At 40.6% G+C, this 72,089-nt stretch overlaps 1 protein-coding gene across 2 annotated transcripts; it reads left to right on the plus strand.

Annotated features, from left to right (window-relative positions):
* The first annotated feature begins 2,223 nt into the window (after positions 1 to 2,223).
* On the plus strand, positions 2,224 to 29,208 carry braf (B-Raf proto-oncogene, serine/threonine kinase). 2 transcript variants are annotated; one of them, XM_051392028.1, is made up of 20 exons: positions 2,224 to 2,417; positions 8,805 to 8,906; positions 9,006 to 9,293; positions 10,448 to 10,551; positions 11,575 to 11,677; positions 11,781 to 11,929; positions 12,649 to 12,768; positions 12,899 to 13,058; positions 13,435 to 13,471; positions 15,140 to 15,262; positions 16,622 to 16,758; positions 16,834 to 16,951; positions 17,428 to 17,512; positions 18,387 to 18,563; positions 18,646 to 18,692; positions 18,856 to 18,974; positions 19,086 to 19,217; positions 22,280 to 22,414; positions 22,844 to 22,997; positions 23,758 to 29,208. In XM_051392028.1, the coding sequence occupies exons 1-20, from the start codon at positions 2,262 to 2,264 to the stop codon at positions 23,778 to 23,780; spliced, it is 2,469 nt and encodes an 822-aa protein (XP_051247988.1). In that variant the 5' UTR covers positions 2,224 to 2,261; the 3' UTR covers positions 23,781 to 29,208. The 2 variants fall into 2 exon arrangements, with proteins under 2 accessions (XP_051247988.1, XP_051247987.1); XM_051392027.1 differs by lacking the exon at positions 15,140 to 15,262 and having other exon boundaries at positions 2,225 to 2,417; positions 13,435 to 13,474.
* Positions 29,209 to 72,089: the final 42,881 nt, after the last annotated feature.

Raw genomic sequence — 72,089 nt, forward strand, 5'->3', positions numbered from 1 at the left:
ACTTCTTGATGATCATGTGACTGGTGAAATGTCCCACATTTTTAGAGGGGGGAATGTGTCAGGGTAATAGGACAGAGTGAAAACCTGGGGATGATAATAAAATGTGTATTTTAACTAACAGGTTAGGACTTTCCAATGAGAAAACATATTTTATATCTTGATGCAGAGTCACACAATAACACAATAAAATAAGATCTGTGAAGTATTCTAATTCTTATATTTCATGGTGAAGTGTAGTGTTAGAGTGTGGACGGGATAAAATCCTATATTTTATTGTTGTAGGTAGTTTTTAGTAAGGTTTTACATGATGTATCTTCATATTGGAATTAGAACAAAGTGCAGGACACTTTAAATGATAATATAATTCATTTCATGCATAAAGATGGAAAAGGCTTTGATTCGGTGGAATGGGCCTTATACACAAAACATAACCAGGGTACTCCAAAAACCCTATCATAACAGGATAATAGTGCACATGTAAAACAGAAAAATTGTTATAGTCAAGCCCCCTTTTTAAGATGAGCTGTTTAAATGTTTAAACTCGAGTCAGAAATCAGTGTTTCTTCTTGTTCCTACACTGTGCTGTTTGATGTCTGTGCAGAGTTTGACTCTAGAAGGATGTTTTCACATTCATCTGCTGGAAGTGGAAAGTTTCTCTGTGCTCATTGAAAATCTGATTTTAAGGGGCGGGGCCTACCAGCATGATTTGTGACATCACAAATAGTTACGAGTCAATCCTGGTCCAGGATGTAACTCATACAGTGTGATCCAACAGTGCACATCCACTGAGAACTTTACAGGGAAGTAGGAGACATCTTGTGTCCAGCAGGAAAATGTCTATTAGATTTTTTAAAAGTAGCATAAAGGGAAGGGCAGCTGTGGCTCAGAGGCAGAGCGGGTTGTTCCTTAATCGGAAGGTTGTGGGTTTGATCACCAGCTCCTGGTGCCACATGTTGAAGTATCCTTGAGCAAGATACTGAACCCCAAATTGCTCCTGATGCCGTGCATCGGTGTGTGAATGTGTATGAATGTTAGTTTCTGTTCGATGGACTTTGCCATCACTGAGTGAATGTGTGTGAATGGGTGAATGTTGCACGTAGTGTAAAAGCGCTTTGAGTGGTCGGAAGACTAGAAAGGCGCTATACAAGTACAGGTCCATTTACCAACTTTATCTAAATTTAATTCGACAACCTTGCGTTGTAAATGATTATAAAAATAACCTTGAATCTTGAAAATGTTCATTGATTCTGGAATTTTTTATGAGGTATTTATGAAGAAGTAGATGCATTTTTAAGGATTTTAATGTGGAAATTGTACTTTTTCTTCCAAGAAGACTTTCTTGCAGATTTTAAGATTTTACTGACCACCTATAAAGCACTTTGCAGTTTAGCTCATAGCTACATTGCTGAATTGCTGCATCCCAATGAGCTGGGGCGCAGCCTCAGATCCTCGGGCAGGGCTCTGCTGGCTATTCCAGAGTCCAGGCTCAGGACCAAAGGCAACCATGCTTTTGCAGTCAGGGCCCCTCTGCTCTGGAACTCCCTGCCCAAGGATCTAAGTTAGTAATGAATCAGAACTTTAAAAATGAAATCACTTCTTAAAACATATCTCTTCTTCTTGTATTTATTCTAGCAGACTGCTTAATGTCTCATATTTTATTAGTATTATTGTTCTTATCATATACTGTACTATAATTTATTCTTTACTTTGTATATTTTACCCATTTATACTATCTGCCCCTGTGTGATTCATTTTGCCTTTTTATCGTTTTATCTGTTTGTTTTATTGGTAGTATTTATTTTTACTGATGGGGTCTTCTACTCTCTTTTATTCTACCTTACCTCTTTATGATCTTAATTGTTATGATTCACATTTTTGTTGTTTTAATGCTGGTTCTGGCCATGTAAGGCACTTTGTTTGTGCTGTATCAATAATAATAATAATAATAATAATAATAATATATTAAAATATATTAATACATGTCTGGAGGGGGTCTTACACCCTATTTTCTGGGGGGAACCATGACCACTTTAAACCATAAAGTATTTAATGTAACCTGGTTTCCTTTACCCTGCTGCAAACTGGAATTATAATATTATTATTATTATTATTACTATTATTAAAGAATATTGTTGAGCCAAGTTAACAGTAGTAGCTCTGTATCCAGTCCAGAGTCCTGCGTCTCTGTCTCCCCCTCCTGTCCTCAGCACCAGCCTGCGTTTCCCTCTTATTATTTTCCACTCAGTTTCTCGCAGTTTAAAATGGCGGCGTTGAGCAGCGCCGAGTCCCCACCGCCCGTCTTTAACGGAGACACCGCGGAGCGGGAGCCGGACAGGGACCGGGGCCTGGAGGAGCTGGGCGCCGGGCTGGACTCGTCCTGCACGTCGGGGATCCCCGGAGGTCCGCAGGATGAGGAGGTAAGCGCCACGGCGGTCGGGGGGTAGCGGCTGCGAGCTCGGGCAAGGGGACACGGGCTCCGAGCGGAGGTAATTGGATGGAAATGTTCAGGAAACACCGGCTGCAACATGGATCGTGGGGGATGCAGCGCAGGGGGGGCAAGACGATGCACTAAATGCGGTCGGTAGGTCTGAGCGCCGGGGTTCGTTCGGGCTTCCACCGAGCAGCCAAATGCGACAGACTGGTGCGAGCAGGAGGGGAAGGGTTTACTCGGCGGAGCCTGTGTTTATTTCGGGCCTGCTTTATTCCACTCGCTCCTGGCTTCGTTTTCCAGGCTCACTGCAGCTGCAGCCTGTGCGCCAACACAGCGCCAACACAGCGCCAACACAGCGCGCACACACCGCTGTTGACGCAACAAAGACACGCAATTACACCGCGTTCTAATGTGGATTCTAATGTGGATTCTAATGTGGATTCTAATGCGGCCGAAGTTTCATTTTCACCAATCCACTGAGGCTGAGTACCTCAAAGGGCTGATGGTGGTGATGGTGATGATGATGATGATGATGATGGTGGTGGTGGTGGTGGTGGTGGTGGTGGTGGTGATGATGATGATGGTGGTGGTGGTGGTGGTGGTGATGGTGGTGGTGGTGGTGGTGATGATGATGATGATGATGATGGAGGAGGTGGAGGCTAACTCAAGTCGTGCTTGTGTGTGTGTTTTTTTTTTTAGAGGTGTAATTTAGCCGCACAGGCTACTTTAAAGTCTTTACATTGCAGCTGTACAGCCAGCCACACACACACACACACACAGGAGGAAGCGTCAGTACTGTCTTCATCACTTCACTCACACTGACCGTGGAGCTGAGCCTGGACATTGTCTTCAGCCTGCAGGTCAGAGGCCTCAGTGCTGGACCATGACAGCAGGCTTCATCACACTAGCAGTCCGAGTCAATATCATTTCTAAAGTTTGTAATATATACTATTACTAATTAGGGCTGTGTATTGCAAGAATCTGGCCTTATGGTAGGTACCAGCATTCAATATAATGCAATAACTATCAGTTATTTGTTTTGAGTCCATTTTTAAGGAAAAAGTTCAAATTCTCTGCTTCCAGCTTCTCAAGTGTGAATATTTTTCAGCTTCAACTTCTGGATCCCTGTCCTCTGTGTTAGGGCGGTGTATGGGTGAAATCTGGCGATACTATAAGCATTACGATGCTGGAGTTATGATTCAATATATCCTGATATATTTGATAATCGACTAATTATTTTGAGTCATTTTTTAATAAAAAAAGGCAAAATTTTGGCTTCTCTAATGTGAATATTTTATTTAGTTTTTTATGACATTAAAATGAATATCTGTGGGTTGTGGACAAGACATTTGTTTTGTCCACAACATTCTGCATGCTCACTGTCCTCTGTGTTAGGGCCTGTTTATTGGCAAGAACCTGCCAATACGTATCCTGGTACAGTATAATTCATTATATTGCGATATATTGCAATAACTATTTTGATGATCGATTTTTCGTTTTCAGACATTTTTAAGAAAGAATGTCCAAAATCTGATTTCAGTTTCTCAAATGTTCTTTAGCCTTTATGTCAGTAAACTGAATATCTTTGGGTTGTGGGCAAAGCAAGACATTTGAGGACGTCACCTTAGGCTTTAGGAAACAGTGGTCATCATTTTTCACCATTTTCTGACATTTATGGACAACAACTGAAAATAATCATTGTTAAAGGGTTGTTAGTTCGCCGACAGGCATTCGCGTCTATTTTAAGTAGAAATGTCCAAATTCTCTGATTTCAGCTTCTAAATTGTGAATATTTTCTTTAGTTTTTTATGACAGTAAACTGGATGTCTTTGGGTTGTGGACTAAACAAGACATGATTGAGATGATGAGAAATTGTTGACAGATTAATCGATAATATAAATAATAGTTATTTGCAGCCTTAGTGTTGGCTGACTAATCACAGGCATTTGTGTTGGAACAGTCACTCTGCTCTGTGTTAGGGCGGCGTATTGGCAAGAATACCACACAATGCGTATCACGATACAGGGGTTATGATTCAGTGTATTGTGATATATTGTGATACTGTAAGCAAGGTGATATATCTTTTTAATTTAAATTAAATTTTAGGAAATCTTTCATTATATAAAGAACACCATGTGCATAAAAGCTGTTTACAACACTGCTATCTAGTGGTTGTGGGTTTAAACACAAAAATCAATAGTGTTTGATACAATATGACAAAACAAAAACGGGGATGGCTGCATTCTCTATTCCATACAGAAAATGACAATGTCAATAATGTGGTGACCTGTCTCTCTGACTTATGTGGCCTGTGGCCCTATTTTAAGGTCCAAAAATTCTCAGCACCTCAAGAGTTTTCTTATTAACATGTCAGTTTGACGGTGGCATAGTTTTGTAGTCTATTTTTAGCAGCTTGTGAGCTCCACAGGGATGATATAGAAATGCTGATGTTCCTACAAATGCTGATAAGACATTTTAAAAGGCACTCCAGTGATTTTACTCTTGAGGTTAAGATATCTTGACTTTTAGTCCCTAGCACATCCCAAACTACGTAACACTGCGTCCTACATTTCCCATAATGCCACACTCTTTTGCCTGTCAAATTCTGCAACCCCAATTTGTGACACTGACTTCTTTTATAAATTTCTCCATGTCTAGCCTGAGATAACCCTGGTGACATCACTATGACATCATCTGGGTTATTTTCCCAGACTTGACAGAGCTCCTCCAGAGCCACAGAACACATTAGGCTACTGCGCTGCTCATAATGAGTGAACTCGTTTATGTGTAAAATGTATATCTAACTTTCAGTTACTGATGTATCGAATAAATATCATCATGTCACTCTTAGAACTCTATTGTGACCACGACTGCTTTCAAGCTCATGACCTCAGAGAGGTCCAGTGTACCATGCCATCATCTTTTCAATTCAGCATTCAATTATAACTCCAATTATTCAATTAAATCCAACATGTTAACCTGTTCCCAAACTTTTGGGACTAACAACCCCTGACTAAGTAACATATTTTATGGAATTTTCCTATTATATTTAATGCATAACAATAACAGTACAGAACAACTGATAAACTGTACAATGATCCCAAACAGTCAACACAATAACTGCAGGAAGTTTGTGTAAAACGAGCAATTTGGAGCAGATTATTTCCTGTGAATATTGATCAGAGATGTGTTTTCCTGATATTTATATAACTTTATATGCAATTATCTGTTTGTATTGTTTCCATATTACATGCATGCTTAATAGGCTTCTTTCTTTTTTGACAAATTCAGTGTTTTCTTCTCATTGTTCTATTAGCTCTTTGGTTGTTTTAATGTACTGCTAATGCAGGACGAGGCTGTTTCATCAGAGTGTAGCCCTTTTCCTAGAACCTTTTTCTTTAAGATTTGTCCCAGGAACTAAACTCCAGTAACATTTGAACTCAAGTGATTAATTCACAGATTACTTTCTTGATTAAGCGATTAATTGTTTTTTCAATTAAATGTCAGTAAGTAGTAAATATACACTACAGAAACAAAATATGATATCTTCAGTTTGCTGTGATATAAATCAGAGAAAAGCAGGACATTTTCAAGTTGGAGAAGCTAAAAACAGATCATTTGGTGTTTTTGTTTAAGAGGATTAAAGCTGCTTTCAACTTTAAACTAACAACTAACTAACAAAAACTAACAAAATAACTTTTTATCATAACTTTCACTATATCCTGACAGTCATACATGAGACAGACAATCTGTGAAAAAATCAGGTTGTTTCATTGTAGCACTCTTATAGACATTCACAAGAATCCAGCGGCCCTTCACGAAAGCTCAATAATGAACTATTTCAAGCCACAAACCCAAATGCTCTTTCTAACCTTCTTGCCTCTGATTGGTTGTTTTTGTTCAGGCCTGGTGGATTCTTGCAAATACCATTAGGAGCACTAGGAGGAGCCAGAGGAACATGATTTTCACAGATTTTCTGTCTCATGTTCTACTGTAAGGATATAGTGAAAGTTTCAGCAAATTTGGCAAAAAGTTGTTTTTATAAACGTTACCTACCGCAGCTTTAATAAATCAAAATGGTTAATTTTGTGTGCATTGGCTGATTACTCAACTTATTGTTTTAGCTCAAAAATGCTGAAACTATTTCAAGAAGTAAAAGTTCCTTCCAGCACATGCTTTCTGTATTTGCCACCATGTCTAATAGCCCTGTGAATATTAAGCAATCAATTAGTCAGCCAACACCAAGGCTGCAACTAACTATTATTTATATTATCAATTAATCTGTCAATCATTTCTCATCATCTCAATCATGTCTTGTTCAATCCACAACCCAGGGGCCATTTTATTTGTACTTGGAGTTGTGATGCTGATACTGAGAGAGCAGGGCTGCCGATGGTCAATATAGAATGCCAATATAAAAAAAAAAAAGAAAATGTTAAGAAATTCAGCCGTATGTTTACCAAAGCAGAGTTATAGTACAGGGCTCAAAACCAACTTTTTCACTACCTCCACACAAATAGGAAGTGGGAACATCATTTCACAGCAGCCACACTGACAAGGTTGCCTGCAGATGTGTCTGAAGGCATTTTTTTGTTTACGGCCTTGTGAGCAAAATCACCGACTGATGCAGATTATTTTAAAATTCCAAATTGTCATGTATAATGTAGCAAGTTACTTTATATACATGAGGTAGGTGAATGAGGGAGAGGGAGAGAGATGCATTAATGGGACATGAATGAGTGCAGAAAGAGGATGAGAGGAGCTCAGTGCATCATGGGAAATCCCCCCATAGTCTATTGAACTGGGATTAGAACAGAGCTAGCTCGACTCCCCCTCCTATGACCTCCTGTGAAACAGGTCATATTGGTCCATCTCCCCAGTCTCAGGTGCCTTCTTCCTCCTCATCCCCTCTGTACATCGGCCAATGGCAACTAAACTGAGAAAATGTAAGAAATCAAGGCATTGCATTTATCATTATACAACACAAGGTTGTATAAACATTTAACCAGCCAACATGTTGTTGTTTACTGGCCATAAAATTTCATTATGCATTACTTGACAATAAATTTGTTTAGAGCCTTTCTGAACCTTTTGAACATCACATTTTATTCAGGTCTCTGGGCTTCTGTGTCACCACCTCTCCCAAAAATGCTGATCTCTGACTTTTTCTGCATCTCCATGTTTTCTTTTTGGTGTCTTAACACCGGGAATGCATTGCCACACTAATAACACGTGTTTCATACAGCAAAAACAGGCATTATGTAGAAAATGCCAAATAGTAGTGAGCTGCTTTGATTTGATTTGCTGATGCCATGATAGGTACAGTAGACAGTGAGGGTCATATTAGTCTCTCCATATCTGATCCACCAACCAGCGCTTATTTTGGTGGGAAATCTTTTTGAAATGGTTTACCTCTCATTAACCAACAGACACTGAGTAAGTTGAGCCGACAAAATGTAAAGTTGGTACAGAATACAGTTTTGCTGCTACTGTTGTTGCTGTGAACCTTTTGTCTCTGTCCTTCTGTCGTTACCTCTCTCTCTAGACCTGCTCTATTTGAAAAGTGTCCTGAAATAACTTCGGTTATGAATTGGCGCTATACAAATAAAATTGAATTGAATTGAAGTTTATCTTTATGGATTATATTAAGTATGATAAGGTTGTCTGACGTTGACTAGTTTTTGGTTTGATTAATGGTTTAATATTGTGTGTATTGATCACTGACAGTGGCTGATCAGGCTAAGTATCAGCTAATTGTACTCAGTTTCTCACAGCAGTATGCAGTAAGTGGTTGCCTTTTGTCTGTGTTTATCTGTCTCTCACAGCTAAACTGAGCTTTATAGTGAAAGAGCAGCTTTATTGGTCAGTATTGATGGCTCTATTTTCTGTTTCAGGAAATGGCACTTTCAGGTGTTTAAATAAATAAACTTTCCTGCCACAATCTTACACCCCCACTTTTAACTATGTGCCCATGATTCCTATAACAGTGTTCATAAAGCTAATGCAAGGTTTACCACAGGCTGCTACCCTTACACAACCATCAGGAAATCAGCAAGTCTAGACTTTAAAGATTGATTTCCACGTCAAAGTAAGGTTTTATGAATAACTACTTATATGTGGTTTTCTGCCTAAGTCATACAGTAATATCCAGTTCATAACTTAGGGCCCTGATTGGTCAAGATCCAGCGTCTGCCATGTCGCTCGGTAAAGTTATGGCAATAATTTCTGACTGCCTGATGTGACCTAGTAACCATTTTGAAAGGTAAAATGATGGAAAGTCTGTGGGGAAGATTCAGTCTGTAGGATTACAACTCTGGTTGTTGTTGTTCTGAACTGAAAAATCTAAATTTGTGTTTGGTGTGTCTCCCCACAGATCTGGAACATCAAACAGATGATAAAGTTGACACAAGAACACTTAGAGGCTCTTCTGGACAAGTTTGGAGGAGAACACAATCCTCCTTCCATATATCTAGAGGTAAGACAGGTTTGACTTTAACAAATGTGCTGGAGAAAACGAAATCTTGTGAAGGCCACTTCAGATGTTGAGTCTGTGGTGTGTCTCTGTCTCTGTCAGGCATATGAGGAGTACACCAGTAAACTGGACGCCCTGCAGCAGAGGGAGCAGCAGCTGCTGGAGGCCATGGGCAACGGCACGGACTTCTCGTGCTCTCCTTCCCCCATGCCAGCCCTTCTGGAGGTCAAGATGGGAGGCTGCAGGGATGGAGGGGGCGCTCAGGCCTTTCCCTCAGCACCCAACACCTTGGCTGTGCTGCAGACCCCCACCGACGCCAGCCGAGCCAACCCTCGCTCCCCTCAGAAGCCCATTGTCAGGGTCTTCCTGCCCAACAAACAGAGAACAGTGGTAGGTCTGACGTTCTTGGACATGATTTCAAGGTTTTGACATAGAAATGTACATTTTTCTCAGAAAGTAGGAAGGCCACAGGACATTAATCATGTTTGGATGGGTTTATTTTAATTCTAAAGATCTGAGGTCAAGATGTCACATCTGGGCTGTTTTCCGCTAGCTTTGGTAACTCAGTGCAAACTCTCATTCAGCATTTCTTTCATCAGTCTTTCTGAAAAAATTAAGCTTGTTTCTGAGGGTTACTTTCCATATTCTAAGACACATCAGCATCCACTACAGCAGCTGCTAAAAGGAACTGAGACCATGGCGATTTTAACAAAGTTGAACAACATTTACTTTATAAGCACAGAAGAAAACAGGGATGTGACGATATCCAGTATTATTGCCTATGCCTCCTTTAGTGATCTATTGATATAGTACGTGTAATAGATGTAGTTTATTTGCGGTGTTGAAGGCGAGGCTCAGTGAACTGGAATCGCGCACTGCACCTCTAAAAAATCGTTAGATGCCATAGTTAGCCAGCCCCTCTGTAGTCGGTGTGGGAATACAATATTCATAGGTATGTTTTCATCAGTATATAATCACCTGAGTATAGGAAACGTACATGTACCGGGATACATTGTGCACGAGCTTCTGACACCTATGCCCACTGGGCAAGCTAAGTTAGCTGCTGGGTGCTAATCAGCAACATTGCCAAGCAAATGAATTCCTGCAGTTTGACCATTTCTTTTTCACACGTAGCTATATTGTTACCTTCAGGCTCTGAGCTGAAACAGCTACATCACTCTAATAAAATAAATAAAATAAAAATGTCAAATAAAAATTCTGGTGCTGAAAGAAGAACAGATTTTGCAGCAAGTTTTCAATCAGTATAGCACACACAGAAATGTATTGCTTCATTTGACTATATTTATTTACCATCAACACTTATAGGACATCCACATAAGGCTGTAGAAAAATATTTGTAGAAGTAACCGCCGCAAAGCAGTTTCACTTTGAAGATCTCCACAGTGGCAAAGTCCAGTTAAAAGCCCCTTATATGAACATTCTCGCTCCCAACTTTGCAGTTGAAAGTTTCATCATCCAAACTTAGTGCGATTGTGTCAGATCATTTCCTCTCAGCCTGCTCCGTGTTGTTGTGCTGTGTTCAGGTCCCGGCCCGCTGTGGGATGACTGTGAGAGACTCGCTGAAGAAAGCTCTGATGATGCGAGGCCTCATTCCAGAGTGCTGTGCAGTCTACAGGATACAGGACGGGTAAGTCTGCCATTACCATATAGAGCTGCAACAATTAGAGCTGCAACAATTCATTTATTAGTTGTCAGCTATTAAACTACTGTTAAACTACTTTTTTATCAATTAATTGTTTTGTGTTCAAATTCTCTGATTTCAGCTACTAAAATGTGAGTCTTTTCGGCTTTCTTTAGTTCTCTATATCAGTACACTGAATATCTTGCGGACAAAACAAGACATTTAAGGGCGTCATCTTTGGCTTTGGGAAACAGTGATCAACATTTTTCACAATTTTCTGACATTGTATGGACCAAACAAATGATCGATTAATTGAGAACATGATCAATGATGAACACGATGGCCCAAAAAGATGGCGATGCACTAATGGCTTATAGCCGATAAATTCATTCAATCAAGCCCATCCTTAAATTGTACTGTACTGCATAGAGCGTTGCACTATAGAGGTGACTAGCTAATAATCCATGTACTGATACATTACATGTTTTCTTGCAGTAGGTTGTCCACACACTGGTGTCAAGTATCAATTTATTCAACTGTATTTGAAATGACATTTTGTAGTGGTTCAGTTTTATCTGAACTGGGAAATGGGCACTACAGCTGACCTCAGTCCATTGACAAAACCAGTAATTTAGTAATTTGATCCAGCAGATAATTCCAAAACAAACTTCAAACTGGACAAACCACCAAAACCGTCTTTGGTAGTCTTTCCGCAGTCTTTCTAACGATTACTAACTCTGGTTTGGTCTAAATAAATACTTCATTTACAGAGTTAGATGAGAAAATAGTCGCGAAATGGACTTCTATGGCGGCCACCACATGTTCAAAATCGAACTACTTACTAAAACTGCAAATGTACTGAGACCGAATCCTACATGTCCTGCATGAAAGACATTGTAGCTTTAGGATGTGCTGGTTTTCTGCTGGAAACCATCATGGTTGTGTTTGCACAACTTTCGGTGTGGTGGTTAAGCCAACAACACTGTGAGGTGCAGTCACTTCCCCTAACTCTTCCGCTTTCTGTTTCAGAGAGAAAAAGCCCATTGGCTGGGACACAGACATCTCCTGGCTGACAGGAGAGGAGTTACATGTAGAAGTGTTGGAGAATGTGCCACTCACCACACACAACTTTGTAAGTGCTAGTAGGCAAAACCTCCCAGCGTGACTCCAGTGACAGACAGTACACATTATATTGTTCAGCCTCACTTTGTCCTGATTTTGTGTTTGATTGACAGGTGAGGAAGACCTTCTTCACACTGGCCTTCTGCGACTTCTGCAGAAAGCTACTGTTCCAGGGTTTTCGCTGTCAAACCTGTGGCTACAAATTCCACCAGCGCTGCAGCACCGAGGTTCCCCTTATGTGTGTCAACTATGACCAACTAGAGTAAGTCGCACACAAGGGAGGGGCCATGGTGCTGTAACCAGTGTGAGGTTGAACCTGCTGTACTGTACAATATAGTTAGGTTTTGGTACACGATTCCCCTGTGTGATCTTGGATTTTGGATATTATAGCAGTGCATGAAGTGGGCCAGTTATTTATTACTCAGTACCACCTCTTTTTAAAATATCAAGGAATCAAGGAAATAATTTTTTTTAACAACAAAAAATAATTGGCATTTCCTTTGTGCTACATACATAGAAAAAAGTTAAATTACATTTATAGAATAACATAAAATAAAAAATAGTCCCGAATGCGCCTATCCAGCTCTGTCCGGACCACATTTATACACATAAGGGATGTCCCAAATACAATTTTAGGCTATGAAGCTTCTGTGAGAATGACCTGCGAATATTCAAAGCTTCAATGATGATTAACTAGTTAAATCAGCTTACTCTTTTCAACATACACACAACCACACCCCAACACCCTGCCCCAGTTCTTGACCCTCTAACCCAAACCCTTAGTTAGTTACTACTACTATCTTGCTATTGAGTCTGAGGCTAACTGCCAAATAAATGTTGATATCACTCATGAATCTAAAAATGAGAAGTCTGTTAACAGGAGTGATTATGCCCTTGACCTTAACTCATTTTGTTATAAAGGCGTAAGAGGTGCGATGGTGTGCAATGAAATAAGTAATCTTGATGATGTGTGTTCTGCAGCTTGTTGCTAGTGTCTAAGTTCTTCGAGCATCACCCGTTCACCCAGGACGAGGTCTCCTCAGAGGGAACCACCCCTGTGTCTGAGGCCTGTCCGTCACTCCCCCCGTCCGACTCCACCGGGTGAGTCTTCCACCTTCACCCTCCTCAGTGGAACAGCTGGGTTTCTTTCACTATATGAGAAGAAACTTCTCCTGCAAGTCCTGAAAAGTCTGTTTTAACAAATTTTCACTAGCAAATTTCATCCTTCCAGGTCTATATGCCACACCACTGTGTCCCCGTCCAAGTCCATACCCATCCCGCCCAGTTTCCGGCCCAATGAGGAGGACCACCGCAACCAGTTTGGCCAGCGGGACCGTTCGTCCTCTGCCCCCAATGTCCATATCAATACCATCGAGCCTGTCAATATCGATGTAAGTCTGCTGTCTACTGGACTGACCGATAAACATGTGCCTCTCAACCCTGTTCTACGACAGCAGTTGATTTTACTGATAAACACTGTTTAACCAGAGAGCAGAAGCAAAGCAACAAAGTTATATTCGGCTGATTCTCGAGCCTATAGCTGTCATTCAGAGAATTTGATCAGGAATTTGGATTGTCATGACTTCGCCACCCCAGGATAAAGAATTTGGCTCACTGTACAGCCCTTCCAGCACTTCAGCTGCTACACTGTCTGTGACAACAGTTCCTGAGAGTGCTGCTAAAGGAAATTGTACAGTACAGTGCAGTATAGTTAATTGTGTTTGTGAGGTGTTCGTATTAATAATTTCCCTTCTCTCTTTCTTTCAGGACCTGATTCGAGATCAGGGCTTACCGAGATCTGAGGGAGGTAAGGATCACATCAGGAGACTTCTAGCTCATTCTTTGTTTTTGTTTTTTTTCCCACCATCCCGCGTCTGCGTGCTCTTGGTCGTGTGTGTGTGTGTGTGTGTGTGTGTGTGTGTGTTTGTGTGTTTGTGTGTGTGTGTGTGTGTGTGTGTGTGTGTGTGTGTGTGTGTGTGTGTGTGGAGTTCACCCTAGCTGAGGATATTTATTCAGATCTGTGCGTCAGGGTTTGTAGGAGAACAGAACTTAAACTTCAGCAGACCACCTTTTGCTTTTTCAGACTTACTTTGAGCTGCTCTGACAGGCCAGGTCTCCTCAGGAGAGTAAGGAACACATGTAGTTAATGAATTTTTCAACTTCATTAAGTTAAGTGATAGTTAAATAACCAAGAGGTTTTTCAGTAAAGGAGAGGCCTGTTGTGGTCTTCATGATGTACAGTGGATTGAGTAGGTTATGAGCACTGGATGAAAGAACTTATTGTAGTTCGAAAACCGGGTATCAGCTGGTACTTTAAGACCTGGGGTTACCTAATGTTGACTTAAATAATCTAGCAACATTTAACACCACCAGCAGTTGTCTACTTTACAGAACTGTCAGCATCTCAGAGATTTCATTACCTAACAACGCTTTATCATGCGCAATGGCGCTACACTAAACACTTTTTACATTTCTGTTTGTGTATGCATTAAACAGACAATATACACTTCTTAATTAGTGAGGTTTAGAGCTCTTTGGCCAGGCTAGCCATTCACCTGCTTACAGTCTGCTAAGCTAGGCTAAACATAGCTCCATACTTAACAGACATCACATTAATATCGATCTTCACATCTCACTTTACGGAAAGAAATAAGAATATAACCTGAAATGTTGACACTAAAATTTCTAACATAGGGGTGTAAGAAAATATTGAAAAATGTCGTATCGCGATATTTTATTTTGTGATACTGTATTGATTCTCAAAAACACAATTTTTGTGCTTAAACCCCCAACTACTAGATATCAGTGACGTAAACTGAGGGCTATGATGTTGGATGTTACAGGGACTGTGATAAATACAAGTACAGATCCCACTGTTGGTTGCATAAAAAAGTGATGTGTTCCTCATACTGTGACAGTTTTCCTAAAATCAAAATTTTTCTCGCAATAAATCACAATGTTTTAAATCGTAACCTCTATATTGTGATACGCATATCACCAGATTCTTGCCACAATTCTTGCCACACTTTTGACACTTTTTTAACTCAGATTTATGCATATGGTGTTCTGAATACTAAGACAGTTTCGTAAAATTAGATTTAAAAATAAAATAAAAATTACAGTACATCGCCTTGCTTGCAGTGGGATATATTGAATCGTAACCCCTGTATCGTGATACGTATGATATCGCCGGATTCTTGCCAATACACTTTTGGCACTTTTTTAAGTCAGATTTATGCATATGATGGTGTGTTTATTATACTATGACAGTTTTCTTATTATTAGATTTTTTTTAAAAATCACAGTATATCACCTTGCTTATAGTATCACTATATATATTGAATCGTAACCCCTGTATAATGATCGTATCGCCAGATTCTTGCCAATACACAGCCCTCATGGACAGTAGTTAGTTAGAGGTGAGAGGGGCAGGGTGAGTAGCAGTGATGGTCTGTCTGTTTCTCTTTGCCCTGCAGCCCCCCGACCCACCCCGCCCGCTGCTTGAGGAAGCACCGAACACGGACCTCAAGCCCCCTCCTATACTCCTACCCCAATGACATAGTGTTTGATTTTGAGCCCGAGCCTGTTTTCCGAGGTAGTTAGGCCTCTGTGTGTTCCTGTGTCCTTCACCCGCCCCCCCCCCACCCAACCCCCACACACCAACCCCAGCCCTGTGTCACATCCACTGTGTGTACCCCCCCCTTCCCCTTCTCTCTTTTTCCCCTTTATGTCCTCACATGCTTTTTCTACCAGACACCTGACAGCTCACTGGTTACACAGACATCTCGCCACCACTCTGGTCAGACACTCTTTCTATGATGGTGATTGCTTTCCTTTGATCAAGTAAGGTTAATTTTAGTAAATAATGAATAAATCTAGACACCGTTTCATGATGGCACACAAGTAAAAAATCATGTAGTTTTCCTTAGTCACATTCACAATATCTTTATTATAAATGATTGGTCCATAATAAAAACAATAATAATAACTTATTTGGAATTCTTCTCCAAAATGATTGGTAGGATTTATGTTCTATGAAAGCCAAAGTATGTTTGGGAGATTTTTAATGAACTTACATACTAGAGTCAGAAGTCAGAAGTTTGTGTAATGTCAGTTAGATTTAGTTAGAACAGAGCTCTAGAATATTAAATCATCCATCTTTTATCACTACATCTTGCCATCAAGTGTGTAAAAACTACAGAACTTAAAACTGAAAATGCAAAATTTTTATCTTATCGGTATCAGTCATGAGAAGCAGGTAAATATCGGTTATCGTATCGACTGACTGACCTAATATACAGTATATCCATCTATTTGCATCTAAATCTATCTGTGTTCTGATAGAACCAATGTTCTATACAACATGTCTTATGTAGACCTTTTCCTTAAGTGACCCTTTTTATGGATATTTCATATTATATAATAATAACAGCAGAGAACAACTGATGAACCAATGAACCCAAACAGTGAACACAATAACTGCAGGAAGTTTGTGTAAAACAAGCAATTGGATGAATTTTGAGCAGATTATTTTCTGTGAATATTACATCTGAGATGTGTTTTCCTGATATTTTAGGAACTTTTTATACAACTCAAAGGGTTGAATTCTTTGTTGGAGAATTTGATTGCAGAGGTCTAGAGGCTCCCTTTTAATCAACAATATAAAATCTTTAGTGATCCTGACACAAGTAATTAATAACAGAGATGGTCTTTGGGAAGTCTAGATTATTAAACCATTAACTGCCATCCAACCAAGCATCCCCTCACTTCTCCTCTGCATGTGACCACACACACACGACTGATACAGATCCCTGCTTCCGCCCAAACCTGCTCTTTCTTTACTCTTCTGCTTTCGCTCACCTTCTTTTTTTTTTATCAGTGTTTCCTATCTACCTCACTTCTCTTCTTTTTATTGTTTCCCTTCTTTTCAACCCTTGATCCCCCCCCCCTCCAGGCTCCACTACAGGGCTGTCAGCGACGCCTCCCGCCTCTTTACCCGGCTCCCTGACCAACGTCAAGGTCCCCCAGAAGTCGCCGTGCCAACAGAGGGAGCGGAAGTCCTCATCCTCGTCTGAGGACCGCAATAAGATGGTGAGAGGTTGTCACAGATATTTTCTGAAGTTGTCTGTCCGTGTGCTTATGCTAACTGACTGTTCTGTGGAACAGAAAACCCTGGGGAGGAGGGACTCCAGTGACGACTGGGAAATCCCTGAGGGTCAGATCACTCTGGGTCAGAGGATAGGGTCTGGATCCTTTGGAACTGTCTTCAAGGGCAAGTGGCATGGTAAGACCAAGGCTGTACTACGATTAAGTCCTTCATTACCATGAACACACACTGTAGTTTATTTTGAATCAGTCGCATAAACACGTCGTCCTATCCCAAATACTAACTGGAGTACCAAATGTAGATTCATCCACCACTGAAGATAGTTCCCAACAAATGCACTTTTCCCTCCTGTTAGAGTAACGTTAAAAAAACTACAGTGGCCAGCTGTTTTTGGAAATTACTCAGAATTTTCTTTTTTTTTAAATGAAACATTATATTTGTGAGCTGTTTTTAGATTTACGTCTTCATGAGGAACCAAAGGAAATCATCTTTCATTCACAGATTGTTTCTCTGACAATTTAGAGGTGTTGATGTTTATTTAAAGGTCCAGTGTGTAGCATTTAGAATCATAGCAGAGTATTTTTACATACTTCAAACGTGTCTGCAGTAAAACAAACCTTTTTTGACTGACTTGTCCTCCCATCTCCTCCCAGGGGATGTGGCAGTGAAGATGTTGAACGTCACTGCTCCCACACCACAACAGCTTCAGGCCTTCAAAAATGAAGTGGGAGTTCTCAGGTAACGGCTGCCCCCTCCTCTTTAACAGGGTTCCCATGAATTCTTCTGTAAAATAAAATAAATTCAAGATAATTTAAACTGGTAAGCATGGGCTTTGGCCAGAGTCATGTTACAGTCAGAAGAAAACTGTAGTAAAATGTAGTGAAGTCACTGGAGAGTATGTAGCGGAAAAGTGAGCAAATTAAAGCTTATAAATGGAGTTAAATGTATCAATAGTTGGTCTACGCAGTCAGTAAATTATATGACCGATTGTAAGCAAGCGCTGTCCTGTATTGTCAAGAAACTCCTGGTAAATGTCCTGGAAAGGTCATGGAAAAAGATTTTTTCAATATATTGCGATATATATTGTGATACTGTATTCAAGGTGTTATATTGTGCTTTTTTTCGTTTAACCTTATTTTAAGAAAATTGTTGTAGTCCCAGTCCCGGAACCCATCTGACACTGACTCTTAATACCCACCCTGTATATATGCATTACATTAATGCCCTCCCGTTTTCCTATCCTGCACATTGTAAATATCTTTCCTGTACAGTTTTGGATCTTTCTATCTTTATCCTTATCTTTATTTATTTATATTTTAAAAAGTACTTTATTTCTGTGTGATTTTTATGCACCAATGCACCAAGACAAATTCCTTGTATGTGTGAAAACTTACTTGGCAATAGACCCGATTCTGATTCTAACATCCAATATCATAGCCCTCAGTTAACACTACTATCTAGTGGTTGGAGGTTTAAACACAAAAATCAATAGTGCTTTTGAGAATCGATACAATATCACAAGAAAAAATATTGCAATACAATTTTTTTTTAACATCATCTTACCGTAGTATGCTCCTTGAGCAATTTCGTCAACTGCTGTGTGTCTCACCAGGAAAACGCGTCACGTGAACATCCTACTGTTCATGGGCTACACTACCAAGCCTCAGCTGGCCATAGTGACCCAGTGGTGCGAAGGATCCAGTCTGTACCACCACCTGCACATCATCGAGACCAAGTTTGAGATGATCAAGTTGATCGACATTGCCCGGCAGACCGCTCAGGGCATGGAGTGAGTTCCCTTACAGATACCAAACAGCAGTCAGATTACACCGTGCACGCATTCGGCCTAACAACCTTTCTTTTCTCCTCAGTTACCTTCATGCCAAATCAATCATCCACAGAGATCTGAAGAGCAACAGTATCCTTTTGAAACAATAAGTTCATCTTTATTTTGTACAAATTAAATTGAATCTGTTGGTGATGTTGGGATTTATCTAGCAGGGATGAAAATATACCCCCCATCCTCCATGGTTAGGAGCTCAGAAGTAGAAGTAAAGAGCGTTTCCTTGACCTCCTCCCAGATATTTTCCTCCACGAGGATCTGACAGTGAAGATTGGTGACTTTGGTCTGGCTACAGTCAAGTCCCGCTGGAGTGGCTCCCACCAGTTTGAACAGCTGTCTGGCTCTATACTGTGGATGGTCAGTGTTCATCCCTCACTAAGTTTTGATTTTACCAAACAAAAGTATATGAAATTGGTGTGAGCTACAAGTGTGTAGATGTCTTTGTGAGTGTAACCTGTTCTCTCTCAGGCTCCAGAGGTGATCCGGCTGCAGGACAAGAATCCCTACAGCTTCCAGTCAGACGTCTACGCCTTTGGCATTGTGCTGTACGAGCTCATGTCGGGAGCTCTGCCCTATTCCAACATCAACAACAGAGACCAGGTAAAGAGTCACACTGACATCTGAACCAGATGTTTTAATAAACCAAAACACAGCTTAGTTAATTCATTTCTACAAGGCATAACAGTATTTAGAAATCCTGAAGGTGTTATTTTAAATACTAACAAAAACACAGACGTTCCTCTTTCTGATGGATCGATCCCACTGGTAAAGACTAAAATACACCTACCAACAGCTCTCAAGCTCACTGATTAACATGTATCTACTGAATCTGAAATTGTTTAATACATACTGTATATAAACAAATAATCTTTTTAGTCTGTGACTAAATTATATTTTACCAATCTTGTGCATCTTATTAGGTTTTATGGGTTTTGTAAGAAATGGTTTGAGTAAAGTAGGGCTGCAACTATTGACTATTTATAACTTTATTAATTGATGACTTGATTTGTCCATAAAATGTCATAAAATGGTGAACGATGTTGATCACTGTTTCCCAAACCCCAATGTGACATCTTCAAATGTCTTGTTTTATCCACAACCCAAAGATATTCAGTTTACTTTTATAGAGGACTAAAGCAAATATTCACATTTGAGAAATCAGGACATACTAATATTTGAGAAGCTGAAGTCAGATAATTTAAACATTCATGACTCAAAAAGATAAATAGATTATCAACATAATTGCCAATTCATTTAATAGTTGATCCTGTAAGAAATTGATAACATCTTGTTAATCTATAACCTTTATGTTTCATTTAGTATTTTTTGCATTCCAACACTAATGCTCTCAGTGAATAAACATGGTGTTTGATGCAATGTGGGTGGTGATCTTTAGATTACTCAACAAGCTAAACAACAGCAAATAGTGAAAGTAGCACAGGCTAAACACATAAGATCAGAAGAAGGGGAACCTCAGGGGAACTAGAGCTGGAGGCTTCTGGTGGACTAGTAAACAGGATGAGCTTATTTTCCTCCAGTTCCTCCAGTGTGACTGTAATCTCATTTAGCTCAAATACTCTTTGCTTGTTCTTTTGGTTTTGTGCCTCTCTTTGTTGTAATGTTGAGGAACTACATGTTTTTGACTGCAGATAATCTCCATGAGAATGTTAGATTGCTGATGTCACTTGTTTGAATGATGATACCACTCCTTCAGGAACGTTAATAATTAGCAACAGCTACTATTGGTTAATTTCATTCATATCTCTCATGACTCACAATTGGTTATTTTATTTAACTTGTCTTGTTTTTTTCTGAGCAACAGCCCAAACCTCATAGAGAGTCAATGATAACACAATGATATGAGCAAATTCTCATCATTGGGGAGATGATTTATAATAAATAAAAAAATGATCATTGTACTGGAATCCATTCTTCATTGCATTGTTAGATTTCAGGCTGGTTCTTAATGTACAATGTGCACTTAGTAAATCACCTGAACATAGGAATTGTCTTCTGTCTTCTTAGACACATACAGAACAGACAAACCTGGCTCTTAATAGGGCCTTTTGCTCACAAGTTTCACTGCCATCATAGTTTCTCCTACACACACGTTACACTGGTCCTTTTAAACTGCATGCATCAATGCTCTTAATTCAATTTAAAGAAATGTAATTGTTTTGAGGCAATCTAATAAATCAATTTATGATAGCTTTTTCAATGTATACTAATTAAATCAACACAGTAAAGGATGTAAAGGTATAGAAGCAGCCAGGTGGCTCAGTGGTCCGTTGCCTCACAGCAGGATAGTCCTGGGTTCGATTCCCAGCTGGGGCTGTGTGGAGTTTGAATTTTCTCTCCATGTTTGCGTGGGTGCCCTGCAGGTGCTCCAGTTTACCCTGCCATCATTGTTGGCCTTGAACTGGAGTTGGTCCCTGGGCACTGCACAGTGGTTGCCCACTGTTTCTAACACTTAAGGTTCATGTCCACAGGAGCAGTCATTTCCATGCTTTTCTATGTTCAGTGTGTAGTGTGTTCAGGTTGCCCTGCGGTGTGTTTTAAGAGACGGGGCATCACATTGCCTGCTCCTTATTTGCATCAAATTGAGGTCTAGGCTACTTTATGCAAATCAGGAGTGTCTGGCAGTTCGACTTGCCGCCTCTGAAAGTCCTTTTGATCTAAAATGAAGGCTTCTGTCATTCAGCAACTGCATGGCATATTTCTTGCTTAAAATATTTCCATGAAATATTTTCGGAATATGATAGAACATTTCCAAATGAGCCGCTATGTTGGTCCGGTTTTGAAATCCTGGAGCAGCAAGCACTCTCCCAATCAGGTGCAGCCAGCAGTGTTTGTGTATTTGAAGAAGGGTATAGCTGTTTGTTGGTCAATATGACTACAAGTGTGCAGTACTGGGAAGTGGGGCGACTGCTCCTGTCCAAAGACGCCACTGTGGACACGTACCATTAGGACAGGTCAGAGGCAGAGAACAAATATTTTTGTGGGGATTAATAAATGTGGCACAGTCCAGTCACATTTCCTAACGTTAACATTTGAGCTCTGTTGGAAGCTAGAGCTCAAAAATTTTTCTTGGATCTTTGGTTGTAGTCAAAGTCAGCTTTAATGTCAATTTCTTCACATGCACCAGACATACAAAGGAATCGAGAGGACGTTTCTCACTCTCCCACGGCAAAACAGATAAAGTGCACAGGCACAACAGATAAGACAAGACATTTCCTAATACTAAAAGTAAACATTCAATTTCACAACAGATAAGACATTGACTAATGCTAAAAAATAATGCTAATAAAATAAACAATATAGGAGTCTACTATGTATATGTAGGAGTAGAAGCATAAGTTTCTGTATAAGTTAGGTTATGGAGTGCAAAAAGGCAGTTGGTAATGGCAGCAAAAAATTCTGTAAGATATATTTGAAACAGTGCAAAAAGAACAGTCAGTAAAAGCAGTAAATAGCAGCCAATTTCAGTCTGTATGGTATGTGGTGATAGTAATAGTAATAGTGCAAGAGACAGTTTGTCCAGAGTCCGGAGTGGTTTTTTTTTGGGGGGGGGTTCAGCTTTCTGACAGCCTGGAGGATGTGGCTGGGGGGAGGCTGTATCCCTGCAACCAAATATTCTGATGACACATCTTCTCTTCCCATAGATCATATTTATGGTGGGTCGAGGTTACCTGTCTCCTGACCTCAGCAAGGTGCGCAGCAACTGCCCAAAGGCAATGAAGAGACTGATGGCTGACTGCCTGAAGAAGAAGAGAGAGGAGCGACCTCTCTTCCCTCAGGTGAGACAATGCTAATATGACAAGAAGAGCACCAGCTGAACAAATATTTTAAATGTTCTTTTTACTTCAACTGCAGAGAGAAGCAGATTTTTAAACAGGCCTTTATTTCCAATTTTCCCTGTCAGTAAAGAACAGGACGTTTCATTGATCAAAAGATGGTTAAAGGAGAATTAAGAAAGCAATCATCAGTTTTAATTTTATAATTTTGAATTAATTAATTAAAATTTACAGAAATGAATGAATGGGGAACGGATTAACTTTGCCACCAGATGGCCTCAGAGAAAAAAACAGCTGAACTAAAGCAACGACTCACTAGTTACATGCTCCAAACACAGCACACAGCACTGTTAAAGGTTTTGTTTGTTTAGTTGTGAATGGTGACCACACTGATTCTGACTGACCCTGTGGCTGTGCTGTGTGTCCCGTCAGATCTTAGCATCCATCGAGCTGCTGGCTCGCTCATTACCCAAAATCCACCGCAGCGCCTCAGAGCCTTCGTTAAACCGAGCCGGCTTTCAAACGGAGGACTTCAGCTTGTACGCCTGCGCCTCACCCAAAACCCCCATCCAGGCTGGCGGCTATGGTGAGCTCATACACAGACATCAGTCTTAACAGTTGTCTCAGTTCACAAATATGTCTTTACACTAAAGGTATGAAACTCAAATACAACTCAAGCAAACACATATTATTTTTCATATTAAAAGGTATTTCACAGTCAAAGCCCATCAGATAGGGATGGAAGGCTTTTAATGTGAAATATCTGTGCAGGAAGTCTTTTACAGATAGTAGTAGCTTAACACTGGACAAAAAAAATGCAAACTTGAGGCAGCTGGAATTGGTGAAAACAATATTTTTGTAAAACATTACTGACATTTTCTCAATCAAAACTGATAATACTACATTACGTAAAGGTAAGGTATTGGTTGCATGGTTTTGTATTACACTGCATTACGTTCACAGAGGTTGCGGTCTATGAATGTGAATTTGAGCATCTCATGATGGTCTAATTGCTTCACTTTACTGCTTTTCCATCTTGACACAACAAATATTATTTATATATAAACATGTATTCAGAAATATAAGATATAAACCACAAAGATGAAGGCTGAATCATGAAAGTAGAGTGAATGTTGGACACAAACACAACTCAAAATGAATGCTAAAGTAGCTTAGTGTCTGCAGTATGTGTTCATATGTCAGTGTTGTGTGTGTCATATCTGAATATACATGTATAAAAACACATATACAGAATTTTGTTACTAATGTCATTCCATAGGGTTTCAGATGGGAAGAGCTACATTACTAATACTACTCATTTTCTCTGTATCTTTATTACTTTTCAGGGGAGTTTTCAGCATTTAAGTAAGTGCTGCAGATCCCACCAGTCCATCCCTCGTCACTTCTCAAAAGTCTCGTGTCCATATGGTGGATTCATTCATTACTGAAAAAACAAATAGTCTCAAAGAATGTGCATTTTTCTTCCTCTTTCAACCTGAAGAAGGCAGCCTCATTGGAGTCCTTCCAACAAAAAGCTGTCCAGCAGGCAAACAGCCACAGTGGCAGCAAAACTGAATTAGGGAAAAAAAGAAGAAAAAAAAAAAAAGAAACTTGAATGACACAAAAGAAAAACAAAACAACGCAAAGGTATCCATACCAAAAGAGTTTTAAGAGAAGATGGAAAACTCCACAGATCGACTTGCCTGCTGGAGGGAAAAAATGAAGGCCAAAGGAAGGAGAGACGAAGGTGGAACAGGAGAAGTCGAGGCTTTTGGGCGCCACTCGTCCTGTCATTTCCCGCGTTGAGGAGGCAGGCTGGTTAGTCAGCCGGGCTGCTGAACTGCACTTTGAGCGACTGCAGAGCGGGGCCTGTGGAAGGAGAAGAGGCCTCCCGTCCGTCGGGTGAGATTGAAGGCCAAGGTGTTAGCCCGTCCCTGAGATGAGCTGGAGGTCAATCAGCAGGGGTTAACCCCCAAAGGAAGATAACTTGAAAGATAGATCTATTTTTATTTTTTCATTTTTGTTTATCATATTTTAGGTTTTAGCTTGAGCTCTTTTTTGTTATTTGTTTAATTTGCAGCACAGGCCGTTGTTTTGTTTTTTCTTTTCTTGGGCTTAATGCTGACCAAATTCTGCCCCCAACAGATTTGACACCCACGATGAAACAGCAACAGTTATTTATCAATTGAAAGATTTTGCTCTAACCTTCACATGTAAGCAGGGGAAGCAGGTCTTTGTGTAGATGTCCTGTAGGAACTGTTGGGAAGAAAAATTTGTTTGGTGACGGAAGCTGCACAAGATGGATTTCTCATTCTATTTAAAAGGCCTGGTCTAAAGCCAACAAACGAGCTATGTGTTAATTAGTAAGCTTTAGAGGTGTTTGAAAGATGTTGCTCCAGAGATGCTCTACCTTTTCAAAGGATTTCACGTGTGTATTAGCAGCAGAAGTGGTTCTTTCTGTAAGATTTCTAGTAGAAAAGTGTTCTGCCGGGCTGTTCATAGGGAGGGAAAGCACAGATTTGCTCGGAGGTGGAAGGGTTCTCTTTCTAACCTGGCCAAGCTGCTGCTAAGCATTTATACTGAGCTGAGGAGTGTGTACAGGCTTCTCTAAGCTTTTAAGTTTTTACACAGCATCTTTGCAACAAAGCTTTTCCAAGTGCATGTCGTGTCATTGTTTTTTCTCTCTTTTTCTTTTTTCTTTCTTTGACCATGTGGCTTTAATATTGCACTTGGCTTAAAATGGGACCTTACCTGTTGCAGCTGCTGACTGTCGGGCTGCAGCATTACCTGCTGAAAGGACCAGTGATCCTCTGTTAGTCTGTTCTTTCAATCACATCATTTTACTTTCTCTACACACATGCGCCTGTATTTCTTTTTCTCATTCCAGCCTGTGTTAAGGGTTGTAGGTGTTTATTATAGGTTCTTTTTGTTTTATCGTCGATGTTTGCCTTTTTCTGTACAGGCAGGCCTGCAGATATTTACTTATTTATGTGATTTTTTTGATTTTTGTTTAATGGATTTATTTTCAGAACCGCTTATTTGAAGCTACCAGTCTTTCTTTTGACTCTTGTTTAAGTCTTTGTGACTCGTGTACTTGCACTTTGTAGAGATGGATCGAAGCAAATTAGCAACTTGCCTTTACTTTTTTTTATTGAAGAATAAATTGTGACATAAAGAGCTGATGACCCAAAATTCAATTTCCAATGCTCAAGTCATCTGCAGGGGCTGATCTGTGAATATTTTAATGGGAAGGCTCAGTTGTCATCGAAGGACTGTCTCCAGTCCCTAGCAGCCGAGCATGTCACCAGAATGACACTGCTGGCCTGATGAGTTGATGTGATGAGGTAGAGCACACAGTGTCCACCCAAACACTGACAGACCAGTTCTTTGCAATTATCAAGGATCATGTACATCTTTCCATCATTAACTAAGCCACAGGCACCAACCCCCACAACAATCTGATTACATGTTAGGAAATACATCTAAGCCATTAGTCCCATCTTTGTGTGTCCAGGAACCAGGCTGTGTTGAGTTTTGCCTAGCTTAGCACAAAAGCTGGAAATCGGTGGAAACTGCCAGCCCTGTCCCGGTAACAGTCTGACTACTCATCACAGCCCTGGATTACCACTTGCTGTAATTTAGACACCGTGGGCACCTCATAAAATGTGTCCAGGAAGCATATTGAATATAAACTGTTAGGAAATCTGTGTAGAAGGTGGGAAAATCTATGTATTTTGGTGCCTGGTTTTTTCCCCCTCTCTCAAAAATGGATAAGAAGATTGCCTCCCTTCTAGTGAGTTTGTATTGTTAACCTTCTTCCTTACAAATTTTATGAGCTGTTCAGTGGTCACCCGTAATGCCTCAAGGCATAAAAGTAGTACACAAATACACATTTAAACATGAAATCGGGAGTATCTGTGGACTGGATGTATAAAGATGACATTTATGTTAGCATTTTACGGCTGCAGACAAAATGTCCCAAAGTGTGATTCAATATTTGAAGAGTAACAAAACCCAAATCGGTGTGAAGCCTGATATCCACTGGTGAAAGCAGGGTACAGTATGTCCATCTGCTATTGGCTGGACTATGTAGATAGAGGTGCACTTAAGTCCCGCCCCTTTTGCTCTGTGCAACTTTCTGAACTTCCTCCTTTCCTGTACGTAGAAATGCTTTGTGGTAGGCTAATCTGTGTTGAAAAGACAACCACATTTTTAAGATGGTTAAAAGATAAAAGCAACATATATTGTCACATCTTAAGTTAGCTAATGTTAACAAAACACTAGCAAACAAGCTAGCTAATCTATACCAATCGTTACATGGTAGTTAGCTGGCTAGTTAGCTAGCTTTTGTTAACATTAGCTAACATAGCTACTGTAAGCTAAGATGTGACTACATGTCGCTGTTGTCTTTTCAACATATATTAGCCTAGCACATAGCAAATCTAAGTACAGGAAAGGAGGAAGTTGACTGAGGTTCCAAAATGGGCGGGCCTTTAAAAGGGTCAACTCCAGGTGTATTACAATTTATTGTCATAGTTTTCAACATTCCTGCCAAGGTCATTTCTGAGATCTGGGAAGACAATATGGCTGTCACCTTTTATTTGCTCAATGTGTAAATAAGACAGTTTGCTAACAAGTTAACTGTAAAACATTTTGTCACGTGCATTTTCTATTTTGTAGAGTTCTTCTGCCTGTTTTTCCTTTTGTCCATCTGGGGGTAGCAGAAACAAGTTTTGAATACAACATTGACATTAAGCAGTTACAGAGAAACATTCATTTGACGGTGTAATTGATACATTGATACATAAAGCTATTGATTATAGCCACTTTAAAGAATTATTCTATCATATAAATTGCCATTGTTTCAGCAGTAATGTTTGCCAATGTTGGCCATGTTGGTGGTTCACATGTTGCTTTGCGTTCTTTCAACAGTTCAGTCGAAGCAACGCATGCCTTGTCTTAAATGCTGGGGATTGACTTGTTGCGCCAAAACTGGTGTTTGTTGGTTTTTGAGTGCACACTCACACACACTAACAACTGGTATCACCTGGCACTGAAGACCAGTCAATAGCAGACAGCCACTTCAGTGCATGGTTTAACCTGTACATTTTAAGGGAAAGGGGGTTCACAGAATTTTGTTTGTTTTACTCTACTATTATCTGACTATTACTTATACTGGACTCCAACATAGTATGTAGGTTAGGGTTCGACTGATGCATAGAGCAATCTAGGCCTTTTATTAAATCTTACATATCGCCTGGTGGTGCAACCCCTCTGTCCACAGCTTCACAAAACATCTGAAGAAACCTGAACTGGCATGTTATTGACCTCTTTGACAAGAGTTTGTTCGGGTTGTGAAAGAGACTAGGCACTAGTGATTGAACAGCTGAGAACAAAATAGGACAAAAAAATCATATTGCGATTATTTCGAGAAATAACAATTATTGAAATCATGATGATGTGAAATCTGTTTGGGTCTGTACCAAACAAACATTCTTTCTCAGAGAGATTTGCATGCCTGGGCATCTGTGCAGCACTACAGCACTTCATTATAATGCTGTTTGTCACATGTTGTACCTTGCTGCCTTTGATTTGGATGTCGCCCTTGGCAATACTGCGTGTTTGATAATATTTCGATAAATTGTGCACCCCTAATTGCCAGGTATAATTCTTGCCTCAATTCTAAAACTCTAAAGTTTGTAGATTTCAATAATGACCTCAAATTACTGGATCACCAGGGGCATTGACTTTACATGCTGTGGAGTTTTTGATCGTGCCACGTGGTCTTCACACAGTTGCAAGCGTAGATTTCCATTTTTCTGAGCATTCCAAGGACTTCCTGTCCATATCAGCTTGAATGTTGAGTGTTTTTTGTTTGTGCTTGGCCTTGAAAGGAGCGGCTGACAGAACAATCTCAACTCAAGGTTACTTATGTGCTTGTTCTAGAGCTTTTGATCTCAGCAACTGCTGTTTCCAAGGTGATGAATGAACTGTCAAGGTCAACTTTTAAGCCCTCACAGATCCAGAGGTGCTCAGATCATGGCAAGTTTAATACAAAATAAGCTACTATTTCCCAGAACCTCACTAGAAGAAGCACATGGCCTTAGTACTCTTCCACAGGCGCCAGTATCCTCCTCTAGAGAGCAGATAGCAGTGGCTGCTGTACTGGGATCTGCTGTTGCACACTTGTAGATTGCTCGCTGTTCACATGACGGGAGCTAAGGAAGGAAACAGTAATGTCTTTCATAGTGCTGTATTTATTTTACTTTTAGAGATCTTTATTTTCTATGAGAATATTATCACAGATGTATATCTGCTAGAACTACATAGACTACAGGAGCAGACACTGAGCTCCGCCACTGAGGTTGTCCTCTCCACCACACATTCTCTGTCCCTCCTCTTCATCCAGAACTACATGTTCCACCTTTCTGTTCCTTTTTCTTCTTAAACATTCCCTCCCTCTCCTCCTTGCCTGCACCTTAAACCCAACAATTCCTTTCAACAGAGAACTATCATGAAAAACTTTATGGAGATTTGTTTTTGTTTTTTTTCACCTGTAAATAGTTGTACAAAGGAAATACTGTCAGTTTGCTAGGAGGCATGGAGACTACAAATGTAACAAATTATAAAATGTTGAAAAAGAGACAAAGATTAAAAAGACATTTTGATAGGCAGACTTCTGAGAAAAAAACGGTCGAGTGTAAAAATATTTAAGGCTGTATCATAAGGAGAAAGAGCTTAATGTATTTGTTGTGAATATGAAAACTGATATATTAAAGAAGTGCATGAAAACTGTAGCTTGGCTCATGCGTCATTTGTATGTCCACATGGTGGCAGCATCTAACACTCTAACAGAAACACCGGCTGCTGAGAGGGGGAGTGCAGCACCCAGCAGCACCCTCATGTTCTTTAGGTTCAACGCATACTTGATCTGTATGTAAAGGTGATGATGTATCATATTTCTATATAACTGTGCCACAACTACCTTACACATTGTATTCTCTGTCATTTTTATTTAGTTAAAGGTGTAACATTTCTATCTATTGTCAGACATTTAATATAATATTCATAGGTAATCTTTAATCTAGATCAGATGTCTCCTGATAGGATTAAATTTGAAAATGTATCAATTTTTAATTAAAAAAAATTAAATTGGGATACAGATTTGGGAATCCAACCCTACCCAGAATCAAGATCAAATTTAGTTTGGGGTATTTCAAAAATCTAAGGTGGAGTTTTTATAGTTTTGATGCTAAAAATCACAAAGATCCTGATCCCACTAGACTGGTGGGTCCAGCATGGATTCAAGGTGGATGTAGATACCAAGGTCATTCTAGCTGACGTGATATTGTGTACTTACAAAATTCTCCTCCTAATGACATTTGCAAGAATCCACCAGGCCTGAATAAAAACAACCAGAGCCAAGAAAGATAGAACGATACTTTGGGTAGGAGGCTGGAAGAAAGTTGATTGTTGAAACCATATTATAACAAAAAAACCAAAAAACTAATACTGTCTTTACACCAAAGCAGAGATCTCACATTGATTAATCTGTTCATGTTTGTTGCCCCACTGGGTCTGTTCCTGACTCTCTGCAGTCACTCCGGTGAGTACAACGTTTTCAGACAACAGATGGGCAGGACTACAAAATAAAAGCCATGTTGTTAAAGCAGAGCTATTCTGCTGTCAAACAGATGGTAGTTTTTTTTTTTACTAATCACACATTTTTAAAATGTCTTTTCAGGAGAAAAAAGAACCATGACTGAGACAACCCCGCTTGTCACTGAGCCCAAGTGCAGGAGCCATTTCTAGAAGTTTATGTAGGAGCAGATGAGTCCAGTGGGTGTCACCTTTGTGCTTGAGGTCACTTTCAATATAGGTACTAACTGTCACTCAGGGAACAGGTGTTGCTGGATGGAGGAGCACAAGTACCTTTACACTAGGCCATGCTACAGGTGAACGCTGTGTTGTTACATCGGTGAGATGTTTGGCTGTATGGAGATTATTTCTTGAAAGCCCAACAGTCGACTAGTCGTTGCACATTTATGATATTAATTAATTTAAATATATATATATATATATATATATATATTTAAACAGCCATGTGTTAAATGCTAACATTTAGTTATTATAATTATTTCAACACAGCATAACTTCACATATGTCTTGTTCAAAACACAGAATAAATAACTTCTCAAATTCAAATACTCACAGTCACCTTTGTCTCTGTCTCTGTCCTTCTCTCTTTATCTCTGTAAATAATTTTATAAGGAGTACGGTCAAGTCCTAAGATAACTGTGATCTGGCGCTATACAAATAAAAATGAATTGAATTTGATTGAATTAGACAGAAAGTAACAAAGTAGAAGACTGACTGCAACACTGACATTTTAGACAGAGAAGAAAAGAAAAAACGGTAATCCTCATGAAGTCGAGTATGTAACTCGTACAGTGTGATCCACCAGTGCACATCCACTGAGAATGGACTTTACAGTGAAGTAGGAGACATCTTGTGTCCAGCAGGAAAACTTTAGAAATGAACAACATTTACATATTCAGAGATTCCGGAATTTAATAAGGTTGAAGGAGATGACTTGTTGAGCTTGATGTGTGGTCTCTCTCCCTCAAACACTTGTAGTTATTGTTTCCCAGATTATGTGTTGCAGCTCCACATCCAACCCTGAAGTATATGTGCAACGTTTTTCCATCTTCTTTTTCCTTCAATAACATTCAGCTTTCCTTTTGTTACTTTTTTCTCTCATATTGTTTCTTGTTGACGAAAATGCTGGGTGGTGGTGGTGGGGGGGGACAAAAAAGGTCATTACTGAATTAAAGGTGAAGTTATTGATTGCAAAGCCCTCACCTCACCCTCCTGTAGTTACTGTAGAAACATGGCAGACCTACAAAGGGTCTACAAACTGAAATTACACTTTAACCACCAGCCTGTATCAAGGCCCAGACCTAATCTGCTAATACCAGACACTGACATTCACCGAGGTCAAGGAAAAGTTCCAATGTTGAATACCCAGGATGAAAGGCAAAGCTGACTGATATCAATTTCGCCAATTTATTTTGGCCATGTCAGACAAATATACTAACGTCTCAGTCTGATTGCCTTAAATGAAATGTTTTCAGGAAAGGACATTGGATTGATGCTGCAGGATTCACCAAAGAAACTGCAGTATAGCTCTCAGTGACTATAATGCACACACACACACACACACACACACACACACACACACACACACACACACACACACACACACACACATACATATCAGATGACATAAAAACTTGGCTTGAGTCAGATTCATTCATCTGTATTAAATACATGTGGAACAGAAGTTAGTATTTAGGAAAAAGTGTGAGTGAGTTCATCGGTGGCAGATCACACACACACACACACACACACACACACACACACACACACACACACACACACACACACGCATACATAGACAGATAAGGACAAAGCACATTAATATCACACTATATGTTGTATGTATGTGTTCAGATGGTGTTTGTCTATAGAGGAGCAGATCATCACACCATGACCTGACTATATCTCAATTTCCCAGCAGTGTTCTAACTGTCTACACCTCTGAAATATGATAATGCACACCATTAAACATATTTACAACCCTTCATAAAATCACAGAGGCTGCCTGTCTCTCCTATCACATTTCCCATTTATCACCAGTAGGGTAACAATATGCATACCTTTATTCATATGACAGTATGTAATACCTATAAGATCCTAATCCTCCCACACAGCGCAGCAGTACGAAACATCTGTCAGGAGAATACGGGAGGCCGAAGGTGGATGGATCACCCTCTCCCCTCCCTCAGTCACAGCAGAGGTGCCCTTGTACAGAGAAGTGAGGCTTCAGTGGAGCAGCATACGGCCCGACAGTACAAGGCTGTGGAGGAAGAGGGGAGTTGAGAAGAGGAGAGTGAGATCAGCTGGCTTCCTCTGGATAAATAATGGTTTGAACAATCGAACTCTCCTCACCAAAAAAAAGAACACACTAGAGTTAAAGCCAAGTGGTTGTATGCCTCCGCCAACCAATCAAGTTGCAGTTTACATCCATGTCTATCCAGACTCATATGGCACTGTAAAACCAGTTGAGTTTATTTATTTAACAAAAAAATCCATCATCCAAAAAATAAAGAATTCTAAATCAATTTTGTAAGTTTGCTTTGGAAAGTTGCTTTCATAATTTTAAGTGACAGACTTAATTTTATTATTTATTACTTGTACAATGAATTGTGTTGTCCCAGTCAACATGAGTATGCAATCTGGAATTAATTCTTAAATTATGGCTAAAACCCTATTTTGAGCCTTTGTGTCATCAATTCAGTGTCCGACCAACTGTGAAATATGGTCACAATCTCCCTTTCTGTTATGGTGTTAAATAAGGGACAAAAATGTTTTAAAGAAATTGTTGGTTTTAGTCTTTTTTTGTTGATTTTTTTAAAATAACAAAAATATAGACTAAGACCAGGTTCAACAGGTGCTGTACACGACTTTCAGACATTCAGAGTCGATGTCGCACTAGAGCACAGCAGACCAGACCAAATGACTCATCAGAATCTATTGACAAAAACACAGATTTTACCTTGCAGATCATAAACCACACTCTTCAATAAAGTCTTTGTTTCGTCTTTATGACTACAACAGCATGTCTGGTTTGGTCAAAACTACTATACATTTACATATACAATTAACAAATACGTGTACCTAACATTAGCTAATCATTGGGGACAAATGTGCCCTTCCGAACACGTCCACTAAAAGTTGCCACTGACAGGCTCTGACTGTTATTCTAAGTGTCTGTCATACAGAGATAGACCTTTTGTTTAACCAGAAACAGCCACAATATTGCTGTTGTTTGCCACCATAGACAAAAACGGTAACATAACCTCAAAGATAATGGTAACTTCATTCAAAGTTACAAAACAAGATAAAGCTCATCAAAACTGTGTTTTAGTTTTTCCACTGTTCCAACAATCTCTGATGATCATCTCTGGTTTGGTAGAAACAAATCCTTGAGAAAAACAGCTGTTGCATTAAATAGCAAATAGTTGTTTGCTGCTATATTAATGTTCTAAATTGTACAACAAGTAAGAAACTCCATTGATTCTCACTTAATCTGCAAGCACACCTTTTGTTACAGTCTGCCCTCCTCCTCACCTGTTCACCTCAGCCAGCTCAGTACTGTTCCACTCTGCCAGTCAGCCAAGCATCCTTATCAGCCAGCCTCCTGATCACCAATCAAGCCGGTTCATATACTGCTCCTCGCGATTGATTCGTTGCCAGATTGTTCTTTGTGTGCTGTCTGCTGCTTGCTTGCTTTGTTTGTTCCATGAGCTGAAAATAAAGGTCATTACCGACTGTCTACCTGCTTAAGTGTGTTTTTGTATATTAGCATACAGCATACAAGTAAGCCAGTGCTTATATTATAATTTATGTAGAGCAAATTTGAGTTAACATTTGTCACCCATTTGCAGTAAGCAGACAACTGTTGATGGCTTGTGGCTTAAAAAGCTTCAGTCAAACTGTCAATGGCAGCCAAGAAGCTGCTACAGGGATCTTTTTGTTGGTCCAATCTCTAGCTTCTCTCCCATGAAGAACTGTGGCTGCTCAGCTGAGCCAAAGCAACAAGTGAGCTCCCTATCCTCATATGTCCAACCAGGATGACAGTTAAAGGAATCCAGTGTTCAGACTGGGAATGTCATGCAATAATGGGATATTTAGAGACATCCCAGTCAGTTCTCTGCTTTAAGGCAGAGAGATGTGCAGTGAGAATGAGCTTGATCGGTTGTGGCAGCCCATTTTGCCAGTATAATAGTATAATAGGGGCCAGATATGAATAAACTTGTATAAAAGCAGACTGCGATGAGAATCTGCACCCATACTTCAGACTAGCACACACAATAGTTTCTATGTAGTGCTTTTTATTTTTTACAAATTCCTTGGAAAGTCAGGGTGTAAAAATACCTGAAACGCTGCTGAATGAACTGAAATGATCAATACTGATACCAGGAGTGTAAATTCCTCCAATTCTGTCTGAGAAGTGGTACAGATCCAATGCCTCGGATCGGTACTCTGTATCGGCCAATATGCAAAGTTCAGGCATCTGAATCAGCGTCAGGACGGGGAAAATGGTATTAGAACATCCTGTCAGGACTGTCCACACGCCCTCAGTCATGTTGTCTTCACCACACCATTCCCACCGCTAAACCGCTTCTTTCTGTTTTCCTTTGGCTTTTTCTTCCTTTCATCTCCTCTAACCAACACTCTCTCTGTCCACCTTTTCTTTATGCACCAGCATTTCCACGTCCTTCATCAGCTATGCCTTCCACAGAGCATGCTTTGCTGCCCGAGGCTCTCAGGCGTTGACTCTCCTGAGTGATTTATTGTCTTTCCAGGCTTCTTTGAATGCTCCCAGCTCCTGCATCTGCCACCCTCCCCACCTGACAAAAGAGGAGGCGTCCACCACTGGGACATCACTGTACTGTTCACATCCACAGATCACTGTACTCTGTGCTGGGTTGGCTCATGCTGGAGGGCTTTCTGCCATGTGCTCTGGCAGCAGGAATCAGGGTTTGACAGATGTGGGTTTTTTGAGACTGACTAGATTTCTGTACAAAACTTCAAAAGTTTCTTTCTTCTGACTACAGGGTTGTTGCATGGGTTAAAAAATTGCTTTGAATCAGGCAGCAGTAAAATTTCCTCTGACAGCCAAACTTGTGCATTGTTTGCAACTTTTAAAGTCCACATGAAGCTAGGCAGCTAGTAAGGGACTAGAAAGGCACTATACAAGCACAGGTCCATTTACCACTGCAGATGAATACCACCAGCAGCCAGTTAGCTGTGTGGACTCTTTATAATCAACAAATATGTGTGTGGCTGCTTTTTAAGAGTGTAACTGGACATGCAACTGAGCTTGAAGTGAGACTCAAATATATTCAACCACATTTCAAACTTCAGTAAATGCAATGAGTACACCTGCTTTCCCCTATACAGAAATGTCTTGAGGCAAAATCTCCACCTTCATTCTACTGCAGCTGGTATAATGGCAGTGGACACTCCTCTGTAATCTCATTGTCCGCACAGAAAGCAAGCGTGTATGAAAAGTGATGAGGCTATTTATTTCTTTATCTTCGTTAGCGATCGATCCTGTCAAGAATGAATGGTAGTGCTCTGCTAACTGTCCCAAGGAAAGTGCCATGTCAGAGTGGAGGATGGGGTTGAGGGGAGGGGTAAACACTGGCTCTCTCTTCTCTTAATTTCTTAATTACACTCACAACAGATGATACTGACAGTACTGCTGGGTTAATGATCCTAAGTTTATTTATACACACATTCACTAGCAACGAACACGCCACAACAATATTTCATTCAAAGGTTCTAATGGTCAGGACGTTTTGGTGATCAGGATGGATGAATTGATGTGGATGTGGAGGGGAGAAGCCATACAAATTGGCACCCCACATCAGGTCCAGTCATCACCCATAACCACCATCTCCTTCTCCGGTCAAGACATCCCCGTTTCAACCACAGTTACCAACCTCGGTGTGAAGCTGGACCCACAACTGACCTTTGCAAACCACATCAAACAAATACCCAATAAACACCTTCAGAAACTTCAATTCATTCAGAACTGTGCTGCCCAAACTCTGATGAAAACCCGCGAATACGACCACATCACCCCTATTCTTCAGAACCTCCACTGGCTCCCCATAACCTCAACAATTCAAAACAAGATCGCCCTCATCACCCACCTTTGCATCTACAGCAACGCCCCGCAATACCTCAAAGACTTCCTTACCCCTCACTCATCCACCCGTAACCTCCGGTCCCATAGCATAAACCTCCTCCATCAGCCCCGCTCAAGACTCCGCACCATGGGAGACCGAGCCTTCTGCTCCGCTGCCCCTCACATCTGGAACTCCCTCCCTGAACATCTGCGAAAACCCCAGTCTGTGGACACTAAAAAAGGGATTAAAACATTTTTGTTCAGGCAGGCGTTCTTAAGTTGTCCTTAGATTTTTTAAATTTCACTCTGCACTTCAACTCCTCTTTTAGCTGTTTTTTTTAAATGTATTTTATCACTTGTATTTTTATTTGTTGCTGATTTTAATGTGTTATTGCCCTTAGTGTTTTTTGTTATGTTGTTTTTTTTCTTGGTTTCTGTAGCACTTTGAGATTCTTTTATGAAAAGTGCTTTACAAATAAATGTATTATTATTATTATTATAAGGTGGAAGAAGTCATCTCTTAGGTTGGTCTGGGAGGATGTGGGAGACTCAGGTGTGGGGTTTCATCTTTCTGGCGTGTCTTTTACCCAATCTGCTTACAGGTCCCCCAGACAGTACCTAGGATGAGATGTGGAAGAGGTATGCATCTGACTGAATAGGAAGAGATAAGGTGAATGGATGAAGGGAAGGTAGGGTGGGTCAAGAGAACTGAGGCAAAAAGGGCAGGAAGGGGTTGGACAGGTATAAGTAGTTTGTCAGGTGATTATAGGTGTGGTTGAGGCGTGGCCCTGCTCCCAAACCTAACTTTATAACTTTATTTGTGTACCAGTGGTGTAATCTGACATGCATTTACTCAAGTACTGTACTTGAGTATACATTTGAGGTCCATCTCAGAGGCACATGTTGTACTTTTTCGTAAGTTTTTTTTTTTTTTAACAAAGTAAGCAATTTCAATATTTCATCTTGGGCTTTGGGAACTTTTATTTTTTAGTTTTTTTACTATTTACTGATTTTATATATGAACAATCATTATTTTAATCAGTGACAAAATGTGTTAGTTGCAGCCCTAATGCAGGTACACACATTAAAGAATATCTTGCAGCTTTTTTTTTTTTTTTAAAACACCTTTTAGGTATATAACATTTGTATCAATGACAAATACAATTGCCTTTTACACAAGGCCATAAGGGAACAAAAACATGTATTTTTATGAAGAAATGGACACTGTGCACTGAACAGTGACACACACACATACATACCAGTAGGAAAACAAGCAAACTACATACTCAGATAGTAAGGATAATTCAACAGGACATTAATGTTGTACCTCCTATATTGTACATTTTACTCCACAACAGCTATTTTTTCATACTTTTCAGATTTTTCATTATTTCATTCCCTTTGCTGTCCAGTGAAAACCATGTATCTACAAATGTGGTTATTTTGAGATTAACTGAAGGATTAAGTGTTTGTTTATGTGTTGAGAAAAAAATCCTTCTTCTTAAGCTAAATAAACAATTTAAAACCCTCTTGGATTAGCTGGGAAATGCATTGTCACAAAAAAACATTTTTTTCTTATTTTTTTTATTGCTTTTTACTTTTTAGAGATACAGTATGTGGTTCTCACAGGACAGCCACGCTACAAATATATGCTGATCTTATAGAATAGGATGCATTGCTGTATATTAAACTAGTCATCAGTAAATACAGTAATTAAAATTAGCTCAACCTCAAACATCTACAGTAATATTTATCCAAAAACATCAAATATTATATTAAAACACTGACATTGCACTGCACTATGAATACTTTTACAATTTGCAACTTAAATACTTAAGTGAGTATGGGTTAGGGAGTACTTTCGGTGTGGTTAGTTTTTAGTACTTTCCTTTAAATAAAGGATCTAAATACTTTGTCCTCTGTTGTGTACACATAGTTTTGAGGAATTTATTTTTTTTCTATGGTATCACCTAGTACAGTGGTTCCCAACCTGGGAACCCCCACTAGGGGTTGCCAAAGCTTCATGGGGGGTTGCAAGGCCTTCTTGATTTTAAGGCATTTGGAAAACATTAAAAATATACACGGCAGGCCTGTAACAACCAAAGAGCTAATAGAATAAGTGTCAGGTAGAAGAAACACTGAATCTGACAAGAGAGAAGCCTATTAACTATGTATGATTGTTTGAAAAAAAAATAAAATAGAGAGAATTGGGGCGGCTGTGGCTCAGAGGAAGAGCGGGTCATCCACTAATCAGGTTGTTGGTTCGATCCCCGGCTCCTCCTGCCACGCGTCGAAGTATCCTTAAGCAAGATACAGAACCCCGAATAGCTCCTGATGCTGTGCATCGGTGTGTGAATGTGTATGAATGTGTTAGCTTCTGTTCGATGGACTTTGCCATTGTTGTGTGAATGCGTGTGAAAGGGTGAATGTGGCACGTAGTGTAAAAGCACTTTGAGTGGTCGGAAGACTAGAAAGGAGTTATACATACTCTATAGACAAAAGTATTTGGCCACACCTGTTAATTCTTGAATTCAGGTGTTCCAATCAGACCCCTTACCACAGCTGTATAAAGTCAAGCACCTAGCCATGCAGTCTCCATTTTCAAACATTTGTGATGCAAAATGGTCGTTCCAAAGAGCTCAGTGACTTCAAGCATGGTACTGTGATAGGTTGCCACCTTTGCAATAAGACTGTTTGTGAAATTTCATCCCTTCTGGATATTCCACGGTCAACTGTAAGTGATAGTCTTAGAAAGTGGAAGCGTTTAGGAACAACAGCATCACAGCCACAAAGTGGAACACCACGTAAAATTACAGAGCGGGGTCAACAACTGCTAAGGCGCATGGTGCGTAAAAGTCGCCAACGCTCTGCTGATTCCATAGCTGAAGAGTTCTGAACTTCCAGAACTTGGGTTTCCATGGCTGAGCAGCTGCATGCAAGCTTTACATCATCAAGTCCAATGCCAAGCGTCGGATGAACGGATGTGAAGCGCATCGTCACTGTGGAGTGACGAATAACGCTTCTCTATTTGGCAGTCAGATGGTCAAGTCTGGGTTTGGCGGATGCCGGGAGAATGTTACCTGCCTAACTGCATTGTGCCAACTGTGAAGTTTGGTGAAGGAGGGATAATGGTATGGGGCTGTTTTTCAGGGTCTGGGCTAGGCCCCTTATCTCCAATGAAAGGCTATGTTAATGCTTCAGCACACCAAGACATTTTGGACAATGTTATGCTTCCAACTTTGTGGCAACAGTTTGGGGAAGGCCCTTTTCTGTTCCAACATGACTGTGCCCCAGCACACAAAGCAAAGTCTATAAAGACATGGTTTGATGAGTTTTATGTGGAAGAACTTGACTGGCCCGCACAGAGCACTGACCTCTACCCCATCGAGCACCTTTGGGATGAACTGGAACGGAGGCCTTCTCGTCCAACATCAGTGCCTGACCTCATAAATGCTCTACAGAATTAATGGACACAAATTCCCACAGAAACACTCCTAAATCTTGTGGAAAGCCTCCCAAGAAGAGTGGAAGCAAAAGGGGGATCAAATCCATATTAAAGTATATATATTTGAATATAATGTCATTATAGTACCTGTTGGTATAATGGTCAGGTGGCTGAATACTTTTGTCCATATAATGTATATACAGCTCCTTCATTAGTCAATTTATAACGAAAACCAGCCTTAACTTGGGAGTTGATGACTGAGTTGATTTGTCTGCACAGATAATGAACAGTTTTATTTTAAAAAATAAAAATAAAAAAAATAATTTATTCATTGTCCCCCATCGTTGTCGTCGTCATCATCTTCTTCATGTTCATCATCATCAGTCACTACTATTAGTGCAGTTGTTGCTACTATTGTTGCTGTGCACCTGTCTCTCTCTCTCTCTCTCTCTCTCTCTCAAATTCAAATTCAATTCAAATTAAAAATTCAAATTCAAAATGGGCTTTATTGGCATGAAAGTTTTTTAAAAACAATATTGCCAAAGCAAAGTATTCAAATACAATACAATAAATCAAAGATATATACATTATTATAATATGAACATTATATTAGTTATATACAGTGTGTGTGTGTGTGTGTGTGTGTGTGTGTCTGTGTGTGTCTGTGTGTGTGTGCCTCGATCACTCACTGTCCCTCAGGTTGTGGCATGTTAATACATACTGGGCAGCAAGGTGTGCCCGCTCTCCTTCTCCGATTTAATTTGGAGAGGTCGTTCAGCTCTTCTGCAACCAAAGAGCTGAACTTGTTCAAATACATTTTTCTAGTATTATTTAATTTTGTACATTGTAGGAGAAAGTGCATCTCTGTCTCAACCTCACCTGTCGAACAGTGACCACATTTTCTGTTTTCTTTTGGTTGCCATGATTTTTTGTGTCTTCCTGTTTGGATTGGGCAGTTTGTGGTCACTGAGCCTGTACTTGGTTAGGATCTGTCTCTGCTTTCTATCTCTGACAGTAGAGAGATATTCTGCTAATTCATAATCTCTTTTAAGGGCAAGATAACATTCCAATCTACTTTGGCTTTTAGTTGTTTCTTCCCAATGGTCCAGATAGCTTTCTTTACATTGTGCTATCATTTGCTTTACTCTGATTACAGTTTGTAGAGCAGTGTTGTTGTGAGGCTGGTCAGAGTGTGTCTGAGAGGGGGCAGTTAGCCTCAGTACCAACTGACATATGGGACTCTTTTCTGGGTTCAGCTCTTGGGTTTGGAGGGCTTTGGAGTGGAGGGTGTCTCTGGGGCTGGATTTCAGGTGGTTAAAAAAGTTGAGCGTTCTCTTCTGAATGTTAATTATCAGTGGGTATCTGCCTAATTCTGCTCTACATGCATTTGTTGGTGTGTTTCTGTGTACGTGTAAAATGTATCTGCAGAATTCTGCATGTAGAGATTTTGATGGATGTTTGTCCCAACGGGTAAAGCTCTGATGACTGATTGGACCCCATACTTACTACCATACAGAGCAATGGGCTGGATGACACTATCAAATATTTGAAGCCAGATTTTTATTGGAATATGGAAATTATAAAATTTTCTCTTAATTGCATATAGAGCTCTTCAAGCTTTTTCTTTTAGTGCATTCACTGCCATGTTGAAACTCCCTGATGCTGTTATGGTTATAACATGTTAGGTATAACTCATGCTGCGTTCAATGACTGTGTTCAATGACATGATTATTGATGGTAAATTGGTGTTTGTTCTCATGACACCTGGGGCGTTTTTGAAAGATCATGACATTGGTTTTCTTCATGTTTACTGCCAGGGCCCAGTTCTGATGGTACTTTTCTACTACGTCCAGCTGTAGCTGTAGTCCTTGTCATCAGCATAAAACAGAGACTTCATCTCTCTATCTAGGAGGGAGAGGCCCGGAGCAGCACATTTATCTAACTCAACAGCCAGTTCATTTATATACACATTAAATAAAGTCGGACTTAGATTGCAACCCTGCCGAACGCCTCTTCTCTGGGGGAAGAAATCAGTTAGTTTGTCTCCAATTTTAACAGCACACATGTTTTCCAAATACATTGATTTAACCAGATCATACATTTTGCCACCTATACCACATTTTAAAAGTCTGTAATAGAGCCCTTCATGCCAAATAGAGTCGAAAGCTTTCTTGAAATCAATAAAGCAGGTGAATATTTTTCCATTCTTAGTTTGTTGTACATGTTTGTTGATTAAAGTGTGAAGGTTTTTTACTTAAGATTGACTGTTCCTCAAGGAAATCTATTATTCATGTATTAAGAATACTACAGAATAGTTTACCTAGACAGCTGCTGACACAGACGCCACGGTAGTTATTAGGGTCTGATTTGTCCCCACTCTTATAAATGGGGGATGTTGGGAAAACATCCTGCCTGTAGTATAACATTGAACAAATGTAACATGGCATCCTGCATTTCTGGGGTGCTGCTTTTGAGCATTTTGTTTCTAATGCTGTCTGGACCACAAGCTTTCCTTGGCTTCAGACATTTTGTCTGTGTGGTTATTTCTTCCCAAGTAATTTCGAAATCAAGGGGGTTTTGGTTGTCTTTAATTGTTTCTTCTAATTTTTGGAGTTTTTCTTTCATAATACACTGATCTGAATTGATTTGATTGATTGGTATGTCTTTGTACAGATTTTCAAAATGTGATCTCCAGATGTCACCATTTTGGATGGGTAATGTCTGCTGTTGCTTTGGGTTGAACTTGTTCCACATATCCCAGAATTGATTTTGGTTAATGGCATTCTCAATATCTTCAAGTTTCAATTGGGTATAATGTTTTTTTTTTATCCTAATTGTGTATTTATATGTATTTAAATGTCATTGTATCGAATCTCTTTTCTGATTGTTTTGCATTCTTGATCAAACCATTTGTCAGTATTTTGCCTTTTAACAGGTCTCCGTCTTTGCTTTATGAAGTCAGCCCTAATAGCTGCCTTATGAAATATCATATTGATAATCTCAATGGCCTTGTTTACCCCATCTCTGGTAGGGACATATTGATTTTGATTATATATTGATATGTAATTGAGGGGTCCATGTCAGTGATTGCATAGTCTGCAACACTAGACCCAAGAGCTGAGGAGTATGTGAACCTCCCTAAAGAGTCCCCTCTGAACCTACCATTAACTATGTACAGGCCTAAGGCCCGACAGAGATCCACTATCTCCCTGCCACTTTGATTTAATATTGAGTCAAGGTTATTCCGACGGGTGATGTTTGGTGTGGTAAACAGGGGGGCCTGACCAAATACATGGTTGTTGCCCTGTGTGTCAATGATATCAGGTTCAATTCCTGTACGTCCATTCAGATCTCCAGTCAGAAGTACATTTCTCTGGGCCTGGAAATAGGCGATTTCTGAAATGTCCTCTTCAAAATAAGGAGAATCCACTGGGGGGAATGCAAATTGCACAGAGGTTTAGATCCCTATCGGTTATGCCTAGGGTTTGATCTGACCTCAACCAAATGTGCGATTTACCCTGTTTTACTGGTGAGTTCTGATTGCAAAGATCTCCTTTATACCACACCGAAATCCCCCCCGATGTTCTGCCCTTGCGTATGTTTTTTAGTTTTATGGAGGGCACCATGACTTCATTATATCCTGGGGGACAGTGAGTGAGCAAATTATCTTGACACCATGTTTCTGTCAATACAATGATATCAACGTCTTTGATAGATTTCATGAACTCAGGGTTTCCACTCTTCAGCTCAAAGGTTGAGGAGTGGAGACCCTGAATATTCCAACAGCTTATATGAAATGAACGCATCAAAAAGAAAACAATCAAAATGAACCTGTATAGTGAGACAAATATTTAAAAAACCTTCTACTATCTATATATTTAAAATAATAATTTGATATTAATTCCATGGAGATGTACTATTTTCAATAATATTACTATTGTACTGACTACTACTATTGCTATTACTATTACTAACTAACAAATATATGTCCATGTTGTTTCGTAACTCAAATGGGAAAGTGCTCTGAGTAAATATATCTTAGCTGGACAGAAGCCGGGTGCACAGGGTGTGCAGCATCTCCCTGATGTCTCTCAGCTCACAAGTAGCAGGGGGAGGGGCAGAGATGGACAAGGTGGTGGGGTTCTCTGTTGGGCTCTCATCATCTTCACTGTCACACGGAACATTGCACCTCTTGGTGCAGAGCAGGGTATTTAACCTCCCTGCTCTCTGTTCTCTGCTTGGCTGTTTCCATGGCAACCACTTTGTTTGTTTACTAGTGGGCTAACTCTTTACTGTTGCTAGCTTTTTTAGCCTGTAAACACAGTTATTAATGTTATGCTTTTTGGTTTGTTCTTTTCCTCTCCTCCTTATCTTCATAAAACACCTTCTGTTATCTTATTTAGTCTGCTTCCTCCTTAGAAATGTTCTGCACTGTGGCAGGTGGTAGCTATATATATCCAAAAATGGTATTTTCTTTCTTCTGTTTTGCTGATAAAGTATTTACCTTTTCTTTAGAGTAAACAGGCAGTTTTTCCTTGCCCTTGTCACCAAGTGCTTGCTCATGGTGGTACTGTTGGGTCTCTGTAAATAATGTTTTAAAGAGTTCGGTCTAGACCTGCTCTATTTGAAAAGTGTCCTGAGATAACTTCTGTTATGAATTGGCGCTATACAAATAAAATTGAATTGAATAGAATTTAATTTAATTTTACCCCTGATAAAGGCAGTAAAGTAAGTAACTCTCCCTGTCCACAATCATTGTTCTGTGCTCTGGTAAATGGAGATGCCTCAGAGACATCAAATATTTTTCCTTCCCGTTGTCTCTTATTGATGATGCAGCAGAGGGGACGTCAGGGCTGTTGATGTATAGGTTTGTTGTCCTCCATTAAAATGTTAGTGGCAGGCAGGACTCACAGGAGGAGATGTTCAATTAAGAAGCCAGTCTTCCGTGAGACATGGGACAAGTAAGTTAGTGCTGAAACAGGAACATGGTAGAGTTTCTCCATCTGACTTGTACAGGCATGGTTCACATAAACTGGCTTTAAAGACCAATAAAGGTTGGGTCACATCCTGTATTAGCACTCAACAATCCTATGATATAGTATCTGTAGTGCTGAAGGCTACCTATTTAGTAGGCCTGAGAGGGCTGAGAGAGTACTGTTAGTGTGTGTGTGTGTGTGTGTGTGTGTGTGTGTGTGTGTATATACACACACACACACAGAGCAAATAGTTTTCTTACTTTTGTGATCAAAAACATTGTTTGTAGGTTCAGGCTGATCTGTAAACAGTTTTCTAATAAATATAGCAACTTCTGATCAACCCATATCACTTTCAGGCTTGAACAAATAATCTGTGAAATTTTTTTTTTCCTTCTCCCCCCCCCTTTTTTTTTTTTTTTTTTAAAAAACCCCCAAAAAAACACCCAATAAGGGCGGGGGAAAGATATAAGCCCCTTTTGGGTGGAAGCTTGAAGATACTTGAAAAAGTGGGTTTGGAATTTAGTTACTTAGTGCTTTCTTAACTAGGGTGGAGATATGAGATGACCATGACAGGCTCTCTGTGATGTTGATTCCCAGGAACATTTCCTTCACCTCATCGTTGTTTGAAATCCAGCTGATAATGTTGGTGTCACCTGCAAACTTCACAACAGAGCTGTCTCCATGTTGCGCTTATCTCACTGCACTGCCCCACAGAGAGAGAGCAGGTTTTCCCACAAAAGGCACGAGATGAGATGAGATTGGAATATCAAGGATGACAGCAGCTCCCACAAAAACAAAGGATGCACGCCAGTGTTTTCAGAATGTCTCTCAGCCTGCAGGCCTGCTTGGGCTGCAGTGCTGAAGACTGATTATATATTTTACAGTTGATTTGCATTATTAATCCATTTGTGCCCAAAGACTATATTGAGTATGATGATATGGAATAATGCCATAACATTTGTAATTTGGTACAGATAGTCTTAAATCACATGAAGAAATCACACTTTTTAGGATGATGGTCAGTCAGAATTTTTGCTGAACTAAACACTAAAATTGTGTTTATTAAATGTTTTCCACATTAAATATTTTCTTTACACTGCATATATATGTTGATATGGGTTAATATAATATATAATTAATATAATATTAATAATAATTTCTGAGATACAACTAACTTTTTATATTATATTGAGTCTTTGGGCACATGGGACCATTGTTTTTTAATTAAAATGGTAGAAAATGTCCTAGAATAGGCAACAACAACGTAGGGATTTTAATTATTTTCAATATATGGGCTGATTTTATATTTATATATAAAATTTGTAAATATAGTTTTGCAGAGCCCCTATTGGTTTGTGCAAGTTTATCATCGTCCTGTGTGTATGTGTGTGTGCACAGAAATGCGTAGTGCCGGTTGGGCTCATTGCTTGGGTAATGTTAGTATTTAGCAAATGCCTGGAAACCCTTGATGTATACAGCCAATCAGAGGCAGAGCGGGGGCCGGTCTTCCGCAAGGTGTAGAATATTACTACAGGGGTGGCACACCAAAACCAAAAGCCATAACTGAATTTCAGGAATTCTATTATGCTGTTGTAGTACAGCGATTTTATCAAGGTGGCCATGGCCCCCCCTTTACGGCGCCCCTGTGACTAATCTCTCCCTCACCAATCCTGTTTCAGACTGATGTTGGCACCACCAACTCAATTTACATACAGAGACATAAACAAACAAATATAGAAACAAACACATGTAGAAATACATAAATAGATAGATGAAGATGTATAGATGTATTATTTTGCACAATCTGCCTGAATGAACATTTTTGTATTTTTTGTTGTTTAATAGAATATTTTGAATAAAGTTTGTTTGTGTGTCTTTAATTGCAGCAAAAAATAAAATGTCAGACTCAGACCAGAGAACAGCCCTCTCCACTGGCAAGGGGTTCTCGACGGTACGCAGTCTCCAGCAACAGCGGGGCACTGTGGCCTGTTTGTACTGTCGCTGATTCCCCTCCCTCAGTACCCCCTTGAGAGGGCCCCGCAGGTACAACAGCGGGAGTTTTAAACGCTTGCAGCCTGTCTGCTGTTTGTCTGTTTACCTCGCTGTGTTACTGAACAATAACAGTGTAAAAAGGTCCAGAGAGCAGAGGAAGAAATGGAGCTCTTCTCCCTCACAGCGGACAGTGCTGTTGTTAGCTCTGCTAGCCAAACAGGTGACACTGTTAGCAAGCAGCAGCAGCTAGCTCCGTGCAGGAAGCTGACAGTCACCGTGAAGAAGATGAAGATGAAGATGGAGGAGGAATATGTGGAGTTTGTCGTGTTTAAACATTTCATACAGGCAACAGTGGATTCATTGGATTCCAACTGACAGCTGCTGGATGGAAACATCACTGCTAAGTTGTTTCTGATTTTCTCAGTATCTGTGAGGACAGGCTGTTGGTTGCTGCTTGTGTTGTAGACCGCAGTGTCTGCTGGGTATTGTAGTAACGACAGGACTCACGTTGCTTGCAGACTTGTGGGTTGATTATGTGGCTTTATTGTGACTAACGTACCGGAACTCAGACCCAATTGATTTTCATGCTAACATTCTCTATAAATTCCCTTTAACTACTAAGTTAAATGATCATGTAATGGTTTCGGTTGATTTTAAGGTGCTAAAGTAAAGACGAACTTCTAACTACCTTTCTAACCGTGTATCGTTTTAACCATTTACTTTTGCTCGTCTTTACTAGAGTCGGTAAAAGGATGCTAACGCCGGTGATTTAGCCGTGAGCTGCCGGTGTCCCGAGTCGAACGGCAGCGTCCGCTCGCTGTAAACATTGAACACTGCTGGTGTTATGGGGGTATTAAGTTGTTCCTGAGACTGACAAACTAACATCAACTCATCTGGGATCGTACTTTCCTCCTTCAAAATAAGATACAATGCTTTAACAACTCAAATGTATGCAGTTATACCGCTATACCGCCACCTACTGGATATTTTGTTAAACACTTCTCATTTCAATCACTTGTAAAATACAAGCTGATGCATTTAATTTAGCAATTACAGACACATATGCTGTATGAACATATAACAATTACCTTTAATAGACTCAGTGCAGAGTTAATATGTAGCATAACATAACAAAATAAATGTTCATGCATACAATTATATTATTTAATCAAAAGACAAATGATATGACAAAAAATATTTTACTAAATGACACACATCTTGACAGGACAAAAAACAGCAATATATACAATATATACAAAACAAATATATAAAGAATAAATAAATAACAAACTTGTCAAACATATTAAGACACCAAAAACACCAAAATTCGCCCTTGTCCAGCTCCTCCCGCCTTTAACGCCATAAGGTCACCTTTTTATTGCTCTCAATAACTTTTATATAATGTGAATGATTTATAAACAAGAATAAGGTGTAGAGAAATGCTTGTCTTTATTTGAAGCACAATTATATATAAAAAGAAAAATAAAGTGTTTAAAGTGCTTCACTGAACACTGAACATTTAGTAATGTTGTGTTTTTTTAAAGTTTTGATACGAAACGTTGTTGACCCGCTCACGAATGCACTATTTCCGGCCATATTCTGACCGCACTCCTGACAGTACACGCAGTGCGTTGCGTTACGTCCTTTGTTGCATCTCATCCAGGGGAATTGTTTCAGCCAGTCCTGTCTGAAGGAATATATTTTGGCCTTTTTAATTTGTGTCTTGGAGCCGGGCTCTATCCCAGACTCGGCTGTCTCCTCCTCTGGTTCTGAGTCTGATGCTGTCGCCGAAGGACCGGGCCTCGGCAATTTTTAAACACACGCAACTTAGCACGGTGAACAGGACCACAGCCAATCAGAGGCAAAGACCCGCCCGAGCTCTGTCTCTTATTGGTTTAGAACACGATATGATCCTACCATGAGTGTGTGAGTTCGGTCACAGGAGAACACAGAGAGATGATGCGCTTGCGAAATAAATTGTGTTATGTTTTCACCCGGGCAGCGTCAGGTGCACAAGTGTGATGTAGAAAAATTATTAGTCGCACTCTTAAAAATTTTGGACGCATGTGCGACCAAATTGGTCGCACTCTGGAGCCCTGGAGGGTAGAGGCCACCCCTCCTGAACCCAGCCACCACCACTCCCCGATCCTTCACCCTCTGAAATGAGTCTCTAAGGACCCTTGAAACCCTTGGCTCATTACCGACAGAACTCCTGTAATTCCCGAGAAATCTGCCTTCAAGGGTCCAAAGAAATATCCAGAGGCTGCAGGATGTGAGACGTGTGTAGTGGAAGGCACAGGAGAATGACCTCCTCCCTCTGTGCCACCCGGACCAGCTCTGGATCCAGGTGGGATTTGTGTCCATCAAAAACAAGCAGCAAGCGGGTGCTCCTGCGCGGCAAACTTCAGGAAATGCCCGACAAACCACTTCCTGAACAGCTCACTGTCCATGTACCCTGCTGGTAACTTCCCGTAGAGGGTGTCGGGGACCCCCTCCTTGTTATAAGGCCCCCCGGGATATCCCCCCTTCTAAATTATGAAAGGGGGGATATCCTCCCCAGCCGCGTTGAGGCAGGCCAGGACGGTGATGTGGTCCCTGGTCCCGCCTATAAGCATGTTTTGTCCCCCGGGGCACGATGACCTTTCTTATCGACGAGTCCAGCTGAAACCCTGTCTCGTCGCAGTTATAGAATTGATGGGGTTTCTCCCTCAACCCGTGCTCCTCCATGGTGGTACTGAGGAGATTGAAGTAGTCTTCAATCGGCCCCCTCTTTGCACAGGATGCCCTCCCATGGTCAATATTGTCTGGGGTCCGAGAAGTGAAGCGCTGGCCTTGCCTTCTCTGGAAGTTGAGCCACCACGTCTGGCCCAACTTCCCCCCTTAACCATCTTTATGCAATAAATGAATAAATAAACCCCACACCCCTTGCCTACCTTATGTCTCTTTCTCGTCTCTCTGTCTCTCTCACGTCTTCTCTCTCTCGTCTTCTCTCTCACTTCTTCTCTCTCTGTCTCTCTCACTTCTCTCTCTCGTCTTCTCTCTCCATCTCTCTCACTTCTTCTCTCTCACTTCTTCTCTCTCCGTCTCTCTCTCGTCTTCTCTCTCTGTCTGTCTGTCTCTCTCCATCTCCTCTCTCACTTCTTCTCTCTCCGTCTCTCTCGTCTTCTCTCTCTGTCTCGCTCGTCTTCTCTCTCTCTCTCTCCGTCTCCTCTCTCACTTCTTCTCTCTCGTCTTCTCTCTCTGTCTCTCTCGTCTTCTCTCTGTCTCTCTCACGTCTTCTCTCTCTCGTCTTCTCTCTCTGTCTCTCTCCGTCTCTCTCACGTCTTCTCTCTCTGTCTCTCTCGTCTTCTCTCTCTGTCTCTCTCACTTCATCTCTCTCGCTTCACTCTCTCTCTCTCTCATCGTCTCTCACTTCTCTCTCCGTCTCTCTCTCGTCTTCTCTCTCTGTCTCTCTCCGTCTCTCTCTCGTCTTCTCTCTCTGTCTCTCTCGTCTTCTCTCTCTGTCTCTCTCACTTCATCTCTCTCGTCTTCTCTCTCTGTCTCTCTCACTTCTTCTCTCTCTGTCTCTCTCACTTCTCTCTCTGTCTCTCTCACTTCATCTCTCTCTATCTCTCTCTCGTCTTCTCTCTCTGTCTCTCTCACTTCTTCTCTCTCTCGTCTCTCTCATCTGTCTCTCTCTCATCTTCTCTCTCTGTCTCTCTCTTGTCTTCTCTCTCTGTCGCTCTCTCGTCTTCTCTCTGTCTCTCTCACTTTTTCAATTTCAATAAAAAAAAATTGGCCTCCGCCCATCTCGACCACAGATTGTATAAACACAATATCTGACATTTTCATTAGCTAACGTTCAACTAATCAGTGTAAACCTAGCTAACGTTTATAACGTTATGTACCCATATGAGAGCTTATTTAAGCTGTTAAGTGAAAATGGAAACGGACTTTTAAAGTTGACTGGATCGTCGCCCAAGCGCAATCTAAGCGTTCCCGTGGCTTTCCCTTATTAAAGTAACTTTCATATAATAATTATACATGTAAATGTTGATGTATATGTATGAAAAACCACATATAGACTCTGTAACATGTAGAAATTCCTTGGACTTACGTTAGATGGCGATCGTGTGCCGGGAAGTACCGCGAAAAGACCGGAAACTGCGTCAAGCTGGAAGTCGTTCGGGTCCCGACGCCTGCAAAAACAGCGTTCGGGTCTGAGTTCCGGTACGTTATATAGCTGTGTGGCTGTATGGACATCCACCACTGACTGACTGGCTTTATCAATTGTATCCAACGCAACCATTGGTACCAACCACAACAAAAATGAATTCTACTTTGTTTAAACTGTTACTAACAGTTTGGCTGTGGCCAAATTAATGTTACGGTTAGAGAGAAACTGTAACCATCCGCACTCCTTGCATCAATAAAAATGGAGGAATACAAATGGGTTTAAAAGTGTCCTAGAAAGGTCCTGGAATTTGATTTATTAAAAAAGAGTGGGAACCCTGGTTTTTATTGCTTATTCTAGGGCAGTAGTCTCCAACCTTTTTAACCCCAAGATCCCTGACCTCCACCTTGGTGACAGGCAAGATCTACCTATTGAAGTGTTGAAAGAAAAAGACAGCCCAGATTGTACTTCCAACTTGACGCCTTTTATTCAGGCTAATTGTATTTGAATTACATGAAATGCTTTGGTCCAATGTTCAAATTAATGCAACCAAGAAAACACTGTAACTAGCATATCAAACTGGCCAAAGCTTGCTTTGAGAATTCTACAACACATCAACTTCAATTCTAAGTTATTAAATTTCATTTCAACAAAAAAGAAAAGGAATGTGGAATTTTCTACTTATGAGGACAGTATTTTGTTTAGCAGATCATATTAAGTGTTATGCTTATCCACTGAAGCTTCATTCAAGTCACATTAATATCAGCATTTTAGAAAATAGAACTGTAATGCTAACAAAATTCTCGGTCAATGCAATTAATTAACACAAAAAATAAAGGTGTGTCCTATTTCCTTTTGTATGAGGTAATTATTTTGTTCATAGAAGGCACACACACACACACACACACACACACAAAAACACACTAGCACTGAGCAGATCACATGCAGTGTTATGCTTATCCACTCAAGCTTCATGCAAGTTACATAACATCGGCATTTTAGAAAATAGAACTTTAATTATTAATTTAACAACATTCTCAGTGAGTGTAAATAAGCTAAATGCGGTTATGTCCCATCTTATGCATCATAACTTTTCACATTGCCATCAGATGTCAAAACTGGCATGTTGCTCACCAAGGTTAGTGAGATGGCTGTGACTGAATACTGTCTGTGAGTGCTTTGTAGTTTGGCTCATAACTACTGACAGCTAGTCTGAGTCAGTCTGTGAGGTGTTTGTCAGTAAGGCGGCTCCTGTACTTTTAATTAATTATTTTCATCTGTGAAAACGCCATTTCACAGAGGTAAGTGGATCCAAAGTAGGCACTTACTCTTAGTGCACATGAGGTGAGGAGGGGAAACTTCTCCCTGCTGACAATTCCCCAAAAGTTACTGTCCCGTAATCTTACTTTCAGCTCAATGTCATATTCAAATCAACAATCTTGTAGGGGTTACTATTTAATTAGAAAGGTAATTAATCACTGAAGATTAATAATACACTCGTAAATGGGGCACCACCTCCGTTGTTTAGCTACTGGAGTAATCCAGAGGAAATTATTCCACAGATCTAATCAAATCAATTTCAAATCAATTTATTAAATTTCAAAATCTATATTTAATCTCAAATTTCTGAAGTAGTGATTTCTTTTACACGATTCATCGATTTCCCCGCATCAAATCAAACCGGCACCGACAAGGACATACGGTTATATATGTTTATTAACTAAAGGGTAAATAGCATGAAATGATAAGGCAAACAAACAACAACAAGTAACAGAATATGTGGACAATATATAATTTATTACTATTAGGTGATTCAGGAGCGATGGTGGATTTTGCGATGCAGCAGTAAGTTTAAAATATTACGAGAGTAAATTTTAGAACTATGAGGCCAGAATCGAAAATGATCTTAAACTTAAAAGATGGGAATCAAAGCTTACAGACAGACACCAGCTCTTTTTCATGCGTGTGAATCAAGTCAGCCTACTTTGTTTGTAGATGGAACTTGGAAGGATTCCAGGTCCTTGGCTTTCCTCCTAGCTCAACTGCGGCTTTGCATCACCCATGGTCCTGCTTGACTGCCATTGCCAATACTGTTGTTGCTGTGCACCTGTCTGTCTGTCTGTCGCTCTCTCTCTCTCTCTCTCTCTCTCTCTCTACCCCAACTGGTAGACAGACGACCACCCACCAGAGCCGGAGGATCTGTCCTAGGTTTCTGCCTTTTAACAGGCAGTTTTCTTGCCCTTGTCGCCAAGTGCTTGCTCATGGTGGTACTGTTGGGTCTCTGTAATTAATGTTTAAGAGTTCGGTCTAGACCTGCTCTATTTGAAAAGTGTCCTGAGATAACTTCTGTTATGATTGGCGCTATACAAATAAATGAATTAATTGAATTGAATTGATCCAACAGGCCGAAGGAAGTTGCATCTCGTCCCTGGTTCCAGTGGCAATCTCTCCAAAAGGCCCAGCGCGGCGTGTGCGCTAGTGAGCGTTGGGGGCAAGGTGTATGGAGAATAATGTCTTTGTCCGGCTGGAAACGTTTATACGTCTTCTTGAGCAGTCAACTACTGCGACGTCCTTCTGGCTGATGATAAATGTCTTAGAGTGGTTGGTCTTCAGCTTTGATTGTAAACTAATTCAAACTAATTGTTTAAAAATAACTGGAGGATGAAACGCTGGCCTGGCGAATTCTCCGTCGTAACTTAGTCCGAGAATTAAACTAAATTCACTTTCTGTGAATTAGGCGACAATACTTGACGATAAGACTACAAAAATATAAAAGAAGAAATTCGTTTGTGTCTTGAGCTTTCAAAATAAAAGTACTTAGGAAAGTACTTCAGCACAGCAATTTATAACTTGAAGAAAAATTCAACACGTGTCGCAAACAAAGTAAAATAAAGTACGGAAATTAAAAGTAAGAGCGAGAATACATAACGAGTGGATCCAACACTCTTAGAAGGAAGACAAGATCAGAAGAGTAAGAGAAGAGAAAGACGTGACCGGAGTCTATCTCTTATATCTTTTATTCTGGAGGCGGAACTGGACGAGAGGAGCTGACCACGCGCGTCACTTCCTCTAGCGATATTTTGATATTCGTAACTTTATAATTTATTCCTGTCGTGTTTTAAAGTTTCGAGATCATAATTCACCGTTCACAGAACCCACCATGACTTAATACATAGTTCACGTTTTAACATAACATAACCAAAATTACTTGATGTAAAGGAAAAGTAGAGCTGATTAAAATCATTAAATCATTAACCATCAAACATGTATATAAAGTAGCACTGAGGGATTGTACATAGTTCGTATAGTGCTAGCTTAATCCTTGTTACAAAAATTATTTGTCAGGCATTTACTATTTGGAATAATACACAATTATGAAACAAAGTTCGTTTTCAAAGTACCTTACGCTATACCAGAATCTTACCAAAAGGTGGCACTGTGGCTCCATCAAACATTCAGACATTTTACACATGATTTTGTAACTTAGTCCAATCTGAAGACAGAAACATCAGAAAAACATTACATTTGCAACCTTCTCATGCTGGATGGCAATCTGTTAATTTTGAGAAGATGAAATTTTACCATAATACTCCAATAGAACTAAATCTATATCCGTGCAACTGTTGTTACTGCTTCCTAGATTGGAATGTCAACTATCAAAAGAAAACATCGTAATTCACACTTTAGAGGAAGGGGTGTCAGAATGCCAGATGTGGATTCCAGAGGAGTTTCTCTCTGGAGGTGGACCTGTCAGACCAAAAGAGATGTAAACACATTTCAGGGATATCTAACCCTGATTTACAATCAAAAAGGCATTTCAATTATCGAACACGATCCACTTTAGGTGTAGGGTGACGTTCTGATCTGTGGAGAAGTCAGTGCTCTGTTAAAGAGGATAAAACAAATTGACACCTAGAGATCCCATCTGAGAATCTGAAAAGAACCAGGCTCACCTCCCCTCCTGGGTCGAAAAGGTCAAAGGGAAAGAGGAGGCCTTGAAAACTCTCCTGGTGGAACATAATCAAAATAATATGATGACTATTGGATTAAGAGACGGATAAAGCGTCTCTTGTAGAGGAAGACGAGGACAAGGTCCTACAATCTCCATGTCAACACCACTAGGCAGAGCAAATACCTGCTGAAATTTGGCTGCTTCCTGTTCTACATCAATGGTCAGGAATGGGTTGAAGACGAATGCAGCAACATCTTCCATGACGTCTAATTCATCAAAACGCCGACTGAACTCTGTTGCCACTTTGTCCAGGTGAACACAGTACTGCTCACGGTGAAAAGCGTCCTTGTCACCGATGGCCTGTGACATTTTCTCCAGGTTGGGAAAGTGTGTCAGCCTCCCGTTTTTCAGCTGGGTGTTCCAAACACCGAGCTTGGCCTTGAACACATTCACTGCGCTTATCATGTGGGGCAGGTGTCGGTCTTTTCCCTGGAGCTCGTTGTTCAGTGCGTTCAGTTTTGCCGTCAGGTCTGTCAGAAACCCCAGGTCCAGCAGCCACTGATCATCTGACAGCTCCTCATGCTCCTCGTTTCTTGTCTCCAGAAAAGTCTTTATCTCGGGCAGCAAATCAACAAATCGCTGCAGCACTTTGCCGCGACTCAACCACCGGACATCAGCGTGGAGAAGTAGGTCTCCGTACGCGGCATCGAGCTCATCCAATAACGCCTTGAATAAGCAGTACTGAAGCGCTTTTGCTCGAATTGAGTTAATCAGTTTGACCAACAGAGTCATAACATGAGAAAAGTTCATGACATTACCCGCCAAGGCCTGCTGGTGAATGACACAGTGGTAATTCACGATGTCAGGAAAATCATGGTCATTACGGCACAGCGCAATAAATCCAGCGCGCACACCGCGCATCAGTGGGGCTCCATCAGTGGGGCTCCATCAGTGGTAATTGCCACCAGTTTGTGAATGGGGATGTCATTATCGCGGACATATTTTTTAAACTCGTTGTAAATGTCCTCACCTCTCGTTCTCTCCTTTAAGTGCAAAAGAGTGAGGAGATGCTCTTTTGTTGTAGATAGGCCCGTAGAAACGTCAAAAATATGTCGTCAAATTTTTGCGTCAACGCTTCGCCACAGCTCTACACACACACATGGGAGACCAAAACATTGCAGAATGGAGGACGAAACAGCAACCTCCTCACAGAATTCCCAATAAAAGCCCCAATAAAAGAAAAAGTCCTACAAAAACAGCTCGCCCTAAATCATCGAAGGTATGGGAATACTTCAAATTTAGTCCCAAACGTAAAGGTGTGGTTATTTGCGCTCTTTGCTGTTGTGCTGGTGTGGTATGCCAACTCCATTTTGCAATGTGGGAGCATCTGGGGTGGAGGCGCCCCGTTATCGCTCGTGGAGGAGACGGTGGCAGGTGGGTGCTGGCGTTGGCTGGGTTGGTTTCATGTTTGTGTGGTGTGTTGTGTGGCTCAGGCTCTGCGCACTTCGGTGGTGCTGACTGGCTGTCTTGGCTCTCCGTGCGGTTTGTTCGTGCTGGGTTGGTGGCTTACGTTAACGTTGGCTAGCTACTGGCGCCTAGACAGCTGTGTTTAGCTAACGTTAGTTATCAAATAATGTTGGCTTGAATGGTAGCTGGCTTACGGCTGCAGAACACAGCTATCTGTAGTAGCTAAAGTTGGCTGGCGTGGGCTTTGGTTGCTGGCCTGCCGCGGGCGGGCTGCGCGGGGGGCTGGGGTGGTTGGCTGGCGCCACCGGGCTGCGCGCCGCGCTGCACGGGCATAAGATTGATTTGGCCAGCGTTGGTGCTTGCTTGTTGTTGTCTCCTTCGCGAGTGGCAAAGGGTTGCCTCTGTTTCAGAGAGAGAGCTAAGATGCGTTGGTTAGCCTAGCACCACCAAAGTGCACAGCTGCTAGATCTAGCTAACGGTAGCAAGAAGATTGCAGTAGCTTCTAACGTTATCTGTCTAACGTTAGCTAACTCACGTTAATCGTCCAATTTGTCGTTAGATTAGTCGACTAATTGATAAAATAATCGCCCGATTAATCGTTTAATAAATAATCGATTACCCCCAGCCCTAGCTGTAGAGTCTGGGAACGCCATCCTGACAAATACAACAAGCTGAGCTGTGTCCATTACATTCATTAAACTGTAGTGAAAAATATTTACAGTGTGACAAGTCTTTTAGCACTTGTCGATCCACGTCCCCTGACATTTCCTCGACCCTCCTCACCACTGTATTGGGGCCAAGCTGGACCCTGCGGAGCGCGGTTTTGATGTCGTCTTTGTTTTTGAAAACCATCTCTGCAGTGATGAATAAATCGCTATCTGTAAAAGGCTTCTTGTGTTTAGCCAAAAGGTGACTAATACGAAATGAAGCTTCCGTCGCAGCCTTATTTTGAGCAGCAGGTTTTGTGAAAAGCGACTGCTGGGCCTTCAACCCCGCTTTCAGCTCAGCAACTTTCCTAGCGCGGATTGCGCTCTTGGCGGGGAAACTGTCTTTGAATTTGTCGTGGTTGGTGTTGTGGTGCCTCTCCAGATTTTCTCTTTTAGATAGCGCTAGAGTTTGGTGGCACAGCATACAAACACACTTGTCTTTCACCATGGTGAAAAGAAATGATACGTTTTCGACTTCTTTCTTGGAGCCTCCGCCATGCCAGCTGACAACAATGCAGTCTTTCGGCTATCACCTGCTAGTGTCGTATATTGTCATTTTGCGACATCTTATTGGTCAATTTAATGCCCCGTTACGCTGGAAAAAAAAAAAAAAAAACTGGATCGAGAGAGATAGTACGGAAGTCGAGAACGGCCATGGATTTTTATTTTTATTATGCACTGTTATCTTGTGAGAACGACTTATTATCTTGTTATCTCGATATTACAAAGATTGTTTTCTTGTGATAACGAATTAATTAATAATGTAGGCTTCCGTAGCCTACCGGTAAGTCACACTTTACATTAGTTTGTTTACGTGACTGAGAGCCGTTCATGGCAGCTCTTGTAGGTTGAAATCAAGACGCATAAAAAAAGTGCATAGAAAAAGAAAAATCCATGGCCGTTGTCTGCTTCCGTAAGATAGAGAGAAAGAGAGGCGCTTGTTAAACTGAACATTAATCAGCCATAATGTATTTGTGTAATTATTTTAATATTATTTTCGGGATCTACAGGGAATGTTTCAAAGATCTACCAGTCGATTGCGATCGACCGGTTGGCAACCACTGTTCTAGGGTATTTACTACCATTTTAGGAAAGAAAAAAACTTTCAATGATTTGACTGATTTTGAAAATTTCTTCAGAATTCCAAATTTCAGTCACAGGCACGAATGGGTTTATCAATTATACATAGCTCTGGGCTTTACACCGGGCTTCATGGTGATACACTCTGCTGGATTTGTTGCGAATGGGTGCTATTTAGCCATCTTCCCTGACAGCCGTTATTATCTCTGATTTGATGATGGCTGCTGAAGATGAACGAATGACACAGCACTGCAATCATGGCGTGAAACCTAACCGTAACAGCCGTAACGATCGCTGTTTGTTTAATATATGCTTGATGCTTTAAAGGAACTATGTAACGTTGAGGCATTCTGCGGCCTTTGGAAGAGCCTGAAAGGTGTGCAACAGCTGCTTTCTCTTTTATCTATAGTTTATAAAAGCATTATCTCCAAAGCCCTCTGCTCCTGCAAACAGACATTGTTAAAAGTTCCCTTGTTAAGAGGGCCGACTGTTTTAAATGGGAGCCACAAAAGGAAGGCAGAATAATAAGGCACTATCAGCTCTGTGCAGCTTCACAGCACACACTTTTCAAAAGTTTGTAGTGATTTCATAATTCCTGGCTGCATATCACTGGACATTCAGGATATATTTTCAGTTTATCTTGCCTTCACATATTTCACTCAAAATAAGCACACTGGCTAGGACAACCTTTCGGGGAACTGAGTGGAGCTAGCAAAGCCCACTCTATTTTTAACAAGATACTTCAGCTGTGAGACTGAGAGTTGCCATGGTCATACAGCAAAGCAAGGCATTCTGCACAAGTGGACAATCTTTACACTAGAGATGGCATATAAAATCTTTTGAGGTCCAGTGCTTTTGCAGGTTCTTGACCTTGAACTGTTGAGGGGAAACTCTAAATCAATAAGTTAAAGGGTTGGCCAATAGGGGTGGATCATTGCCAGTACAAACCAACCAACCTTTCTTCCTTCCTCCTTCCTTTTCTTCCATCTCCAGACAAGGGGTATAAAGTCATTGGGGTGACTGGGGTAGAACTTGTTTGTTCTTGAAGGTGCATACAGTTTTTGGGCAGCAGAACAAACTGAAAAATAACATCTGACATATTATCACCTCATGAAGTGGTCATAGTTGTGCTAATGGACATTTAGCCTATTCACACATCCAGCAGTCACAGAGCAACATTATTATTCATTTGGAGTTGTGTTTGTTTCAACCTGATACATTTAAGTCCTATAGAACAAATCACAGAGTTTGGTCACAACAACTTCCAGGGCGGAAAACCTCTTCATAGCCTATATGCAATTTAAAGGTCCAGTGTGTGGGATTTAGTGGCATCTAGCAGTGTAGTTGCAGATTGCAACTCCATTGCTTCACTGTCCCCTTCCAAGCGCAAAAGAGAATGTCAGCTCGCCTGGTCCTCAGTTACAAATAAAAAGCACACTAAAATGTGTTTGTGAAAAGATTTTAGGACAGAAACAGTCAACACAGTAACATAATCTCAATTCATAGTTGATCAGCACTGCCTGATTTGACAGTTTGATCTGAGTTTGGTGCGATGAGCTGGACGGACTTACTGAGAATGAGCTGTCAATCACAAGGTAGCCCCCCCTAGAGCATACCCTGCATTTTCGTCTACTCTAAATGGAACCATCATTTACTAAATGAACATCATGCTGTGTGGAAGAAGACTGAAACTAGAGATTGAGACCATAAACTCAGTAATCTCTCTATAAGTAAATGTGAGGCTGGATGTGGTGGATGTTTCTGTCTTTGGAAGTTTGTTAAAGGACACTCACTTGTTCAGCACTTTGAGTTTCAGCTGCTAAAGAAAGCCAAAGCCCAAATGTTGTGTACACGCAAAATCCCCAACATCAGCCCTCAAAGCCCCGTCTCTCCCCCTCAGAAATCAATACAGGCATTTGTTCTCAGATGTCTTCATCGTGACATGTCTTTGCATGCTTAATGAACTTTCCCTGTTCACTGTCCAAGGCTATATTGATCCTGAAAATGGCTGGCATTCAGCAGAGATCTCCATTCGGTCCGGCTCAAGCAGAGAGCTTCATAGATCAAGCAGACAGGCAGAGCGCATTATGCTTCTTTTAAGGAGCCGGACTGTTCCGGTCACTTTTCAGCGGCCGGCTATTTATCCACTGTCTTCTGCAGACAGCTGGTTAAGAGAGGTGAAAAGGGGAAGCACGGTGAATCTTAATCTAATTAAATGCAGAGTGCCGGCGGGAAAGTCTCTAACAGCTGCGGACTTTCTCTGCAGATCTCTCTCTGCTGATACCAGTGAATAATGAGCTGCAAGGTCAGCAGTCAAACAGCCATGCCTGGATTTACTCTGTCCTACACTTTCACCTCGTCCTGCAAGGAACACTCTTCCAACATTACACACCCAGAATAACAAGAAAGAGTCCACACGCAGGGGTTGAGCACTAGTTGGTGAAAGTTTGACAGTTATCTATTCAGAGATGGAAGATTTTTGAACTAAAATAAAAGTTATGAAGTTATTCAAATAAGAGTCATACCATCAGTCTTGACTAGGGATGTCACGATACACTCAACTCACGATTCGATACGGTTCACGATTTTTTTGTTCATGATACGATTATGTCACAATTTTTTATTTTTTTTAATCAAAATGAGCTACAGACAAATTATGACCAAATAAAATGATCTTTTATCCGTAGGAAAATAATCTTAGAGGTGCTTTCTTTACAGAAACTCTGTAAAACAGTTTGTGTCCTCTTATAAAAAGTGCAACTTACATGGTCATCTTAAACAACAAAATACATGAAAAATATCTCCTTTCTTTAGAAACCATCTCACAAGTTAACTGGTGTTAACTGGTGTAATTCAATATCTTAAATAACAAAAGAATATAAAATCTTGGCCAAGAAAAGAGATCCTTTCTTTACAGAAACACTGTTAAACACTGTTTTTGTGTCTTATAAAAAAAAGTGCAACTGAAGTAGTTATTCACTTAGATAATAAAGAATAACTGGATTTTTTTTTAGGCTATGCAAAGCCTCTCGTCAGGGTGGTTTGCCCCCTCGGCAATTTTTGCTCAGGAGGTGGCGTAACGTTACTTTGCTTCTCACTGTGGTGGCGGCGAATATGCTGCTGCATGTTGCTCGTGTTGCCGGTATATGTTAGCAGTCTCTTGCAATATTTACATGCTGTTTTTGTTTTGTCTGTCCATTTCTCACCGGTTGTATTTGTGTATATGGGGAATCCAAAATGCCGCCACTGCATCCTCTGTTTCAAAGTTGTTGCCTACCGTCGCCATGTCTTCCCTCGTTCTGTGCCCCGTACCTACGTAGTGACGTAAGTCGTTGAACAAATGAATCACCAATCTTCACTTCTTGTGCTTTCTCGTCTCGCAGGTTCTTGTCGATCCTGGTGGAGCCTCCTGCCATGGTCCTGCTAGATTGCCATTGCTAATACTGTTGTTGCTGTGCACCTGTCTGTTTGCTGTGTGTCTCTCTCTCTCTCTCTCTCTCTCTCTCTCACCCCAACTGGTCGAGACAGACGACCACCCACCTAGAGCCGAAGGATCTGTCCTAGGTTTCTGCCTTTTAACAGGCAGTTTTTCCTTGCCCTTGTCGCCAAGTGCTTGCTCATGGTGGTACTGTTGGGTCTCTGTAAATAATGTTTTAAAGAATTCGGTCTAGACCTGCTCTATTTGAAAAGTGTCCTGAGATAACTTCTGTTATGAATTGGCGCTATACAAATAAAATTGAATTGAATTGAGTTGTCGACTCGCTAGTTTCTGATCATAAGTAATGTAATCATATAACAAATGTCCATATTTACAACAGTGGCATTGCAGCTGACACATATTATGGCTGTGTATTGGCCAGAATATTGTGATATAATATGTATCATGATACAGGGGTTACAATTCAATACATCATGACAATGTAAGCAAGACATTTTTACCCACCACCATATGAATAAAATCTAATTAAATAAAAGTTAAATTTGTATACAAAAAGAACACTGGAATCTGTAGATGTTGTTGATTTGTATTTATCACAGTCTCTGTAACATGGAACATTATTGTAGAAACATGGAGGTTCAACATGGCGGACTCCATGGAAGGCGACCCATGCCATCTGGTGATAAAAACAGCTCATTCTAAGATGACAAAAAATAATTCTTATTTTCAGGTGATTATACACTAATGAAAACATAGTTATGCATATTATATTCCATTGCTGCCAAAAGACCTTTGATGAGTTTTTGAGTTACAGCTGAGCAAAAATAATAATAATGTAATAATAATTATAAGAAGAACTATGCAAGACAACAAGCTAAACAAAAAGAAGCAAGCAAACAAAGTAATTATATAGAGGCAAGAGCCGGGCAGTGTAGAAAAGCTGGTCTTGTCCCTCTTTGTGTACACTGTTGTGTAGTGCTTATCAGAGGGGAGACACTGAAGTAAGTTGTGTCAGGAGTGTGAGGGCTCTGCAGTAATTTCAGTTTCAGTGTGACGGACATGCAGAGAATAGACTAATAACGTCTGTGTAGAACTGGGTCAACATTCAGGTCATGGGAAATTGTAGATTTCCATGGTCGACCCAGCACTTTTGAGTATGGTGGTGGTGGTAGCGTGTCAGTGATATCAGAATATGAGCCACTGAAAAAAAACCTATAGGGAAAATAGTTGACGGAAATGGACTTCCATACAGGAGAACACACAGTGCATCAGCTGGTTTTTAAATATGTTCATTCATGAAAAACACTGAGCTACTGTCCTGTACTCAGCATCCACATAAATCACAATTCCTAGAAAAGGGAGGTTTAATACACTGCCAAAATAAGTGAAACATTTATTAAGGAGTCTTTTTCCTGTCTAAAAGACATCAAACATAATCTGATGCCAACCCTTAGAGGCCTAGTGTATTAGAGCTGTCTGTTAGATCTGAATAATTTTACATAAAACACCTGCATTACTGTCAAACTCAAATCTCTTGGTAGAAAAAAATCAGGCAGAATACTGCGATGTGATGGCTAGACGACTGGGTCTGAGGATCTCCAAAACTGCAGCTCTGGTCCTGTTCTGAAGTGCTCCAAGGAAGGAAAAGCGGTGAACCAGAGACAGGGTCATGGGCAGCCAAGGCTCAATGATGCACTTGGGGACCGAAGGCTGGCCCGTGCGGTCCGATCCAACAGACGAGCTACTGTAGCTGAAACTGCTGAAACATTATGACCACCAGGGTGCCCAGGTGGTCATAATGTTATGGCTTATCGGTGTAGAATCCATGTTTTACTGTTTGGTCTTTTGTTTGCCATTCCTTTTCCCATGGATGTTTTGGTAATATGGAAGTGATTAGTGTGCATTCAACCTCTTGGACAGTAATTGACTTACATAGCACTAGGCTACTCTGAGACTATGTTTACAACTTTTGACTGCATTTAAAAGGGGGGGGATGATTTTATTTATAGTTTTTATTTTCAGACATTTTGTAACTGACTTTAGCAAAGGTAATCTCAGCAATGAATTCCCCAAATATAGAGCATAGTTTATTAAGTGCCTGACCAGAGGAGAATACGTTGTATAACTACAGTGAGTAGTACTGGTCCACCAGATTCCTGCATACAGGCAGAAACTAAAGCTCTGTAAACTTGTGAGGATATCAAATAAATATTGATAAAAGACAGACATTTTGCAACAGAGATACATTTAATTCCTATATTGTATACTGTAATTAGCTACTGTAAAGTTTATTTTCTTAAACTGGTTAAAATAGACAAGAAAACTGAAAGAACACATTTACTGAAGGCAGTGCAGTATCTGTGTCTTTTAGGTGCCTAAAAAGACATTAAATAAAGCATTACAACTTGTCAACCTTTTACCCAGTTTGCAGAGAGCACATCAACCAGGTAGCATCCAAAAGTTTCATTTTTGCATTAACATTAATTACCTACAATTGTCTGCCTCTAGCACTGTCTGTCATTTCATTTGGTGAAAGTTTCTGGTCAGCACTGGCTAAAAATTAGAAGCCCTTCTGCAATTTCTGCATTGCTCAAAAGGAGAGAGGAGAGAGAAAAGGTCTGATAATGTCAGCTTAGCAAAACTGGGTATTTTTCAATTTGAAAATAGAGTTTAAGTCACATGAATTTGGCATGAATCTAATGACTTGCACCTCAACTTTATCTTAAATACATGTGACTCACAACTTCACTTGAACATTACTCTTTGAATAACTTGATTTCCTCCCTAAGCCATATTATTTATCAAAACCTGTACCGAGAATCAGGTCTTTATTTTCCTGTTAACAGAATCTATACTTTGAATTAATTTGACTGCAGCCAATGCAAGCAGGAATAAAGGTGTGTTTGCCAGTACAGACCAGCAGACAGACTTGGGACTTGTCGTGACGTTAGACTTCCTAGTCTAGATTTGGGACTTGACTTGAGACCTGTTGGTCTGGATGTGGGAGTTTGCTTGAAACTTGAGCTGGAACTTGTTGGTCTTGACTTGGGAGGTCTTGGTCTAAACTTGTGATGTGGCTTGGAACTTCGTGGTCTAGATTTGGGACTTGACTTGTGACTTGTTGGTCTAGATTTGGGACTTGTCCTGGGACTTGTTGGTCTGGATGTGAGACTTAGCTTGGAACTTGAGCTGGAACCTCTTGGTCTAGACTTGGCGCTGTGCTAGGGACCTCTTAGTCTTTACTTGGAGCATGGGTTGGTCTAGTTTCCGATACCACGTAATTTATTAGAAATAGGAATCTATTTACTGGTTAGCTCCATTAGCTCTGACACAGTTCTTCTTCGCCACTCTTAAAACAGTTGCGCTACGTTAGCGCATCATGTCGGCGGTTTGACAGTACTTTACAGTAGATGTTCCCACCAGTAAGACGGCGAAATGCAACATATGCAAAGAAGCAATTTCGAGGGGTGGCACGAGTGTTGCAAATTTCAACACAAGCAACTTAATCACACATTTGAAGACGCGATAATCATATCACAGCAGTGACCATCGGCAATCGCCGAGCGGGCCAGTTCGGCGGACTGGCCACTGGGAAATGTCCCGGTGCTCCCGATGGCCAGTCTGCCGAACTGGCCCGCTCGGCGATTGCTGATGGTCGGGACCAAAGGCTCGGTTCGGGTCACGCTTGATTTTTAAATAAGCAATCCGTCGTGCGGCTCATTAGAGTATCTGCCTCGCTGAAGCTCACAGACTGAGCAGCAACGTTGGGCACAAACACACACCCTCCTCTCTTTTTCTGAGGCTCTCTGTCACAGCACTGCAGGCAGACACACACACACCAAGTCGCGCCCCCATCCCCCTCCTCTCTCCCTCCTCCCTTACCTGTAGTTCTACATGCTTGAAAAATGGAGCGAGAGACAGCCCAAGAGGAAAGGTGGAGCAGAGAGGGAGAGGCTTAAAAAGCTAAAAGCACTGGCCACAGATCAGCGAAGTGCTGTAAAATAACTGACATGTTTGTCAGTTAGGGAGCAGGTAAGACATTAAACACTAGTGGTGACAACAGACGCACAACCAGAGCCTATCCAGCACGAGCAGCTTAATGAGGAGGTTAGTTCCACTTTGTGGAAGCTGATGGGGCTAAAACTGACTTAATAAAACAAATGTTTTAAGTTGTAACAAAGGATATTGCAAATTTCTTTCTGTGTGTGTTTGAAGTTTCCTTGTTTAATGTAACAGAGAATAAACCTACACATTGGCATCTTTATTTAATCTACTACTACACTATTAAATGTGCAGCCTGCACATTAAAAGTGTAGTAGTAAATGAAATAGAATAGAAATTATGTGATTTGAGTACAGGTTATTGCAGCACAACAGAAACATTTATTTTGTAGGGGAAAGAAACAGAAAAAGCTGTGTGTGGGCGCATGTGGAACCTTTGCTTTATTATTTTACCCTCTTACATCAGTAGGCGCCCCAACCTAACTCACCCTTGGTGTTTTGCGTTAATCGGGTGGTGGTGGCCTGGGATGGTATCAAATTCCCGGCCTGAATTATTGTCCCAGTCCGCCCCTGTATCACAGTCATGCAGGCGCAGTATGATTTTTTTCTTTTTTTTTTAAACACACTGGTATCGGTATCGGTACTCGGTATTGGCCGATACCCACAGCACGAGTATCGGAATCGGTATCGGGAGGGAAAAAATGGTATTGGAACATCTCTACTTGTAACATATATAAGGGTCTTAATCTATTGTGGAACACTTCCCGGCATTCTAGCCTGCCGTGTCCCTATGAAGACCCGTGAATAAATTGGCTGCCCGTCCAGCAGACTGACAGGTATCTTTCTCCTCAGTGACATGGCCCAATAGCCAACCATCAGTCAAGTGCGAGGGCAGCTGTGCCAGCTTTTAAATTGCTCTGGCTGCTGTGCCGATTGTTTGGTGTAGGAGGACCATCAGCTTCAGAAACACTAGGGAAAATAGGAAGTTGCAGTGGGCTGGAGTGGAGCGTATGTGACTGTGTTTGCATTGAAGAGGGTCATTCCTGTAAGACTGTGTTGCCTCTGCACTGAACCGTCTGTCTCTGTTATCGGTTTGAGAGCTTGGAAAAGCAATTAATAATGGACTCCCAGGACAAGGGTTTAGGAGGACCAAGCAAATTGATTATGTGTATAATGTAATGTAATGTAGTTTAAATGATTGCTGTCTGGAGACTGTGGGGATGGAGTGGAAGCTATCATCTGGAGGGCAACAGAAACCCAGCAGAAGCTAGCTCGAGAGTTGGTAATTAATACATATTTTGTTGGTTCAGAAACACTGACACAGATGAACATGGCCTTGTGATTAGCATTAAAGGCTATACATTAACTGAGTCACTTATGATTTACATATTTACTGCTCAACTTCATTCATGCTGGTTAGCTAACTGTTTGTTACTCCAACATCATAAATTCCAAAGATGGCTTCTAATGCTCTCAGTACTTTGGATAGGTCATATTTAAGATGGGCCTTCAAATGAAAAGGAACATCAAGCAGACTTAAGGCTCGAGTATACTCGCCATACCCGATCTGTCGCACAAAAACGTGACGTCAAAATGATGTAGATCTCGCTGGCGCGGCAGGATTTTGGCCCAGTCACGCCAGGTTGCGCACCACCGCGACCGATTTGGAAAATAAAAAAAAAAAAACTTTTTCTTCTTCTTCTAGTGCCTAGAAATAGCAAAGTCGGTAGCCTTTCCTCAGTAGCGACACCTCTGTTCAGCAGAAGACTGCAGCTAGTGTCGCGACCACCACGCGCAAGTATAAATAGTTACGGCGCTCCCATGACGTCACATTGTCGCGCGACAGGTCGGCAACGGCGAGTATACCGAGCGCTTTAGAGTCCAACATTTTGCAGTTGATCTATAACAGACCCGTAGAGAACTTAATAATTAACAAAGATCAGAAACTCTTTTTTCTTGCAGTAGAACATTTGAGAAATATCTCTTTTGAATGCTTGAGTATTTTATGTCAGTTTATAGTCTATATACAACTCTTTTAAAATATTTTGTTTTGAAAAGGAAGCAATGTTAAAGTTGTTGGCAAATCTTTTTTATTTTTAAGTTCTGTTTTTATTAAGTTGTTTACATTCTGAAACTGGAACTGCAAGCATTCAGATTCCTTCATATATTGTATCATTTTGTGGGGCCAAGAAAACAAAGCCTTCAGTATATACATGTTGACATTAAAGTGTTTTTATATTTTATGTACTCCTAACACTAAGGCTATGCACACCAGCATTCCAGCTGTGACGGCAGCTTAATAGGAAAATGTATGAAGTTATTTATGAGAAGCAAAAAGAAGGATCTGGGTTCGCTGAGTTCTTCAAAGACCAGAGGAGTTAGGAGAATCCAACAACTTGGTTACAATAGGTGACGTCTTTTGAAGACAAATTGTATTCATACTGTGATAAAAGAAAGACGACATCAGTAAGGATTCAGAGACCCTGTCAGTGCTAAAGATCATTTTGCATTATGTCTCCTGTAAAATAATTTTTTTTTCCTGTGTGACAGCCTATTATTAAGTTATATAAACATTTGATATGTTCTATACCACAATATTGTTTATCAAATCACTCTAAAAGTGGTTGCAAACACTGTTGTAGTTGTTACAGTTGTGGTGTGGATTAATTTTTAAAAAGATGTATTTATAAACCACTAGAAACCTATATGGAGGCCCACAAAACAATTGATAAAAATTACAGTGATATACTGTGAAACCTCCAGAATCTTAAAGTATAGTATTTTTGGTCAAACCGCCCTGAAACTAGTAACACGTTTACCCTACTATTTCATGTCTAAATGGTCTAGTCACACACACCTCAACACATGATTACATGATGACACATAACACATAACACAACTACCATGATTATGAGTGTTAACGTGTATGGTGTCAGATATGTACAATAATTCAAATTTTTTTAAAAATTAATTTTAATTAATTAATTTTATTTGTATAGCGCCAATTCATAACAGAAGTTATCTCAGGACACTTTTCAAATAGAGCAGGTCTAGACCGAACTCTTTATAACATTAATTACAGAGACCCAACAGTACCAGCATGAGCAAGCACTTGGCGACAAGGGCAAGGAAAAACTGCCTGTTAAAAGGCAGAAACCTAGGACAGATCCTTCGGCTCTAGGTGGGTGGTCGTCTGTCTCGACCAGTTGGGGTGAGAGAGCGAGAGAGAGAGAGAGAGAGAGACAGACAGACAGGTGCACAGCAACAACAGTAATGGCAATGGCAATCTAGCAGTACCATGGCAGGAGGCTCCACCAGGATTGATAAGAAGATACAGTAGATAAGATCGATATTGGATGACTGAGCAAAATCCTGAATTATGCCAGATTCAATGACGTTGAACAAGCGAGGGCAAACATTAATTGCAGGTCTCTGCCAACTCTCATTTCCTGCATAGAAGTCAACCCGACCTCCACACCCTTAAAATGGGTTTATACTTGACTAAAAAGGTTAATGGCTGTACATACCTGCAGTGCAGATTTTGATTTATACTTTAGCATCAAATTGCACTGCTGATGGCAGCACTGCAACACTAGACAGATGTGATATGTAGTTTTTTTTAATATTAGCTGAAACTTTCAGTATCCTGAAAAAAACAGGTTCCTCTGGCTCCTCCTATAGTGCTCCTTATGGCATTTACAAGACCGGACCTGAACGAAAACAACCAATCAGAGCCAATAAAGATGGGACCCTAGGAATAAGACTCAACTATCTCATTCCAACTATAATTTGGAAGCAACTATCTTCAAGCTTCCAAGGCATTTTTCTTGGCTCTAATTGGTTGTTTTTTCGTCCAAGTTACATATTGCAGCTTAAAATTATAGTTGCCACAGTTACTGAGTTTACTGTCAAATGTATCACTTTGTGAAATATATTCATCTATGTGTGTATAGAACAAAACAGTTTTGTCTCATTCCTCAGTGACACTCCTCATTTCTGTTCTGTCATCACTGTGATAGAGATCTGTGATCACAGTGAGCAAAAGGTTTGCAGTGCAGGTGTTTTGCTAGAAACGATAAGATAACTGAGTCGTTCCTCAACTTGCTTAATGCTTCATATTGCCCTTACTTAGATTGTATCAAACTGGATTTTAATCGTGTACAGAAGGCTACAAGCAACAAATCACTATTGCAGCTTGTAGGTGGATATGTGGTTGAAAGGTTTGACTCTCCATCTTTCAGACAGATCCTTGGGAAAATATAGCCACAGGCAACAGAAGAACCCAGGTAAAATCATTTGCATGATAGACTGTGTCTCTAGATAATAGGTTGTTTAAAAGATTGTCTCGTCATCAGATTGATGCTGTACCTTCTATGGATTCATAGGCTGCAGAAAAAACTAGTCTGAAGCCTTAGCTGTGCTTACCAGACGATAACCCCGACAGTAGCACAGAGGAGAACATGTGACGTATGAATTTTGGGAAGAAATGTCCCAATTCCCAATTTTGTGGGTGTAGAAAAGTAATAGAAGAAGTTGTGTAACTAATTACTATTGGTAGGGAGAAATAAGTAAAGTTATCATCTTACTTTTGAAAAGAGTAACAAGTTATGAGTAATAAATTACATCTGTGGAGTAACTACACCAACGTGTTTTGCATTATTTTGGCTTTTTTATCCATTTATTTTTATATGTAAATTGAACGTGCATACACAGTAAAACTATAAAAGAATGGGACCCTACCCGGATCCACTTAGACTATGTCATAATTGTACTTGGCCTGATCCTAGATCAGTGTCCTAACATGGATCCCTTGTTTTTACAAAGCAGATTTGATGCTGAATCATCTCAAAATGTGTGTGTCTTATCACTGTTGTTGTTTGGCCCTTTAAAATTATTTCATGCATTGACGTAAGTGTTCTTAGAGCACTTTGTCACTGGGGCTGTACTGTAAATCAGACCTTTGCTATCAGTTCTCTCTTCCCTCAGTGCTAGAGAGACCAGCAGAGTGAATGAGGCTGTCCCATGAATGATGACATCTCTCGCCTCCATATTTGGAACCAATACTTCATCATTCTGGTCTGGTTTAGAGTCTAGCAGCTGCAGCAGCAGCAGCAGCAGCAGTAAGCAGCCTCCCACTGGCCTGACAGTTTCTATTAGAATAAAATAATTAGAGCAGTGCAGCTAAAAGCTATACAAAATCACTCTTGTGTTTTTCTCTGATTTCCACTGAATGGTTACTGTGGAAACAGAAGGAAGAGCTATTTATTCAGCTTCTCATCCAATGTCACATTATTTAAAAAGCATCCAGTTTTGTGCATCCAGTGAAGTATGTGTGTTTTTATGAATGCAGCTTAATGATTCTAATCACTGTGTTTACACTGTATTGTGTGCCAGCAGTGCACTCACCGAGAGCAATCATGTTCTGTAATCGATAGAATCTCATCCAAACAGAGCTTCTCTCTTCTTGTCCCCACTTCTTTCTTCATCTCCTCTCTGCTCTCGGGGAAGGAGGTCTCTGAGGAAATATCAGTTTGTTGAAGAGGCCATGTTTTCAGTCCTGTATGATACACGACTTGTCTGCTATCATCTTCATCAACTGTCAACTGCTTGGCTGGCAGTTCGGACAGAAATGGGATGAGTTTGACAAGACATACTACCAACAAAGCTGGGCCCGTTTTTCCACTGTCCTGTTCAACACCTGTGCATCAACACAAACCAGCAGCCAGTTCCAAGGAACAGCAAGAAAGACTACCTAGTACAGCTAGTGCTGAGGGTGATGGGAATGTCATTGGTTTTACAGGTATGTGGTCATAAACAATTTATGACCTGACGATGAAAAGCCCTTCATTAGGAATAATCCTCTGGGGAACATGAATGTCTGTACTAAATGTCATGGTAATCCAGTAAACGTTTGCTGAGATATTTCAGTCAGAACCACATGGACTGAAGGACATTGCCATTACCACAGCCAGACTGCTAACCTCACTGCACCAGATAATTTGTTACAAAGAACAATCTGAGAAGTCGACTTTGGAAAAGGGCAGGTGATTGGATGAATCATCTGTCTATTACCGTCTGGGCAAACTCCAATATAACGTAATCAAACTCTTACTGAAGCCAGTTGGGAGAAGAGAGAATCATCTTTTCCGTAGAGAAAAGCCTTCAGTGTCGTTCTTTAGTCTCCGGTTCTGATATAACTGATGCTGATTTACTGATTTTTTGTCACTACACACACATCATCGCACACAACCTAGCGTCAAACCATGCCCATAGCTCATGTCGTAGCTGCCAGTAGTTCCTCATTGGGTGCTGATTGGTCTGGACCACTGTGGTTGGACACAACGGTTAGGGCGGCTGTGGCTCAGAGGAAAAGGTAATTCTCTAATCGGAAGGTTGTTGGTTCGATCCCCGGCTCCTGCCGCCACATGTCGAAGTATCCTTGAGCAAGATACTGAACCCCGAATTGCTGTGAATGTGTATGAATGCGTTAGTTTCTGTTCGATGGACTTTGTCATCTCTGAGTGTGGCACATAGTGTAAAAGCGCTTTGAGTGGGCGAAAAACTAGAAAGGCGCTATACAATTACAGGTCCATTTACCATTTACAAGCACATAGCTTCAATGGAAGTAATGGCTTCTTGCGTGATCTTGCAAGTCTAACTTCCTTGCAAGGACTGCTATCAATGCAAAATAATCTATATATACT

This window comes from Dicentrarchus labrax, unplaced genomic scaffold, assembly GCF_905237075.1.
Source record: "Dicentrarchus labrax unplaced genomic scaffold, dlabrax2021, whole genome shotgun sequence".
NCBI classification, from domain to species: domain Eukaryota; kingdom Metazoa; phylum Chordata; class Actinopteri; family Moronidae; genus Dicentrarchus; species Dicentrarchus labrax.

Bases quoted from the DNA above. Each gene is read 5' to 3' on its own strand.
- braf (XM_051392028.1), top strand. From the start codon at position 2,262: ATGGCGGCGTTGAGCAGCGCCGAGTCCCCACCGCCCGTCTTTAACGGA. The intron at 11,678-11,780 runs GTAAGTGCTAGT...TTTGATTGACAG, and splicing joins CACTCACCACACACAACTTT to GTGAGGAAGACCTTCTTCAC. The intron at 18,975-19,085 runs GTCAGTGTTCAT...GTTCTCTCTCAG, and splicing joins CTGGCTCTATACTGTGGATG to GCTCCAGAGGTGATCCGGCT.